The 72,089-nt window shown below is 37.9% G+C and overlaps 1 protein-coding gene across 1 annotated transcript; it reads right to left on the reverse strand.

The window, feature by feature from the left end:
- Nucleotides 1–3,940: 3,940 nt before the first annotated feature.
- Nucleotides 3,941–48,617, reverse strand: LOC131033253 (mannan endo-1,4-beta-mannosidase 2). Its single transcript, XM_057964424.2, has 5 exons — nt 48,033–48,617; nt 40,859–41,056; nt 5,308–5,430; nt 4,950–5,161; nt 3,941–4,752 (listed from the first exon to the last, which is right to left on the reverse strand). Exons 1-5 carry the CDS (start codon nt 48,384–48,386, stop codon nt 4,350–4,352), a joined length of 1,290 nt encoding a protein of 429 aa, XP_057820407.1. The 5' UTR covers nt 48,387–48,617; the 3' UTR covers nt 3,941–4,349.
- Between the last annotated feature and the right edge of the window lie 23,472 nt (nt 48,618–72,089).

The raw sequence follows: 72,089 nt of genomic DNA on the forward strand, positions 1-72,089 counted from the left end.
TTATTGCAGATTATATCATTCCAGAACTTGAAAAAAAAAACTTTTAAAAATATAATCTATAACATAAGAACTATTATATTTCTTTATAGATGGATAGTACTTCCTTATGTAATCAAATTGGTTATAACATACGGAAGCCTCAAATCTTGAATTCCTTTTATTATATTTAGTAAATAGAAATAATAATGGACTTGAACGGTCGAAATGTGAAGTGAATCAAATTCGAACAATTTAAACAATAAATTAAATGGAGTTGTGTGCCACCATGAGATAGTCTATGGCATTCTTGTAAAGACGCAGCATATTTACAGTTTCTGTAGGTCGTTTACTTCAGGTGTATAAGCGTATCATTATTTGTAGGTCAAAAACTAATTCAGTTGAACGTTGTATTCTATAAGAATGATGTTCAACTCTATTATGATTATAGATTTTGGGGAAATTTTCCTTACATTGGTTAAGTTAAACAACAGTAGTAGCAACTTGAGCTGCAGAACCCGTTCCTTAAACTCTCAATCAATCTTGTCTGTTATTTGGTATGCCAAGATTCTACAATCTCATGTTCATGTTCAGATGCAGTTGCCAATTTGTTCATCTCCTTGCAATAATTTACAAGGCTTTCCGGAGTGTTCCAAATGGACCCCGATTGACTCTAATCCACACTAAACTTCACAAAACCAGTCAAGACTACTTAACAACATTGAGAGGGCTATACTGTATTTCTCTATAGATCTAAATAATGGTCCACAAATATCCCTCAAACGTATGAGTGGGTTATCTTAGAGAGTATCCAATGAATTTTTGACACAATTATGTGACTTTGTCTAGAAGATATTTGCTCTAGGATTTTATATCCTTACCTAATGAAGTCCTTAATATATCCATCATCTACAAGCACCCTTTTCACTTTGTTCATGGTAATGAAGATCTTGAAATACAAAGGGAGATTATGAGATAGATATATCCTTACCTAATGAAGTCCTTAATATATCCATCATCTACAAGCACCCTTTTCACTTTGTTCATGGTAATGAAGATCTTGAAATACAAAGGGAGATTATGAGATAGACATGTATAACAGACAAGCCATTTTCAAAAAAAATAATGGGTTGGAAACAAGTATTTATCTCTAGCTTGAAATTAGGATTAATCAATATCATTAGGAATTCTTGATTCTTGAAGGAATTTATATAAGATATATTCAAAAAAAATAATGGGTTGGAAACAAGTATTTATCTCTAGCTTGAAATTAGGATTAATCAATATCATTAGGAATTCTTGATTCTTGAAGGAATTTATATAAGATATCCTTGTGAATAGTAGATGTAAATTGGGAAAGTTTTGCAATTAGGATTAATCAATATCATTAGGAATTCTTGATTCTTGAAAGAATTTATATAAGATATCCTCGTGAATAGCAGATGTAAATTGGGAAAGTTTAGAATGGATACTTGGGCTATGGTTTTGTCCAACTACTCAACAAGATAAAAAGAGGAATGAGGCTCTTCAATAATTATTTTACCATGTCTAGTTATGATGTTATAATCTAGAGTTTTGGTTTTGATTACTATGATATATGACAAAAAACTACAATATAAAACTGGGAGTATTTTTTGTAATAGATGTTATTGATATAAGCATTTTAACCTTGATTTTGTTGTGAATGAAGTACATCATTCTTTAGATGGGCATCTTGATATATCACCATTTTATTATTGTGTGATATGGATACACTACCTTCAATTTCAATGTTCTCATTACTAATCAAAATCTAAACATAATTGTTATTCACATGCATAGATTATTTGAGAATCCTTTAATTTTTACGAACTTAATAATATTTGTTTGTGCCATATAGGCTTTTTGGTTTATTTTCATTAAAGGTTATGATTTTCAAAAAGATGATCATCTTAGTAGTAATTATTTTGTGAAACACGACATCCATAGGTTATCCTCAAGGGGTATATTGTCTCTTTTTAGTTTCTTACTTGGACTAACATAGAGGGATGATAATGCTGAAATTATTTTAAACTAAATGAATTATTGGAGTTGAGAAAAAATCAACTCTACAACTCCCAAAGATCACCTGCATGCAAACCTGTCACAAAAGGAGAGAAGCAAAAAAGCTATGGAGGCCAGAATTCAGAGATCCAAAAAAGAAGAGTCGTATTGATTGTGCAACAAGAATGCAATTCAATAATTACAGTTGTTATAAAAATACAAAAAGAGAATCCTTATAAGAGGATACTCGAAACCCTGAAGGAGAAAACCTTAAAAAATTAGAAGATTCCTAAGTTTAGCTTAAGCATAGAGTATAATAGACTAATAATTAAATAATTATTAGCTATTAAAATATTACTCTAACAGAATATGTTTTGATTCAATAACTCCAATGCCAACCATGTTCGTACATTTTCTAAAGAATTTAGGGTTTTTATATTGTTTTTGGTATTAGTATCCTATAAAGAAAAATTTTACTATAGTCCTTCATTAATGAGGGGACTTATTTTTATGTGATTTCATCTAAAATAGTGATGTGAAATTGTTAGTCAAAAGCCATTTCTTGATTAATGTGTGCAGTAAAGATACAAACCAAATTTTTAAAGGGATATGCCAAGGAAACCTACTAGATAAGTTTTTTCCATTATTTTTCCATATTTAAAGGAATGAAAAATAACTTTATCCATTCCTTTGTTTTGCATTACAAAAGTGTCTCATTATAAGCTCATGCTCATTGTTATACAAAAAGTGTCTTACAAATATTTTAACTGAATTAGGAAATACAACATTAGTAGCACCTTATATTACTATTGGTTTTTTTGGCACAACCATGTGAGACTACCTTTTTTTTTTCCTAGATTTTTACATCTTGGGCTAGTAAAGTCCTTAGCATAGCTTGCTATATAGACCTATGTCTATAAAAAAAAGTGCTTCAAGTGCTTCTTGAGGCTTGTGTATTGGAGGAATGTAATACCCTTACTTTATAGTGTGTTTAAAATGCACAACCACTTACGAGAAAATAGTGGCTCCTCGTAGCCATTTATATAACCTATTACAACATGCACTTTAGTCAACACTTGGGTGACAAAAAAAATATATTCAAACCTTAAAAATAGAAAATGAAAAGGCTCAATTACTTTTAATTTCCAAGGTTTTTTTGTAATATGACGAAAGAGCATACACAATTGACCTTGGTAGACACAGGTGATCAAGCCATTTATAATTCTCAATATTATCTAAGAATGTAAGAGAAGAGCATATAAGGTCATAAATAGAAGAGATCAGTGAAAATTGGTTAAAAGAAGTAATAAATGCCATGTCCATATAAGGTCAATTGAATAGGGCACAAGGATTGAATGCCCTTTAAAAATTTCAGGATTTAATATATGTTCACATCCATTTGTTAACTGTTTTCTATTGTTCACGAGTTTCTACAATAGTTTATGCCCTACACTCTTGTCTAAATCCACTTTGTAGCAGTTCAGTGTAATAGCTAACAATTAAAAAGATTTTTGTTTTTGCCATTGCTTTCCACAAGGCATAAACCGAGGTGTATGTTGGTGCTACTCATTACCCTATTGTTTTAGAATAACAGTATCATAACCATCAAATGTTGAAACAGGTTCCTTTTTTGTTATGAAGAAATAAACAAGATCAAGTATTTATATCATTAATGATCACAGAAAATAGCAACAGCAAACAATTATAGTTGCCAGGAGACACGGGAATACTGGTAAGCAAGTAAATGAATAAGGAGACAACAATATTATATATAACTGTAGTCAGCAGAAATTGTGGGTATGCAGCCAGGGACAAGGACATGCTATAATGAAGTTTCCTGGCAACTATCAAGACGATATTTTAAGAAAAAATTGATATCAACTGAACATTTGAACATTAAGCTCCATAATCCGTGTCAAGCAGATGAACAATTTGACTATCATACTTTAAATGCTAATCTTTATAAAAATACCTCATATAATCAAGGAAACTTTGTAATAAGAGTCCCAGTGGTTACTAATAAATTAGTTGGAAAATAAACCATTGCAAGAATTTCAAAGAATTAAAGTTACATAATAAAATTTACAGATAGGATCACCAGCAGCTCTATTGAGCGATTTTGAAAGAGATCCATACAGCAAAACGTACCAAGTTAGGAAGCTAATAACTTGGTTCAGTAGAATATCTATTCAACACCTTGTAATGGAAGATCTGTTACCAGATTGGATGTCTTGCAAAGAATAACCATACCATTGAGTATTCTTGACCAAAAGAATAAATAATGCGCCGCTCCTGCTTTTTCATACCCAGAAAAGATGCTTCTTCTCTGGGGTTCAATATACAGCTACAAGCTACTTGGAACATGCAGCAAGTAAACTTCGGTTTCCTCCCAATTCACCTTCCCTCAGAGTTAGCAATCTACAGGATTGCTCCATGATCAATGTATATGTTGATTGGAATTGCCATGGAACAAGTGCATAATGATCCCCATACTCTTCCATGCCCTCCACAAGAAACTGCCAAACCATAGCTCCAGCACCAGCTCCCCCTTTCCTAGCTGAGTCGTATATTTTGTCATACATAAATTTGAATAGTAGATCTCGCTGTTTTGGTTCAAAGCCTTTATGGTGTGAAGAAAGTCCGAACTCTGTAAAAAGCACTGGTTTCTTAAGAGTGTGTTCTCCGTCATCAATATGGGAAGTTGCCCATTTAGACATATATTTGATATGATCCTCTAGTTCCACATCAGGAATCCTACATTTACCACCACTACAATGTCAGAAAAGAACATAGAAACTCCAGAAATAGCATTTTAATATTGAATAAAAGGCAGAAACATATGACCATATGCGCTCATAGAATGCTCTAAAATTAGATAATGAATGCCTAAAACATGTTCCTTTATAGTTAACAATACTCATTTTGAAATAGATTCCCAAGAAATTACTCACCAACTGTCAGGGTAAGCATGGACAGAAGCAAAATCAATCTCTTCAACTTGTGAATTATTAATAAAATCTGAACCAAGTGATGCAGCCCAATATCCAGGATTCACTTCAAATTTATCGGGTGTAATCTGCCCATAGAAGCCTTCCAGTCCAATAGTGAGAAGATGCTTGTTATCCAATGACTTTACAAACTTTGCCATTTCCTCAATCCATGCCTGCATGTGAGACGGTAGCATTTTTAGAAAGATAAAAATAAAACTTTCTGGAGAAAAAAAGGTCCTTAAATAAGTGCAAATGAATATAAAAACTTCTGATGATGAAAAAACAAGAACCGAGTGGAGTAATCAAATTATTAATCTACCTGGAGGCTACGACCAGAAGGATCTGACATACAGCGAGGTTCATTAATAAGCTCCCACGCAAATATCGCTGGCTCATTTCGGTACTCAACTCCACTGAGACTATTTTTCCTTGTCAAAATTTTCTGAAGCAACAGAATAGATAAGGTCAGATTCTAAAGATTATTAATGAAGAACAATTTTAAGCCTGCCATATTTAAAAGGTGGAATTCTCATTTATAATTTACTCTTCACTAAGATGCAAACCATCTAATACTCACAGTTGCAGAAGTTGCTAGTGATTAAATGTTAATGAGCAAATCCAGCAAGTGTTACATATGAATGCCATATACCCAGATTTGAAGGCAGTTCTCTCTTTTATATTATATTCTTCTCCTAGCAAATCTAATCACTCAGACTTGCAGTAGCTACAAGCAATTGAGAGCTAAAACAGGGTGTTGAACGTTAATGCTAAAAACTCAGAATTTTTTATTAAGGAAACCAAACCACCATAACCATAATTAATTGTCGTAAATATATTAAATCTGACCATATTACTAATTGTAATTATAAAATGATCTCAACTATTCATGATGAAGAATGGACCATGATTGTTGAGGATGGGCTCCAGTGGTAAAAATTTTGGAGCTTCCAAAGCAGAGCCCCGGGTTCAAATAGACATGATTAAGTGTTGAAACTGCATAAATTACCACATCTCACTCACCAATTGTGTGGCCTACCCCAGTATACAAGGCCAGGCGCAAGTCCCAGGTGACTTTGACATAAAAGATACCCCTCAATGTGACATCTAAGCTGAAGGTCAGCCCTTAAGATGAATTTGCTCTCAAAACAATGACTATAATTAGCAGTGGTCAAAAATATGCTTCAGATGATCAGATAGACTGGTTTCAAATTAGACATGATTAGGTATGATTAGAAATTGAGCAAAACTAAAGGGCATATGGTGGTGAACTAGTTATGTTGATCATAAAATTCAAAATATTCATCAAACCACTAGCAGTCAACTTAACGAGTGTGCAGATCAGACATACTTAATCTCAAATAGAAATTTTGATCACAAAATGAAGCACAGCAAAATAGTAAACCCTACATAATGTTTATTCAAGTTTCTTGAAATAATCATGAAATCTGGATCTGATACAAAGCTTACAGCAGATATTGATTTAGGAGATTATATGTGACTACGCATATTAGGGTGATGTACCTTCAATGGACTGTTGTCTTCTACCCAGCCAATCTACAACCTATGGCGTGCTTATGCGGGTCTGCAGATAACCAGTCCCAAGACTCAACTAAAATTCTTAGTGCCTTCTGAGTGTGTGCCAGGAACTCCTCTTGCTGATTGCTAATATTCCTCCAGATCTGAGTGGTGTGGTGCCAAGAACTCCTCTTGCTGGTCACTGATAAGACCTTGTACATGTGCATTCCAATCTTAGTCTCCTATCGCACTCCTCCACAGACTACATGAAAGAACCTAGTAGACTTTAGGATGTACAACCTGAGATGAGTAACATTGATGTATTCATTAATGCATTGACACATCTCAATCCCATTGTTGAGAATTATAACATAGTAGGAGGATCCTCTGGTGAATCTTCAGTGCGTTATGAAAGTCTAGTTGGTGGTTGCACTTGATCCAACTATCCTAACTCTTCAAAAAATCTTGATGATCTAGATCTCCAATTTTAGGAGAATAGTGATGATATTTTTGATAGCATGTGATTCTACCAAGCTATTAATGTATTTGAATTTTGTTTTAATAATAAAACTATATTTAAATATAGCATTTTAGAATATGTCACAATTATGTGTCCATATTGCTTTCACAATAATGAAAATCCTCTTTAATAACTTAGAAAATTGTGTTAAATATATATGTTTTATGAACGTTGTGTCTTGTTGTTTCCAAATGAGATGTCTCGAAAAATAGTCGTATCCATATCCAATACTGCACCTGTATCCATATCTGCATCTGTGTCCATGCAACTTTGCAATTTTATGTTTTCCCATTGTTTCGAGGATGGTAGCTAGCACTTGGGGTCAATTTTGTCCATGTCAATCAAAAATATTCTTGCCAAACAAGATGATAAATTTGTTGTCCCTGTCACTTACAATGGTTCTCAGGAGACTTATCTCCTACCCCCTAAGATGCGTCTCGGAGACGGAGATGTCCCCTGAAACTTCCCGAAGCATACGGTGCTTTTGGCTGCCATCTCCTGCCGTCTCTGAAATCTCTCGACTAGAAATTGACATCTCCCGCCAGAAAACTTAGGGCAAGATGCAATCAAAGCCAAAAAGGTAAGGCAAATAAATAAACTAAGCCTGCAGCAAAGAAAAGTCATAGGAAAATAACTAATAAGGAAACCACATAACAAAAATCCATGCAAAATTATAGTGATTGGATCTGCTGACAATGTAGACTTTTTGAGAGGTACATAAACAATTGTAATGATCTTAAGAGAAATTGCCATTACTATTTAGCCAACAATATTGAGTGTGGTCAACACCTATGTTACCTTACTTTCACTAAACCATTTACACTGACTATGATACTGTTGTGACGTCTTCACACATCACCCCATTGCAAATGGGGACCCCCACTTTTCGCTGTTTAGAGTAGAAGTTTTGCCTAATTTCCTAGTGTTTGCCTTTGCCGATGAGAGGGTTTTTTAATTTTGAATAGGATCATGTGTTTAAAATGTCAAAATGTTAGAGTGATCCTGAGTTTTGCCTAAGTCTAGGGGTTGCCTTAGGGTTTTGATTTATTCTTGCTAAGTGTTGAGTTTTAATTTTGCTTTGACATTTGAGCGTTAACGTGTTTTTAAACGTCCACGTCGGTGATTTTTAAGTGCCTAGGTGTTTCGGGACCTTTAGGAGTTGCTTTCTCGCTCCTAGGAAGTTATTCAAGTTGATTCTGCACTTTATCCCGATAGGTTTCCTTGTTTTCGCTCAAATTTTTGATGAATTTGCCTAAGTCCAAATGAGTTTTATTGAGTTTTGAAGTTTCCTAGTGATTTTGAGTGGAAAAATCATCATTTTCCGGATGAAAATCCATATTCAAAGGGTTAAAAGGTCAAAATTCCACACTAGAGGTGTTTTTCCCCTCATATTCTTGACTACCCATGATTTTCCCCCACTCAGAATCCAAACTGGACATAGATTTCCCTTGGAATCCAAACATGACCCATTTTTCCACCATTGAGAATCCATACTAGGGGCGATTTTCCACCAGGATGATTAAATTTTGTCTAAGTGTTGGGAATTTTCCTGACTACCTTTGAATTTCCCCTGGGGAGTGTGGATGAAGTTGCGGATGACTTAAGTGAGGATTCCTGATGACTATCGATTTTCCACCAGGAATTTTGTGACGAGATTTCATAGATTTTAATGTGAATAGTGATTCCAGACTTTAGGCGAACTTCCACAAGTGATGATTTTGACAATTTTGAGTCCGGATAACTGTCCAGACAGGGGTCGATTTTCCCCTAGAGGCAAATTTGTGCAAGTTTGATGAAATTTTGTCGAGATTTTTATCCCAACATGGGGCAAATTTCCCCCAAGAACATTTTAATGATTTTTAATGAGTTTTTATTGGGATTTTTATCCCAACATGGGGCGATTTTCCCCCAAGGGTTAATTTTGATCTAAATTTTGGAATATTTTAAATAAATTGACCCCAAATTTAATTGTTTTTACAAGTGTCGACGATTATTTAAAAATTAAAAACAATTATTTAATGACTTGCAATGTTTTAAAATTTAAAAAATATTATTTCCCAGGCAAGTTGATTTTCCCCCAAGTGTAAAAGAGCAAAAGTTTTATCCCACATTGCTTGTGTGGTGAAAACTCAAGGTGAAAACATGTTTAAAAAGAGGTGACCAGCATTAATATCATTATATTTGCTGAGTGTGATTGCTAAGTTGTTGATTTGGGTGATTTTCTCCGACTGGGCGATTTTGGTGAAGTGTCTACTTGACACATTTGGAGTTGAAAGTTAGTTTTGTTGTTCATTTTCTGCCTATTCCCAGCTAGGCGATATTTCTTGGCAGCCATTGGAGCAAGTTTTTTAGAGTAATTTTCAGATTTGGGAGGTGGCGCCATGGCTGAAGTTGGGCGATTTTATTTGGGAGGCTGATTCCTCCATATCTTGATGAATTTTGGTGATATTTTTTAGTGTTAAGGGGCTGCCATTATTTTCAGACCTTGCTGGGCGCCATTGTTGGGAGTGATTTGACCTCCATTGTTGGCTGGGAACACATTTTTAGAATTATTCTTCATTGCCCAGCTCATCCACACTAAGGCGATTTTGGTTAAGGGCTGTTTGGAGGAGTTTTCAATGCATTTTCAAGGGCTGCCATTGTTGTTACAGTCTGAAACTCCATAGTTGCAGGTTGTCTTCAAACTGATTTTCATTTTCAGCCACTTGCCAACTTGGAATATTTTACTTGGGCGTCATTTCTTATGAGTTTTTTGGGCATTTGGTGGAGCTTCCATTGCCGATCTAAGTCTGAAACTTCACTTTCAGATTCGTTTTCAGACTTAGATATTTTTTACCAGCCTTTTGTTCGTGCCCAAATTTGACAAACTTCACTTTGGGAAGGTGAAATTCATCAAATACTGGTGTTTCCTATGACTGTGACAAGTTTAAATGACTGATTTATTGAAGTTGCAGGTTGTCTTCAGACATTGGGCAGCCATTGTTGGACCTTGGAAGGATGTCTTCAGACTTTAAGAACTAAAAATCAGACTTTTCCACACCCTTTTCCAAGCGTTTTCAGAATTGTGGTATCCTTCCGAGCACCATTTTTGACATTTTTCTGAGTATACCAGGTTGTCTTCAGACTGAAACTTCATTTCCAGACACATAGTTGTGCCCAAATGTGACCATTTCTGATTTTGAAGGTCAAAATAATTCAAATACAAGCATGTGACATGGCTGTGACCACTTCCAGCCATTGATATTCATCATTTTCAAAGTGTCTTCAGACTTTTTGGAGCCATTTCAGACTTTCAGAGGGTGTATTCAGACTTAAAATAATTCAAATACAAGCATGTGACATGGTTGTGACCACTTCCAGCCATTGATATTCATCATTTTCAAAGTGTCTTTAGACTTTTTGGAGCCATTTTCAGACTTTCAGAGGGCGTATTCAGACTTAAGAATCAGAAAATCAGACTTCAATACACCATTTTCTGAGTGTTTTCAGGCATTGGAAGGCGTATTCAGACTTTGTCCTCAGAAAATCAGACTTCTATTACAACTTTGATATCAAAACTCAATCACTTTCTGAGTGTTTTCAGACCTCCAAGTGGTATTCCAAACGTGGACATTCATTTTTGGGCTCCAATTACTTGATTTTCTGAGATTACATGTGTGTCTTCAGACTTAGCAATTATGATCAGACTTATCCTAAGTCTGAAAATCAAGTTTTCTTGAGGAAAATCTTCCAGGCTTTAATCCGGACCTTCATATTTTCCAGAGTTGGTGTTAAAATTTTCTAAGATTACCTATCACATGTTGGGACAAATGTCAGGAACAAAATCCCTATGAGGTTCTAATTTCCACTCAACACATGATGTTCAAGGACAGTGAGTCTGGATGAGGGTCGGATTTCCACTTGAGTACGGAATTACAAAGGAAGGAAGTTGTCCAGATAGGCATCAAATTTCCACCAAGTGAAGAATGGACAAGGATAATGCGGATGGTTTTGACGAATGATCAATCCATATGCAGATGAATTTTCCACCAAGGTTGAAGTTAAGTTTATCATACTAGTGTTTGATTCAATGCTTATTTGTTTTGCAGGACTGTTATGAGGAAAGGAAGCATGATGATCAAGGCTTGAGGTGAAGGAAGATGCACAATGCGGATAAGGAAGATCAATACTTCAAAGATTGGATGGAAATTCAAGATAGAGATTCCAGAAGGTGAAGATGAGGAGTAGATCAATCATGAAGAAGACTTCACCTTGATGATGAATAAATGAAGGAAAGCAAGTTCAAGACATGAGAACAAGGGATTTCATATCAAGAAATCCAGAACTACACCAAGGAATTCCAATATCAAAGTGTGTCAAGGAAGGAAATATTTCAGGATTCCAAGATTGGGAAATTTTCCAAACATAAGGAGGGAACAATTCATGGAATTCCTTAACATAAGGATGGAATGCAAAGTATCATAAGGGATTCCAAACATTGTGAAGATGAAGAATGTACAAGGCAAATTGATTAAGTGTGCAAGGCAAGCTGAGGTGGCATCCTAGTCACCATTTGTTCAATCAAAGGGTACCAAGTCAACATTCATTCAAGGAGGGAATAGGTGACACATGGCGCTACATCAAATATTATTTATCTTACCTACCCTCGTTTCTTATTGTCCAATGTAATGGTGGTTGTACAAACCCTAATTAGGGTTTTATCTTGTAATCTTGGTCGTTGATCTTAAATCAATCTGAGCCATTCATTTCTTTTGAGGCTCTATATAAGCCCCAGTGCCTCTCATTTGTAAGGGAGAGTTTTTGTAGAATTGTTGGTATATGCTACAGCTATTTGAATCTAAATCATTGTTCAATTGTTGGTGATTTTGCCCTTCAAATGTTGTCTTTGCATTCATGGTTCTCAATTCCTCCAAGTTAGATTAGAATTTATTTTCATGTTTATTAGATTGAGTGAAAGATTTGTTGAATATATTTGTGTGGAATCCTTAATCCATACCACTAGCCTCTTGTCGCTGGTAAGTGCGCCTTGTGTGGTCGACTGAAAATTTGAGTAAGCTTGACTTCAACTATTACGTGTCCCTTGACAAGCATCAACTTGGATGGTGTCAACGTTTGATGGTGATAGTCTGAAAATCCTTGAGTATACCTTTGACGATTGCACTAAGCTTGTGTCAATACCTTCTTGTGAGACCCTGCCTAGTTTGATTCCACTAAATTTGTTCATCATTTCCTACATTCCTAGGCCTAGAATAGATTTCCTGAACCCTATTCCTTTTGCCCATTTTTTAGTAAGAATTAAGTCCAGAGCTTCATTGCTAAATCCTAAGTTATCGGCATACCTATCCTGATCCATGATAAGATTGAGCATTCATGTACAACCTAAGTCCCCTTGTGATTCCAGCATTATCACATCAAACCACTGAACTTATCCACAAGTCAAGACTTGACATTTCATAACCTTGGAGTTGTCTCATTTGATTGCGAAGCATAGCATATGAGAGACTTTTTTCAAGAGAGGATAAGATACCTTAGTATTTTATTTTGTGTTCGCATGTGCATAAAAAACACATCAACAGGTACCCACAGTATAAGCAATTTTAATTTCAATTTTAAAATTAATGTTAAACTTTACCACTATTCTTGTTTTCAAAGTTCTATGTCATGATATTTCTAGAAATTATAAAATTATTTTTAAAAAAATTGGCATCTCCAAGTACCCTCGTCTACTATTCTTGAAAATTAGATGTACTAGTACCAGTACCAGTACTAGTCTCCAAGTACCCCCGTCTCCTAGTAACCTTGCAATAGTCCTTGGCAGCCAATGAAATCTAAAAATATCTCTAAAGAACAAATCAACCACTTGTGGAGCCTTATACTCTAAAGATATAACATGAAAACGAGCATATTTAGTGATTCTATCAACAACCACATAGATGCAATCCTTACCTTGTAGTAGTCCTATAATAAAATCCAAAACGATTCCCATTTTTTATTTGGAATGGGTAGGGGCTATAACAAACCAGCTGGAAATACATGCTCTATTTTGTTTTATTGATAAACCAAACACTCCCTAACATGCCTCAGCACATCATTTTTTATCCCTTTCCATGAAAAACGCTACCTTACCTAATTGTATGTCATGTAGTAACCTAAATGACCAGCAAGTGTGTGTCATGATATGCCCTCAAAATTTTCTCCTTCACCTTTGATTTTGGTACAAGATACACCTAGTCCTTATAAAGAATGAGCTCTATCTTGCTTGGCTTAAGCGGTAGTGTCTTACGTTGTGATACATCCTTGTGGAACGGTCTCCTATTTTGTCTTGGTGATGCATTCTTGGAATAGGACTTGTTCTTGGTTGTGATATCCTTCAAAATCAAGGCCGTCCAAATAGCATCCTACATAGAGGTAGGCTCAAAAGCCCTAAACAAACCTCAAAGTGACTTTAATAAACCCTCAATAAACAAGAACATAAGTCTCCTCTATAACATCAAGCAACATGACTAAAACTTGTTAAAACTCTATTGTATAATCTTCCACTCTACCATGTTGTCTCAAGTGTGTTACCCTTTGAAATGCACCTTCAGGTCTTTCCTACCAAACCCATCTATGAGCCTTTGTGTGAAATATGCATATGTCACCATGCTACGATATCCTTGTGTGATTAACCCATGACACCACTACTCGTGTTGTACCATCCAAGTGGAAAATAGCAAACTTGATAGCTTCATCTTTTATCATAGGGTTGAGTGAAAGATATGTGTCTAGTTTTTGGACCCAAGCTCGTGGAGTAACCTTCCCCAAGCCATCAAAATTTGGGAGAGTCAACTTACTCACCCTTTGTTGTAGATCTCCATTAAATTGCTACATAGGTTGTCTCCCTCTTGATCAACTTATAGCATTATGGAGTGTATAAATAGAATTTGATGGCTAATTTTTGGATCAAATCTTGAATATGCATTTGTGCAAGCATTAAAATAATTTTCTATAGGATTCAACACTTCCTCTTCTTATGTCAACTAAACTCTAGGCAAGAATGAGGGTCGTGTAGGTCTGGGAACCCTGTTGTTATGATTTTCTGACCCGCTTTGATCTAAGATTGCCTTCTGCTCCATTATTGTGTGAAGATTTTGTTACAAGTGAGGTTGTCGTTGCATCAAAAGATCGACTTGTTAATGCCCAATACAACCACTAGACTTGTAGAATCCACAGGAGGCGGTTAAGCCATGTCACAAACCCAAGCTTTGCACTGCACAACACAAGGAGACCAAGGGCGCACACCTTGCAACAATCCCCCCCCAGCACAAGCGAGGGGTTTGAACCTGTGACCAAGCTCTGATACCACTTGTTACAAGTGCAGTTGTCGTTGCACCAAAAGATCGACCTATTAATGCCTGATACAACTACTAGACTTATAGAATCCACAATAGGCAATTAAACCATGTCACAAACCCGAGCGTTGCAGTGCACAACACAAGGGGACCAAGGGCGCACACCTTGCAACAGATTTTACAGAATTGTTGGAATTATTCATGTTCTGCAATATTTGAAGGAGTATATGTTGTGTTTGCTCCTTTTGTTTGGCCATTTGTTCTTGCATTTGTGCTATTTGCTGCTATATTTCCATGAAGGCTTCCCAATTCTCATCTTGATCTGACATTTTCTTACCTTTGTCTTCACTTCTAGACCCTAACTGCTATGTCTCAGCTTCTAATCTCTCTTTCTCTCTCTTCAAAGCTTGCTGATCCCTTTGGCTGAGTTGCATACATAAAATTTACCCAGTAGGCTAGCAGGACTACCTGCTCTGATGCCACTGTAATAGCCTGGGGGTTAATGATTTAACTTTACTAGATTGAAATCATAAATTTCAAAATAGTCATCAAACCACTAGCAGTCAACTGAACGAAGTGTGCAGATCAGACATATACTTAATTTCAAATAGAAATTTTGATCACAAATGAAGCACAGCAAAATAGTAAGCTCAATGTGATGTTTATTCAATTTCTTGAAACAATCATGATCTGATACAAAAATTACAGCAAATATTGATTCATGATATTATATGTGACTAGGCATATGAGAGTGATCTGCCTTGGAAGAACTGATTTCTTCTGCCCAACCAATCTTCAACCTGCAGTGTGCTTATGAGGGTCTTCAGATAACCAGACCCAGGACTCATAATTCTCAGTGCCTTCTGAATGTTTACCAAGATCTCCTCTTGCTAGTAGTTGAAAATCCTCCAGATCTGAGTGAAGTGATGCACCTCCAAATGACACTCTCCAAGAGTAGGGTGGGTCTGAGGGTGTGAGGATAGGCTCTCTGCTGGTTGATATAAAAGCCCAGATCCAACAGGAAACTCTAGCAATCTTCCCTGACAAACAGCAATAAGTTCTTGAGATGGACAGCCTTCTGATGATATTGGCAACTTGATGTCCAATCACTGCTCCAGGAAACCTATATATTAACCTCGGATCTGCAATTGTTACTTCTGCTGCTTGGATGTTTTTGTGACCAGTCCATACAATAGCCAATCCAGACCTGTTTTAATAGTAATGAGAATAAACCTGATTTGATAACCCAGATCTGTAATACAAACAATGAATGTGGGTACCAGATCTATCATGCAAACTGTGAATGCAGGTGGAGGGGTTTCGTCCTCACATAACAAGCTCTATGACAGGGGTTTCCGTCCCTGCTGGGGCTATCAGTCAGCGATGAGCAGATAATAATTCACTGTCCAAAAGATGCCCAAAAATGTTCCTCCATACTGCCATTTATATCAGTTTGTAGATGCTAGAAAGAATGGGTCGGCCTAAGAAGAGGAACAGACCAGGTTGGCCCACATATTTTATTATTATTATTTAAAATTTAAATCAGGTTGGTGTACAGATACACATTAAATATTTTATTTTAGTGTTTATAAACACTTCTTTATTTAATTAACAGTTTTAACTTATACCTCTTGGGCAGAGGGAGCATGACACTTCTACCCTCCTTTTGCTGGCTAAGTCACTGTGTGATAGCTCACCTAGCACACTGGATTGCCTTGTTGCAACCCTCATAAGGCATGACACTTCTTTGCAACTTAGCCCATTTCATTTATGCCTCCCTAGTTATGTCTTTGCAACCATTTTAGCTATGGAAGAACTGAACCTTCTTTACAAAGGTATTCGCAGTGCCACCATTAAACTGTGGAATCCATGGTGTGGAAAACTGCCACACCACATTTTTTGGAAGAATCATGGCGCCACTATGGCTTGTATGGATGGCATCTTGCTGGGCCTACAACAGCTAGTTTGAACCAGAATGCAACATTTATATCCCTTTTGGGAAAGGATGATGTCATTGCTCCCTTCAGAGAGCTCTAAATAATTGCAATTTAAGCCATTACACTTACTTTACAGATTACATTGTCACGTCTATTTTTCACACTCTATCACAGAAGACTAACTATCAGTTTCACAACTTAATGGAACATAGAAGTTGTCATAGAACATCACATCTAATTACTACCAATGTCCCATACTCACTTTACCATTCATCACTTCTCTACCATCCATCTGAAAGAGGCACTGTCCCTATCTTACAAAATTGCTGATGTGGCAGACCTCCAGACTATAGATTCTTGAAAGTTAGGCAGGGTTACCACGGCTTCTTCAAGGGCCGTGGTCCTTCCACAGCCAAAGGGAGTGCACAAATATCTGATACTGGGATCCCACATCCAGTGTTATTAGGAACAAGTCAGAAAAGCCAGGCACACAGAACAGGAGTACTCAAGAAGCATAATCAACCCAGGCTGTGTCACAACAGAATGAAATGTCACAGAAAAATCAATGATCAACCACTCAAAAATGGGAATAACCGGGATAAGTTAAGGTGGATTGAAAGTATAGTTATACAGACGGATAGGTGCAATGAAATTATGTTAAAATCCAAAAAATTAATAAAGTAGGTGAAAGGAACTCAATAGTGCACCGAATTACAGTGGAAAATAATAGTAAAAGAAACCTAGGATATGCAAGAAACTGAACATGAAACTAAAACAATGTAGACATACTAGAGCAGATGAACTAACATAATTTAAGTTAAATATTTGTTGCCATAAAAAAAATAAAATACAATACCCTAGAATGACCTTAGAAAAGAGATTGGCAAAACAAGCTAATGGAGTATAATGTAATCAGTCTAGCTTCTTCACAGCCATATATTACTATTTTTGGCTCAAATAAATTTTAAATAGCTTTGAATTTCTATGGTAACAATGCACAAAAAGCTTCTTATAGCAACAAAATAGATGCCTTAGTAATTGATCTTTAACTGATCTAGGTAAGTAAATTAACAAGCAGAAATAATGCTTTACTTTATATGGGAATGAATGTGCAACTATGAATACCAATTCCATTCTACACCCACTAGTATCCCAACAATGCTTCCCAGAAAGAGAGTTTGGGTGTTGCTACTTGTCAAAACATGCATGTCTTTGGGTTCCAAGTTGAAAAGGAAATTATAATAGTAAATTGATGAAACCATGTTAGGCTTAGACACACAAGTTTCACACACTCCTCTGCTGGAAAATGTGACCTCCAAAAATACACAAGGGCCAAAAGTGATCACTAACATGATAAATTGAAAATAACTTGCATCCTTTGATGATTTGCCAAAAACTATTATTAAGAAGAGATGGGAACTAGTGCTGGTACAGGAGATGGGGATGGGGATGGGTACTGGTACACCATTTTCAAAAAAATTTAGAGTCAGATACTTGGAGACAAAAAAAAAATTAAATATTTATATATAACTTTAATTTAGAAAATAATAGCCATACAGTGGATATGCCTTTAACGAATGTAAAATTCTAAAATGCTTTAAAAATTAACATTTTGAGGTATTGAAATAGATATCAATGAATACAAATATTAATCGTATCAATATATGAAAAACATCATCGTCGTATAGAAATTTATTTTAAACCATAATCATCTAGAGATGGAAGATAAAAAATGAGAGGGGAATGCCATTATTTTTTAAAAATTGTACAACGGTACATAGAGATGACTATGTTTTGAATCAATTGATAAAAGTTCAATGTGTGTACACATTGTTGTCATTTTTTATGACATCCTCAGTCCATCAGTGAGAACCGATCAGAGATATGTTCCATCGACCAGTGCTGCCCCAGTTGATCAAGGAAAGAACCAATGGAATCATGAAATATGAAGTGTTGCAATCCCAGAATTCCCAAGTTCTAAGTCCTTTTCCCTTTCTTGAACCCCAGAATCTCGGAATTCCCAGGTTCCAAGTTCCTTCCCCTTCCTTGAACCCCGAAATCTTGGAATTCCCAAGTTCTAAGTCCCTTTCCCTTCCTTGAACCTCGGAATCCCAGAATCTCGGAATTCCCAAGTTCCAAGCTTTTCCCTTCATGACCCCGGAATCCCGGAACCCCCAAGTTCCAAGCCTTTTCCTTCATGATCCCGGAATCCCAAGATTCCCGAGTTCCCGACTCCTCTTGACTTGCAACATTTCCAAATGGCGTGATCAACACGCAAGGCTCTTAATGCTCTACCAACTCCTACGACTTGTCTACTTTCATTCATAGAGCTATAGGAGCGCATTTAATGTTTTTTGCAAGATTACTATTATCACAAAAGCTTGCACCCTGGCTAAGCTATCAACTCAACAACCTTGTGAAACATGGAAACAACCCCGAAGTGTGGGACCTTGCACAAGGGGGTTGAATCTCCGGAGAAGACCGGCTTCCTTCTCACTCCAGGTGCAAGTGTTGAACCAACTCAACACTTCAAAACTAATTCCTAAGCCTATCCTAACAAATTTTGCAGAGGTAAAGGGAAGAGAGAATTGCTTGAAATAAGAGGAGGTGATGCACCAAGAAGAGATTGTTTCTCTCCCTACTGAAATGGCACAAGGAACCAACTAAAAAACCCAAGAGATGCACAACTTCAATTGCATAAGTGACCCAAACGCATGTATGGAGGTTAGAATTTGCTAAGTGTCAAGAGGGGAGAAGGATTCCCACAAGTCACACTTAGAAAACAAGTTAACACAACATAGATGGAGAGAAAAGCCACAAGACATACTCCTATAATGAAGGTAAGAAAGCATACACAGCATACATAGGTTAGAAGGAGGCAAGAATAGTGATTTTCAATTAATCATAAGACCAAAGGCCAATCTTACAATTGCAAAAATGCAAAAGATTACAAGTCTTCAAAAGAAGAGAAGAGCATAAGAAAGCTCAAGGTAGCAGGGAGAGAACCCTTTACAATGAGGCTTAAAAGCCATTATATAGAAAATGGTCACAAGGGTGATCATGACCCCTAAATGTCATTTTGGGAGTGCAGGGAAGTGCATGCACTTGACTTGTACATGCAAGCAATCTAGCCATACCCACAAAAGGCAATTCTGAGAAGGGTGGATTGACTGACCTTCCAAAGTCAAAGTATGCAATCATGACACAAGTCACCAAGCATGGCCCCATACCTCCCTTGATGGAAATCCTACCAAAAACATTAAATGCACCCCTGTGGCTCCACAAAAGAAGGTGCATAAGTCACCAAAGCTATCGGAGCATTTAAAGCTTGAGTGTCGATCACGCCATCCGGAAGTGTTGCAAGTCGGAAGCAGGTTTGGAAGACTTCAGAGACCTGGGTCACCGTAGTTGGGGAACTTCGGGGACCTGGGTCACCATAGTTGGGGAACTTCGAGGACCTGGGTCACCGTAGTTGAAGAACAAGGAACTTGGGAACCTGGGGATTCCGGAGTTTCGGGGTTGAAGGACAAGGAACTTGGGAACCTGGGGGTTCCGGAGTTCCAGGGTAGAAGAACAAGGAACTTGGGAACCTAGGGGTTCCGGAGTTCTGGGGTAGAAGAACAAGGAACTTGGGAACCTGGGGGGTTTCGGAGTTCCGAGGTAGAAAACTTAGGAACTTTAGAGACCTAGGTCACTGAAGTTGGGAAGACTTGGGAACTTGGGAACCTGGGGGTCCCGGAGTTCTAGGGTTGGAACTTGGGAACCTGAGGGTTCCGAAGTTCCGGGGGAGAAGGAGAGACGGCAAAGGGAAGGAACTTCGAAACCTCGGGGTTCCGTTGTTCCGGAGGAGCAGAACAGAAGAAAAGCTAAGGGAAGGAAGGGAACTTCAGAACCTTGGAGTTCCAGAGTTACGGAGCAGGAAAGAAAGTGGCTAAGGCAAAGAGTTTCGGAAAAGAGAAAGAGAGGGCCAAGGAACTTCCGACAAGGCAACACTTCAAACCATGATTTCACTGCTTTTATCCTTGATCAACTGGGGCATCGCTGGTCCATGGAACATATCTCTGATCGGTTCTCATTGATGGACCAAGGGTGTCATAAAATGACAACAATTACCATCAAGTGGAATCCAAGGCCATGCTTATTTATGGTTACTTGATGGCCTTCATGGCAGGACTGCATGCTTTGACTTTGGAATGTCAAGCAATCCACCTTCTAGAAGTACTTTTCTTCTTGGGATCGCCTTGTCATGGTATGGCCAGGTTACTTGCATGTCCACCATGTCAGGTCTATGCACTTCCTTGCCTTCCCTAACTGACATTCCTCTGCACACACAAAGGGTCAAGGCTTCTCTTCCTTGACCATTGGCCTCTTCTCTACGACCAGTTTGCTATATATAGGCTGTTAAACCTCATTTTAAAGGGTTCTCTCCCTATTGGCTTGAGCTACTCTCTACTCTTTCACTTTTTTTGAAAATTTGTATATTTTCTTGCATTTCTGCAACTGTAAGTTTGGCCATTGGCCTAAGAATGAATTGAAATTATCATTCTTGTCTCCCTTCAACTTATGCATGTTGTCTATGTTTCCTTACCTTAATTATAAGTGTATGTTTTGTGGCTTTTCTCTCATGTATATGTTGTGCTAACTTGTTTCTGAGTGTGACTTGTGAGAAACCTTCTCCCCTCTTGACATTCAGCAAATTCTAACCTCCATACATGTGTTTGGGATCATTCATGCAACTGAAGTTTGTGCATCTCCTAGGTATTTCGAGTGATTCTTTGTGTCAAATTTGGGTGGAGAGAGAAACATCTCTTATCTTGGTGCATCACCTCCTTTAATTTTAGCATTTCCTTCTTCCCTTTTCCTTCGCAAGCTGTTAGGATAGGTTTAGAAGTAGAATTTGGAGTGTTGAGTTGGTTCAACACCTGCACTTGGATTGAGAAGGAAGTTGGCCTTCTCTAGAGATTCAACCCCCTTGTGCAAGGTCTCCCACTTCAAGATTGTTTCCATGTTCCACAAAGTTGTCGAGTTGATATCTCAGCAAAGGTACAAAATTTTGTGACAACACACATCTTACACCATGTTATTGTTCGTCTTTGTACTATTACCTTTTTTGGATTTGATTAAAAAAAAATTGTTACAAAACATTTATAACTTTCAAAACAGAAGATAGAAACTACAAGTCTATTAGTGTATTTATTTAGGTCTTTTAGCTTTTGTCAACCACATATCAGCAATTTACCAAAACCTGGTGTAATTTATATGATATTCTAAGAAAACTCTATAGCAAGTTAAACAATTTTCAAGGGATGCTTCTAGGAGACATATAGAGATGCAAGGAAATTTCATATGAAGTCTCCTCGTGTCTGGAGACATGCCCATATGGATTTTCAAGATGGAGACATGTTTTGAACACAAGAGACGAGTACCAAAGGTCAGGGTAGAAGTCTCCTAGTAACTCTGGCAAAAATTAAACAAGCAGGCAGATGGGAGTCCACATGTTCAACTATTTCACTCACAAGACAACAACTTGTTAAAACTTGAACAAGAATATAGAAAACTGAAACAAGATACACAAACTTTATCCTGGGAAAACCCTCCACTTGAGGGTGAAAAACCCAGCCCACAAAAATAATATCTTTATTGAGTTCTCTAAAACAAATACAAGAATTATTGATGACTTCAATCAACACTCAATAAGCTTGAGATACTTCCTTTACAGATACAACTTCTAGACTGTAGAACTAGAAACAGAATAGTGACGGCCTCTCGAAACTCACAGGACTGAGTACAAAAAATGTGATTCTCATAACAAGTAATAACGATACCACTCTCAGATCAATATTCACAATATAAAGACTCAAGAAGAGTTACTGATTTTTCACAAGAGTCTCTGATATTTTCTATATACTGAGTTACTGAATATAATATCTTTCTTCGATGATATATATATATATACATATATATATATATATATATATATATATATATATCAACCTACGATCCGTAATAATATGTCTCTTATAAGAGGTTAAAGAATCACCAGTGCAAAGTCTCATCGCATACCCCATAAGTCGACCATTACTCTTTACGAAGGGAAAAACATGAGCCGCGCATAATGAGCGGTTACACCACCGACAAGAGGGGAAGGCAACGGACGAAATCCACACGGAATAGGAACGGATGCCAACGCAATATAACTCCATATCAGATAGAAACAGCTGCCAACGCAGGACACAAAAACAAATGGCAACCACTAATACAAAGATGAAGAAGATGCCTTGAGAAGTTTCGCACATAAGAAATCGGAGCTTGAACGGAACACAGATAGAAGAACTCTCTTGCAGCTACAGGAACTTCAACACAACTTGCTCTCAACAATAAAGCATGTGTATGCATCAAATTATCAATAATTAGTAATGCTCTACTGTTGTAGAGCAATCTGTTGGGTATCCATATTACATATATGTGGACTCACTTCAGCTGGATTCTCTAATATTACGACAATAATGAAGATTTTTGCCAGTTTCTAGAAAGAAGGGGCGAAATAAATATTAAAAATCTAGTTCAAGGTTTGCAAATTTACGTTTTCAGTTGGCATTGCATTAGTCTTCACTTTTCAGATTTTACAGCAGGTTCAGTCTCATATTTCAGCAGTTGAGTTCCTGTTCAAAATGCAGATTTCTTTTAATTTTCAATTTCATTTTTATAAGATTAGAAAAGCTACAGTAGGTATTCCAGTCAGGCTCATCCTGCTATTATCAGAGCACTTGCTTGGCCTCATTGGCAAGAATAACATCATGGAGAACCACATCAGAAGATATTTGAAAAATACACTCAAAATTTCCTTCAACAAAAAAAAAACAGATTTCAGGAATGCTGCACAGTACACGAAGCAAATAAACATAAATGTTAGAAATAGATTGCACACAGAGGCTTGATGCTACAAATAGTATGGGGAGATGCCAAAAGAGACTGTCATACCAAAAAAAAAGAACAATTCATCTATTCATATAACTTGCCGGTCATGCCAGATCAAGGGACCTTATACAAAGACTGGCAACATATCTGTTGATGTGTATTTTGTACACGACCAAACACAGAATAAAATACCTAAAGGTACCTTATCCTCTCTTGAATAAAGTTCCTGACTGCTGAAGATCTCGCCGAAGGATCAGTCAGAGTAACTCCAAGGTTCTTGTATGTAGGTTCTCTACTCGTGGATAAGCTCTTTGTGGTATGATGTGATTTTGTTGGAATCACAAGGGGACTTACACTTGACGACCTAAACGTCTGATTTGCTGGAATCACAGGATTTCACTAGCCTGGATTTTTGAAAAAAAGAAAAAAGGATGAGGGCGAGGGAAGGATCTAATTCTGACACTAAGAATGTAGGAGCAATGAATGACCTTTGATGAAATTCTAACTAAGTCTTGTCTTGACATCCCAGGACCATCTCCACAAGGTTAGTGTGATCTTCAGAGGAAAGCTTTATGATGTTCAGATCATCGCTACAGGCATAGACACCATCAGGCTGATGCATATCAATGAAGAAGCGACAATTGAAGTTAAGCTTAAGCTGAATGATTCCAGTTGACTACACAAGGCAAGTCTGCAATCAACAAACTGCTAGTAGTATGGATATACAAATTTCACCATCAACCAAACACATTTCTTCCACTCATCTAATAACATGAAATCAAATCTGAGAAGTATAGAGACCATGCAAATTGTTGAATCGACCCATAGATTTCACCATTTCTTCAATGAAGTTTACAAGTCTTTTACAACAACATCTTGGCAACAATCTTTGCCTTCTCTTTCTATTCTACTCTAACTGCTATTCTATTTGCTATTAATCATTAGCTATTCTAACCTCTATGAACTAACTATTAACCTTCTAGCTATTAATGACTAACTATTATCCTTTACAAATGAGGAGCCAGGGCTTATATAGCGCCCTCAATACAATTCAATGGCTCAGATCAATTTGAGATCAATGGTTGAGATTTTACTTACAACAAACTCAATTCTGGCCAATGAAATAATTGCATTATTTGGACACATGTCTTCCCTGGAATATTCGACCAATGGAGAACCGGGGTAGGTACATCAAAGTTTGTGCCATCTCCCATGAGTCGGGTACATTGAATCTGGACACGCTGAGGTGGACCAATCCGACTAGAGGAGTGATGACTGGGATGCCACCTTGTCTGACACTTGTAACTTGGTAGATGCTCAATTTGATGATGCTAAGAAGCTAACTTTAATTAACTCTTCTGGAACTGTCTGCTTCTTCAACGAACCCTTGCTGCAAGATGGATGGTGTACCTTTCCTTGAAATGTTGGACTGGAAGAGGTCGTCCCTAATGATGCTGGACCAGAGAAGGCCATCCTTGTTGATGTTGGACTGGAGAAGGTCATCCTTGTCTTGGCTTGATCTTCTTTCATCTGCAAAAACAAATCAAAAGATGATTAAGGACATAATAAATTCATTTCAACATAGTATTTCACACCTTAAATCATCAACAAAAGATATTAAAATGAAGTTAGTTCAAGACTCTTTCCAGGGACAGGCCCTATAAGAATTTCGCCCTGGACCCTCTGGAAGGGTCAGGAGCAAAATTTGCATTCATGGCCAATTTAGACCTTTTTTCAACATTACCTCACAACCAGCTCCTCGCCTGGCCCAAACAAGGTGAAAAATAGGCCTCCCTAAGGATTTCGCCCTGGACCCTTTGGAAGGGTCAGGAGCGATTTTCTTGATTAGGCCTCAATTACCCCATTTTTTTCACTCCAAAATCCTCCGGAAGGTGAGCATATGCTTGTTTTAGTCCAACAAAGTCTAGGGATCCATCCTTTTAGCTTCTCACATGGGCAAATTAGGTGATAATGAGAATTTCGCTCTGGACCCTTTGGAAGGGTCAGGAGCGAAATTCCTTCTTTAGGCTTTATTTTACACTTCCTTTACTTCAATTCACCCTACAAGGCAAGAATATCTCACTCCAGCCTCAACCATGCCATAGGTATCAACATTTTAGCTTCACTCAAGGGAAAAATGGTTGATTTGGAGAATTTCGCCCTGGACCCTTTAGAAGGGTCAGGAGCGAATTTCTCTCTTTGCTTGTTTTCCTTCACTTCAACTCATCTTGCAAGGCTTAAACAACCTCTCTCCAGTCTTTTCATGCCTTAGGAATCAAAATCTTGTCTTGACACAAAGAGGAAATAGTGACTTTGATGAATTTTGCTCTGGACCCTTTGGAAGGGTGAGGAGCGAAATTCACTTTTTGCTTGCCTATTCACACTAAATTTCACTTTCTTCACTTCACTTCATCTGGAATCCCCCATATTGAACCCACTTCTCAACTTGGCAACATTGGTTCGATCTTCACAAGGCCCAAAAAGGAGAATTCGCTCAAAAAACTAGCCAGGGACAGGACCTATCCAGAATTTCGCTCTAGACCCTTTGGAAGGGTCAGGAGCGAAATTCCAATTTTAGCTCAAAATTTGCATCTTTGGTGGATAAACATCTTTTCAAGGCATTCCAAATAGCTTCTCTCATCCTAGTCTAGGCCTGACTTAGCACAAAATTTGGAGAAAAGGATGGTTTTAGGGTTTTTCGCTCTGGACCCTTTGGAAGGGTCAGGAGCGAATTTCTTGTTTGTAGCTCCCTTCTTTATCATTTCATCTTGAATTCTCCTCACAAGGCAAGGAAATACTTCTCTTTTCTCATCCAACCTAAGTTTGATTTGATTTTGCAAGGAGAAAAAGGTGATTGAAGGATTTTCGCCCTGGACCCTTTGGAAGGGTCAGGAGCGAATTTCCTCCTCTGGCCTAAAATCATCACTTCTGGAGACAACAATCAACTCAAAGGCAATCTCAAGGGCATCTTCCACCTTGGTCTAGGCATGGTTTAGCATAAATTTGAAAGGAATAGGTAGATTTGGGGATTTTCGCTCTAGACCCTTTGGAAGGGTTAGGAGCAAAAATCTTGTTTTAGGGCTATTTCCCCATCCTTTCAACTTCAAATCACCTCCAAAACTTAGAACACCTTGCCTCACTCCTCTATAGGCCATAAAAATAAAAATTTTACCTTACCTTGCAAAGAAAATAGGTGGATTTGGGATTTTCGCTCTGGACCCTTTAGAAGGGTTAGGAGCGAAAATCACTTTTTGGCTCAATTCCTTCAAGTTTGATAATCATTGCTAAGTCAAAGTCATTCCTGAGGACCTCTCCCATCAAAAATCGCCCTAGTCAGCACTTGGCTTGGCACAAAATTGGGAAAAAAGGTGATTTAGAGAAAATTCGCTCTAGAACCTTTGGAAGGGTCAGGAGCGAAAATCACTTTTTAGGCTTATTCCTCCATCATTTCAAGTTGCATTCACCTCAAAAGGCTAGAGAACACTTCTTCTCTCACGTCCAACCCAAGTTTGACTTGATTTTGCAAGGGAAAATAGGTGTTTGAAGAATTTTCGCCCTGGACCCTTTGGAAGGGTCAGGAGCGATTTTCATCATTTGGCTTAATTCCTTCAAACTTGATAATTATTGACCATTCAAGGACATGCCTAAAGACACCTCTAATCTTGACCCACACTAGATTTGGCATAAATTTGAGGGAAAAGATAGGTTTTGAGAAAATTCGCTCTGGACCCTTTGGAAGGGTCAGGAGCGATTTTCAAGTTTTCTAGCATGTTCATCCATCATTTCATCTTGAATTTACCTCACAAGGCAAGGAAACACCTCTCTTCTCTCATCCAACCCAAGTTTGACTTGATTTTGCAAGGAGAAAAGGTGATTTTAAGATTTTCGCTCTAGACCCTTTAGAAGGGTCAAGAGCAAAAATCAAGATTTTGGGCTAAATTCTTCATTTTTCTAATTCAAAACAACCTCAAGAGGCAAAGACATGCTATCTCACTTCCATCCACGCCATAAAAAACCAAGGACTAAACCTCCTTCAATGGAAAAATATGTGTTTTTAGGAATTTCGCTCTGGACCCTTTGGAAGGGTCAGGAGCGAAATTCATCTTTTGGTCCAAAATCCTTTACATTTCAACGCTTTCAAACATTTCCAAAGGCCACAAGATGTCCATCCTTCCCTTCAAGATGCCCTGCAAATCAAAATTTGGTCAAACTTAGGAGGAAATGAGCTTTAAGAGGATTTTCGTTCTAGACCCTTTGGAAGGGTCAGGAGCGAAAATCTCATTCTAGGCTAGATTACTCACTTTTCAAACTTCAAACCACTTCAAAAAGCAAACTTAGATCATTTTCCACCTGAGGAAGAAGGTTTCAAGGTCAAACAAGGTAGCAAATGAAGTTTATGATGAATTTCGCTCTGGACCCTTTGGAAGGATCAAGAGCGAAATTCTCTTTTAGGCTAAAATCTTGCTCTTCAAAATCATCCAACTCCATCTCAAGGTAAGAACATACCAATTCATTCCCCAACATGCCCTAGAAACCAACACTTAGTCCAAATTTGAAAGGAAATGAGAGCTACAAAGATTTTCGCTCTAGACCCTTTGGAAGGGTCAGGAGCGAAAATCATGTTTTGGGTTGGATCCTTGACTTTTCCTATTTTCATCCTCTTTGGGAGGCAAACATAGATCCTTCCTCATGCATCTCCACCTTGGTCTTGACTCTTGCTAAAGGAAAAATGAGTGTTTTCAAGAATTTCGCTCTAGACCCTCTGGAAGGGTTAGGAGCGAAATTCATCTTCTTGACTAAAATCCTTCATCTTTCAATCTTGACAAGGCTAGAACATTCAAAAATACCTTCAAACATGCCTTAGGAACTAGAAATTTGGCCTTGATAAGTGAAAATTTGAGGTCTTCAAGGATTTTCGCTCTAGACCCTTTGGAAGGGTCAGGAGCGAAATCCCTATTCTTGGCCAAGATCCTGACTTCATTTTCACATTTCTTCATTCAAACAAGCGCTTTTACCTTAGTTCTAGGTTTTGGTCAAAGTAGAATGTCTTATGGAGAATTTCGCTCTAGACCCTTTGGAAGGGTCAGGAGCGAAATTCGCTTTGGACCCTTTGGAAGGCTCAGGAGCAAAATTTGACATTTTGGACTCTCCGTCGGGATCATTTTATGGAATATAACATTTAAGTATAAGTGAATGTCACTTATACTTTAAGTTATATTCCATATATACTGTCAGGATGTTTGAGAGTGGTTTCGGACCTCCAGGAGTTATATTGCAAAATCTAGTTTTTGGAGGATTCTTCAGTTTTCCAAACTTAGTCAAATTTCAGGATCAGGACATTCCAGACAACCAAATTTCAGGATCAGGACATTCTAGACTTAACCAAATTGCTCAACCACTCCCTGACTTAGGCAAAGCGTGCTATCCAGTTATCCCCTTGGCGACACTCAAAAAGCAAAGGCTAACAGACAAACCACCAAAAACCCAGAAAGCAAAACCCCACAAAGCGAAAAAAGTAGGGGTCCCCATTTGCAATGGGGCGATGTGTGAATACATCACAACAATATCCTGCAAAATGATAGGACCTCGTACAAAGATTTTATTTTTAGATGTCCTGTATACAATGCAATCTGAAGTAGATAAAACTTTCTCTACAAGGACACAAGCAGTTCCCAACTCCTTACAGTACTCTGATAAGTAGTTCTGTGCCTTTTTTCTTTGAGAGATTGTTATTCTCAAATGCTGATCCCTACATGAGCCCCTCAAAGCTTTGAGGATTATTAATCCCTTCCTTCCACATTACATTGTGCTACTTAATCGATTCACACTTCTCTTATCTTTCCCATTTACAGTACTGTTGACAGTGTACAAACAGAAATTGGACTGAGCAAACTTCCTTATTGGTTTTATAAACTTAGGACCACATTGCAAAAGCTACCTGTCTATGGAGTGACCTTTCTTGTGCTTGTAATTATTTTTGTTTTTCCGATCTTCTCTATTTTTGTCTGTTTCTCTCTCCTTATATGCCCTATCTTATCTCAGCTTCATTTAAAACTTCACCTTTTGCATTTCTTCCATCTCCCTTTCGTTCTTCCATCTTTGCTTCTTGTTTTCCTTTGCCTTTATCCTTGTCATGTCCCCAACTGAACAATCAATTTGGAAATTTTCCATTTTAAATAAAGTGTTTTATTAACACTCTTTTATTAATAAACAATATTATTAACAAAGGTACTAAACAATATAATTATTTCATTAAATAATATTTGTGGCTGACTCCAGGTCGGTTTTCTCCCAAGGCTGACATTCTTTGAGAAGTTGGCATTTGGCTATTTAAGAGGTAAGAAGGCTCAATTGTTTTCATGATTAGAGGATCTGAGTGAATGCCTTTGTGCATGATGGTCTGCTGAGGTGACAATCTCAGTGACTCTGCAAGGTAGGACGAAACCCCCTACCATTGCCCTCTGTTTTCTAAGCACCAAGTTATTTCTCTGAGTCCGAATCTGTCACTTTATTTGCACAAGACTAACACCATGAAGAAACGAAGGAGTGCACAGATATTGGCAAGATATGCAAACACAGGAGAGAGTCATATCACCAAAGTTGCCTATATCCATATCTATCTACACAGCTGCAGCTAGGAGAGTATAGCTCAGACATTCAGCGCCATTGCAAAGGCACCTATATTGATCTCGACCTGAGTAAGGATAGCACCAGATACATTTCAAAGAAAGGAAGGCGAAGTGTCACTTGGAGTCCAAATTACTGAAATTACTGAGTCATAAACAGCAGGGATACAAGGATGCATATCTGAGAACCATTTGCGATAAGGGAGCCTGAATTCTAAAGTATTTGTTGACTGGTTCCCCTCTAAGGCGCACTCTAATTGAACTAATCGGTTTACACAGACTAGCTAGAGATAACTACAGAATGGTTTTCTGAGTATGAATTTCTGATGCACAATCTGATAAATTGTTTGATAAACTGTATGTAAAATTTTATTCTCAAAAACATTCCTCCTTATGATAAATCTATTGAGATAAATCTTAATGAGAACTCTATGTGAGCAATCTGAAAGTTCATTATCTGTTTGTAATCTCTTAATAAAATCTGGGTATTAGTGTTAGTGTTTGCAACTGATTTCTTGTTAGAACTACAAATTTTGTTCAGTGAGCAAGGCAACCACTACGCCAAAAGACCGGACTGATGGTGAATGGCGCCCACTAGTGTTAAGATTGGGAATTTCGTACTGCCAGAGTGCCAGTGCAGGCCAGTTCCCCCCATGGACACGTGGCTGCCCGAACATGGGTGGGTCCCAACCCTAGGTATACACCCAGCAGGAATCCGCACCACTACAGCATTTAGGCTGGGACATCAGAGCCCACCACGCTCTGCAGGGCTCAACCTCAAGACCTCGGCTTTAATAGCAAGCAAGGCAACCACTATGCCAAAAGCCCGAACTGATGGTGAATGGTGCCCACTAGCGTTAAGAGTGGGGTTTTCGTCCCGCCAAAGTGTCAGCCCTAGTCAACCCCTGCATCTTCTCAAATGTTTCCAAATGAGCTCAATCTTTCCCCTATTCCTGGCATAAGATGGCTCCACAGAAGTCCAGTTCTAACTCTAACAAGAATATTTGATGCCAAAATCCACCAAATTCCACAATTCCTACAATGACATGATGTTTACCTTTCAATTCTGTAAATTAGGTGCTTTTATGCATGATGAAGGCTTTGTTTCTGCAATCAATTTTAACAAACTCTACAAATTGTGCACTACAGTAAACAACTCTTTGAGTCTACTTTCAACTGATAAGATCACTTTCCTAGGCTCCTCAATGGTTCACTTCTGGGTCAAGAGACCATTCGCCTCTTACAGAGTGTTGATCTTGTACATGACAATTCCTTGAAGGTTGTCATGGACTTGAGTGTTGCTTTCAAAAGCCTTTCTCTACTTGAAGATTTTGAATAATTGTTCCTCACAGCTAACTCCTACAGTCTGATCAATTTTCTTCAGTTTCCAAAGTATATAATCATCTAACTCAATCTGTTTTCTTATCACTCCATCTGTAAATTATATTCAAATTTTCAATTGCGTTTGCCTTCTCTTGCATACATTCATCTAGTGTACTGCCAGAGTCCTTTGAGCCATCACTTACCTTCAATTGGCTTGACATTCCAGCAGCTCTCATTGGCTTGAAAGATGTAGGATCAGTGGTCTAAGAATAATACGACCTTTCTCACTTTCAATATATCATGCATAGGTGAGCAAGGTAGTGGCACAATTGAGGTCAAATAAAGAACTTTTATTTGTGGAATCACATATAGGGCAAACCTTGCAACTGTAGCAAAGAAAAATAGTTGTGCACTTGGCCCGTAGCATCATCAACAACATAAGGAGTTGAAACAAAAAAAACACAACAATAGAAACTGGTGTAACAAATGGTGATGAAGTACTTGTGAGAATGGTTGTAGTAGGCAAATCCTAAACCATGGCCACTAACACAATTACTGGAACTACCTCAGGAATCTTAGCAAAGGCAACCTTTTGTTCCAATTCCAGAGCACATTTGACCAGAGATATCTACGCCACATCTTCATCATCCTGGCTCTCTTTCCCTGTAAACAACAGTAAAAAACCTGAATATCCTGACTTGGTCTGCCCTACACTTGATAAGGCTTCCTAGTTGGCAGAGTCTTTGTTAATGCCTTGATTCCTTCTCAAACATGTGTCTCCAGTTACCTTGGCGGACATTTGAAGCTGAAAGTTGACTGCATGGAGGCTAGCATCAAGTACTGCTCCCCATCCTCTAAGCTTTGGATAACTCCATGATTGTACAATGCATAGCAGTTAAGTTTGTCATCATCAAGATATTCCTGATTATAGTAATCAAACTTAGACATTTCTGTGACCTGCAAAAAACTTCCTCGCTCTTCCCTTAGGATTCCAGTACCTAATCTTGGCCACGAAGAACTTGAATATCATGATTGGAGAAGGCATAGGACCAAGGTTGCCCATGTGGAATTGTTCTCACCCCTAGAGATATAGGCAACAAAGAATAGGTCGTCACTTTCTTGGTTCTCAGGAAGGAGAAAACACCAATTAAAATTTGGTCGCAGACTTCCATGATGGCTATCCTACAGATTACGTATTTGGGTAATTGGCAAGTAGCTTCAGGTATCCTCTCCCATAATTATAGTGAATTCTGGGTAAATCCCCCATGCCAATTAATAAATATCCTCAATTATGGAGTGCAGGGACTCTGGACTTTGGGGTTCCGTGTACATTTTGATAAACCATAGGATAAAAATAAGCACAAATCAGGTAAATAATATCATTTTAGATGTGGGCATGCAAGATGTCAAAGATAACATGGACTGGTCTGGTTGAAGGAAACTATGTAACTAGCATTGGAGTCCTAAAACTCATTTAAGCACAGATTGCATCAATCAGGTCAGCAACTCCCAGTCACTGGAGTTTGGAGAAGTCAGCTCTCCCCATTTCAATGCTTGATCCTGTTTCCAAGATGATTGCTAGTAGAGGGACTCAGACTAGATCCAGGTGCTCTGAGGCTTTGCGGCCATATGATTTGCATAACCAAATCATTGCTTCCCTAATGACTAAAGAGAAGCTTCTCACAATATGCTCTTCACATTTGAGTAGAATTCTTACAAAGTTATTACCAAAAGCATTCTCAATCATTTCAATGACTGGAAATAGTCTATTATAGTCTAGCCAATTAGCCCTCTTTGCAAGGTTCCCTTGGACAGATCTTGCAACACCTCAAACATGTCGTTTGTATTTTGTCACTACTGAGCCATCGAGCTATCATACCATAATATAGGATCAAACAACCTCAACATCTATCAAAAAGAAATCCTGGTGATCATAGCTATAGGAATCCTTGCAATATTTTAAATATATGCACCACCAATAGTGCAATATTTGCAGATATCACCCAGTAGACAGAGGGGAAATGATAAATTTGTCTACTGCTTTGTCCAGGAAGGAGGAACTTTTTTTGCCAACACTCTCTATCCTCTCATCTACAAAAGAGAAATATTGGGGATTTTCATCATGATAATCCTTAAAAAGATGGTACATATGGTTGACCAATTTACCTTCAACTTGAATACCAATGTATCTCTGATTCTCTATATTCAATATAGGGTGGTGTTGTGACCTTTTCACACATCACCCCATTTCTAACGGGGACCCCCTCTTTTCCTGCTTTTTGTGTTATTAGGTTAGGGTTTTGGCTGCTCAGTGGGCAATTTTGTGTTTCTCATGCCCGAGTCTCGAAGTTTTGATCATGCCTAGGGCCATTTAGGGTTTTGAGGTTATAGGATCAAGCGCGTGAAAATTGAAATTTTTTAAATGTAGACCCTTTTGGAGCGTTAACGTGTTTTTAAATGTCCTCATCAGTAATTTTAAGTGCTAAGTTGTTTTCGGACCTTTTGGAGTTGTTTTCTCGCTCCTAGGGAGTTGTTCAAGTTGATTTCGCACTTTATCCCGATGGATTTCCTTGTGTTATGCTCCATTTTTTGGTAAATTTGCCTAAGTCCAGTTGAGTTTTATTAACTTTTTAAGTTTCTAAGTGATTCTGAGTGGAAAAATCATCATTTTCCGGATGAAAATCCATATCCTAAGGGTTAAAAGGTCAAAATTCCATACTAGAGGTGCTTTTCCCCGCATATTCCTGACTACCCATGGTTTTCCCCTCTCAAAATCTAGACTGGACATGGATTTCCCTTGGAATCCATACTTGCTCCATTTTTCCACCACTGTGAATCCATACTAGGGTCGTTTTTCCCTTGGAAGCATTAAATTTTGACTGTGTCAGGATTTGTCCTGACTACCCACGTTTTTCCACCAGGGAAGTATGGATAGGATTGCAGATGACATTCCACACCTGGGTCGATTTTCCACCAGGTCTTTTGTGACAAGTTTTGAGGATTTTTGTGCAGACTCTCAGTCCAGGCTAAAAACGATTTTCCACTGAGAGCTTTTTTGATGATTTTGAGTCTGGATTTTCAACCAAACTGAGGTCGATTTTCCACCAAGGGGTAGTTTGAGTGAATAAAGTGATTTTTGAGTCCAGATTTTCATCCAAACTAAGGTCGATTTTCCCCTAGCCCCATTTTGTGTGCATTTTGATGGATTTTGTTGGGAAATTTTATCCAGACTTAGATCGATTTTCCCTTATAGAGAATATTTTAACGTTTTAAATGATTTTGATGGGATTTGTTTTTAATCCCTACTTGGATCGATTTTCCCAAGTGGCTCAAATTTTAATTTAAATTGCAATATTTTAATAAAGTGAGCCTTGTTTTAATTGTTTTTTAATAAAGCAACGATTATTTAATAAATTTTAAAAACAATTAAATGATTTGCAATAAGCATTTAATGTTTTAACCTTCTAGAAGCATTCAGTTTCACCCAAGCAAGTATAAAAACAAGTGTTTTATCCCACATTGCTTGTATGGTGAAAGTTGGTGATGAAAGCAAGTTTAAGGAGAGAAGTCCAACATTATTTTATTATTGAATTTGCCAGGTGTCTCCATGCAAGGGCGATTTTCTCTCTTATTGGTGATTTTTGATGAAGTATTTTGGAGAGGTGTTTGATTGAAGACTTATATTTTTCCTCCATTTTTCCATCTTGGCAATCCACTCGATTGCTGCCATTGGAGTTTATTGACTCCATTGTTTTCAGATTTTGGAGACAGCGATTTTTTCCTAAGTGGCGACTTTCTACTTCGGCGACTTTTGGTGATTTTAGAGGATTCTTATTGCGGTTTTCCCTCAAGTCCGCCATTCAACTTGCTGTTATCAGACCTGATTCAGACTGATTGGGGTGCATATTGAAGATCATTTGCCACGATTTTGGTGAAGGGCGATTTGTGTTGAATTCCTACACTACAAACTTTGAGGATTTTCCTTGATATCGCCTTGGTTATTTGCTGTTCTCAGACCTTCATTGTTGGCAGATTGCATACATATTGAAGACATGTTTCAGATTTGAAGGTGGCGCCATAGCTGGGAAAATAAGATTTCTATTTGGCAAGTGCTCTGTGACATATTTTGGTGGATTCATGCATGCTTGATACCGCCATTGCTTCCTACTTGCTGTCATTGCCTAAGATCTGAGCCTAAACGCCATTATTGCAGCAGGGGTGACCTCCATTGTTGGCTGTCCATCTATTTTCAGACTTAAACTTTCATTGCCAGACAACTCTAAACTTAACGATTTGCCTTTGGGAGAGTTTTCAAGTCATTTTCAATCAATCACTTGACCATCTGAGGGCTGTTACAGGTCTGCAACTTCGCCATGGCTGCTTGTCCTCAGAAAATTTACCTTTTACCAGCCATACCCTTTTTCCCGGATTTGATTTGCTTTCATTATCTAAGTTGTTTTCCATCAAATTTAAGCACATTTAGGTGATTGCAACCTTTTTGAAAGGATAATTTGTACAGTTGCAGGTAGTCTTCAGACTTTGTTGACCTCCATTGTTGACTACGGAAGGTGTCTTCGGACATAATTTTGTGTGAAAACACAATCTTTCACACCTTTCCTTAGTCACTCTTGATCCGGTATACTCCTTTGCACTATAATTTGCACAAAGTTTCTACATATAAGGAGGTGTTGATTTCATGAGGGTTTCGTACCCTAATCTTGTCACATTTTGTATTTAAAATTGTTAAAATCTACCTAGAGTGTGGACTATTTTCCTGATTTCCATACCCTAATTGATCTAAATCATCAAGAAGTCCGGAATTTTATTGAGAATATTGTATTTTTTCCTAAGTTCTAACTTCAAGCTTCATATAGGTGCAGTGTCGAAGTCTGGATTTAAGGAAAGAAGAGAACAACAGAGAATTGTGGAGACTGGATTCTATCCAGAATCCAAGATGTCATCCAGATGGAAGGAGATTACAGATACGAACATGCATTTCCTGAGCCTGATCCTGATACGACAACGGATGTTCGGAGTTGGAAATCAGATTCCTTCACCAACGTATGTAAACATTATGAAGAGTGGTATTTTTCAAGCCGTTGGATTCCCACAGTCCATACAGTGCGGTGAGCTTATCTTGGAGTGTGCACGATGTTATGATCCTCACTCACGAATGATCAAGACTCCTAAGGGTGATGTCATTGCCTACCTTGCTGAGGATGCGATTGTTGAGGTGTTTGGAATTCCACGTGCAGCAAATATGAAGAATGTAACTAAGGATGAATATGAAGATCGATACACGAAGAAGATGGATGCGTGTAAAAATGTAGTGAATAAAGAGTGGATGATCGAGCCTAGGCTTCATCATTCCAAGGCTCCCAAGATACTCATGTGCACAGACTTCAAAGAGGAATATAGTGACTTAGTATTCCTGCTTAACAAAGTGATGGGGATGTCGCAGGGTGCAATATACGATGGATGGATGTTCTACTTCATACAGGATTGTCTTAGAGGGACGTTGATAAATTGGTCTAGAATCATAAGTGACAATCTAGACTTTCAACCGAGGAATGTAGAGCGGTCCAAGTCATTAGCCATGACTTCCTACTTGGTATACCTGCTTGCACGATTTGTTACATAAAAAGGATTGATATGCAAAGGTGAAGTCAAAAATGGGCAAGGACAATTCAGGAGTTGAGTGCTATCCCCAGTTGAACATGTATAGAATTGAAGATTATAAGAGAGTGAATGATGTATTCACAATGTACATCATGCAGATGCTACAAGGCGGAATCCACAGGAGGTTGTCCAAGGAGGCAACAGAGCTAATAGAGAAATATGGATCGTGATATATTCAGTTTTCCACTTTCACATACCTTAGGATTCATGGGTTTCAATCCGAACCCTACAGGCTTCCTAGGTATCCTTCCGATAGAATGATCTTGTTGGAAGTGGTGAGACAGCTTCTAGAGTTTGATTCTATTCAGAAAGAGAAGCATAGGACAGGCATGACATTCCCTAGTTCAGTTAAGAAGACGTTGGAGGTTTGCCAGTCTGCCTTAGCCGCCAGCACTGCGAGTGAGGAGCTTGCATTCTATCGATTTGCAACCTTCAAGAAAAAAAAAAAATTTGATTCAGATAAGAAAGTTGGAAGGATCAGGGGAGAGAAGTTCATCCACAAGGTAGACATAGAAGATTATTGGGCCAACCTGATGGACGAGCAAGCAGTGAAGAGACGAATGTGGTCCAGAGTGTCAGTGGATTTCATGAGGAAGTGTGGACTTTTCCTCATTCCTGATCAGGTGTTAGATGACAAAGATCATACGCATCCATGGTATGAAAATGAAATGAAGAAGGCAATCTTATTGCCTAATTGGTCAGAATCAGAAGAGATAGATTTAAAGATATTGATGAGAGAGGTCTTGAGTTTCTCCCGTACATGGGTGGATATTCAAATGAATAAGTTAGTTCACATGGGCGTTTCCTTCACTTATGAAAAGATGGAACTGGAAGAATCTACTTCCGAGGATGATCAAAGGACTATCAGTGATGTCAAGATTCATGCAGATGAAGAGAGTCAAGCTCCCAAGAGAAGGAAAAACACGCCAGGAGGAGTCAAGGCCAGAGGGAAGAAGATTGAGGAGGTCAAGAAAAAGAAACAAAAGACTATCATTCCTTCACCCCCTCTCAGTGTCTCATCAATTAAGGAAGTTGAAATAACATAACAGAATAAGGAGACCCAGCAATGTTCCAACACAGTGATACTACCAGAGAATATTCAGGATTTACATGCCACAACGACATCTGCTCCACCAAATGAGAATGATGATCAGTTGGGATCCCCTACCGTCCTTTTGAAGGTTAGTTTGGGAAATGAGGTATATGATTTGACTAGGAGTAATCCTGATGGTGATGATGATGATGTTATCTCGGCATTGAGAGGACTCGATCGAGATATGTGTCTCAACGATGGTATGGAGATGGCCGCTATTCCTGATTGGCTGATGAAAAGTATGGAAAAGAGTAAGAAGATGATAAAGGTACAGCCTATTGATAACATTGATGACCACTTAGCTAGGAGCAATAAGGAGAAAGAACCCAAGAGAGCTAAGATTTTGTCACACATAGCTAGAGATGAGACAGGAATGTGGATTGCGCAGGTGGTTGTTCCTATTGGAGGTGTGACAGCGGACATTGCTACTCCTATGGATTTCCAGATTACTTCAGTTGCCCTTGGCCATACTACAAGAGAGCAAGAGTTTCAGGAGGTTGGTGATAACATTAGGGCGATCAGCGCAAGGTTAGATAGAGAAATTGAAAAGAAGGAGAAGTACAGAGAAGAGAATATCAAACTTAGAGAGTATATTGCGGGGATAAGGTGTGAGAATCCCACCCTTATTTCCCCTATTGCAGTTGATCGTGGACTACATTCACACTATGAGGCAGCGAGAGATACACTTTCGAAGGTGGAGAAGTGGATTGAGAGTGCAAGAAAACAGGCCGATGATTTCCTTACTCAGTTTGTCCAGGCATATGATAGAACAACAAGGCTCATGTTTAAAATCCAGTATTTAGAGGGAGTTTGGGAAGAATTTCGGCCTATTCAGGAGAAGACTATTCCACGCCTCAGATCTTTGAAGAAGATTCCTAAATCCGCGTTGATCAGCAAGAGCATTGTGCACAATGGAGACAGGTACGATTTCCATGCCTGGTATTGTTCATTGGTCGTGAAGAAATCAACTTATGAGAACGCCCAGCTGAGTTGTACAGAGATGGAAGGATTGATTCGAGACATTCAGATGAAGATCCTTGCCTTGATTGAGGAGTTATTGGGTGTTGATGTTAGTGATGCTAGTGGTTTACACTTAGCCGAATTAAGAGACAAGATAAAACTTATGTATTTTTGTCAGTTGGACTCTTTGAAGAAGAGTCAGATGGATGATTTGGTCTCTTTGTCGATTCATGTTCACAATTCGCATAAGCTCATGCCAGATTGGGAGAACACTTTGGACGCTTGTTCGGATTCATTGGACGTGATTGATTTGCAACAAGATACCTTACCTAGCATTTCCATGGAGGAGTTAGATTCTGTATTGGCTAAATTCTTGGAGTATGTTAGGAGAGAGAGAGAGATGCGGGGAGGAATCTTCCTATTTGATGACTAGGTATCTTTTTATTGTGTCATATGTTGGTGGCACCATTTTTTATGTAAACCCTAATTAGGGCAATTCTAGGGCTTTGTTGGCATGATCTTGGCCCTTGATTTAGTTTTAATCTTGGCCATCCATTTTGTAAGAGACTCTATATATACCTCCTTGTCTCTCATTTGTAAGAGAGTTTTTGTAGAATTGTTGGTATATGCTGCAGCTATTTGAATCTAAATCATTGTTCAATTGTTGGTGATTTTGCTCTTCAAATGTTGTCTTTGCATTCATGGTTCTCAATTCCTCCAAGTTAGATTAGAATTTTATATTAGAATTTATTTCCATGTTTATTAGATTGAGTGAAATATTTGTTGAATATATTTGTGTGGAATCCTTAATCCATACCACTAGCCTCTTGCCGCTGGTAAGTGTGCCTTGTGTGGTCGACTGGAAATTTGAGTAAGCTTAACTTCAACTATTACACATCCCTTGACAAGCATCAACTTGGATGGTGTCAACATTTGATGGTGATAGTCTGAGAATCCTTGAGTATACCTTAGACGATTGCACTAAGCTTGTGTCAATACCTGTTTGTGAGACCTTACCTAGTTTGATTCCACTAAATTTGTCCATCATTTCCTACATTCCTAGGCCTAGAATAGATTTCCTGAACCCTATTCCTTTTGCCCATTTTTTAGTAAGAATTAAGTCCGGAACTACATTGCTAAATCCTAAGTTGTCAACACACCTATTCCACATATTTCATGATCAAAGAAGATAATCCTAACATTTGTGTAAGTCCCCAAGTGAACGCAGCAATTCGCATCGACCATTGAGTTACCCACTCGTCAAGACCTGACATGTAGAAACCTTGGAATTATTTTAGTTGATCTTACCCTTAGCATCTGAGGTGATTTTGTTCAAGAGAGGGTAAATTACTTTGGTATTTTATTCTGAAATGTTATGTGCATAAAACACACATCAACAAGTGGTTGCTTCTGTACTTCTTGACCGGTCTTCTTTGAAGCCTTTCTTATATTTCTGGGTACAATTGAACTTTGGTAAATCTTTTGAACTCCAGCTTGACTTTGTTGTTTTCTTCTCAATTCAACAAATTTCTCCATAAGTTTTACCTTTAATATGAGACGTTGGATTTATAGACTTTGTCTGGACAATACTCATGATTGCAAATTCATAAAATCCGGATTCATCTTAAAGTCTCCCTGCCCATCAAATTAATGGCCTAATCAGACCATGTGCACAAGGGAAATTGAACTGAATCAATCAACACCAAATTCAGCTACTTTTGTCGACTGCCAATTTAAAGTTCAAAAAATGCAATGGGGTTTCAAACTGTAAATGCTTTGGTAGGGTTTTATTTCCATACCTCAGCAAACATGAAAAATTATAGAATCAGGCCTTACCTTTGATTGGTGCAGAAAATATGATCAGCAACTTGTGCACCCTGATGCTTTTAACGCTTTTAAGTTTTAATTAACAATGGAGTCTGAAGCCTTTTCTAAGCTAGGAATAGACAAGAGCTGTAATACTATTACCTTGACATAGTCCTTGTAGTATCCTCGAATAGTGGGATCATCAAAAAAAGAGTCATTTGTGGATCGTACATCAACTCCTGCTACATAAGCCCATTGTACATACTGTTCCTTCCCACCATACGCATTGAGATTATTAACAAGACTGAAAATCAACCTAAGTCCATTTCTTCTTGCTTCCACAATGACAAAATCTAATGCCTGCAATTACCATTCCAAGGATTACTAATTTGTTGAAGAGTCTAAAAGCAAAAGTTCTTTTTGACAATGAAATTTTAGAACTGTCATAATCAGTGAATGCCATTTTATTACAACAATGAAAACTTTGAAGAAGAAAATTATGCCTCCATTGAGAATAGTTGGCCCCACGAAGAACATGCATTTCTCATTAAAAAGTGTGCAATAATTCTAAAAAGAATCCATCTCAATAACACATTCAAAAATGAGAAAAGCTCACGAGTGTGGCTACCAAAAAGTTAAGTATATTCAGCATTTGGGTCTTTGTGTTACATGAATGATTTTATTTTGTTTAAGAGATATATTTTGCTAACATCTGCTGTTGATATGAACATCAGAGAGATGAAATTATATATATATATATATATATATTATTGATGTTAACAATAATGTTTTATTTAATTTAAGGTATCTTGGAAGGCTAAGATTCGGCCTAACTACTTTTGTGTGTCTACATGGATGCAGGAAAACTAACACCCTTGGAAGGGAGGGTATCATCAAGGAGAGGGATACAGACCTTGGGAGAGGACGAAATTGCCATCAAGCCACGAACTTAGAGATAAGCTAGCCATGGGTTAGAGTCTATTGTTACCTTATGTCAGGATAGAAGTTGTAACCTTGTCAATCAGTTAGTCGGTTCTTGGTCCTTTCCTTTTATCGTCTTTAATGATTTAAATATAAGAATCAGAACCATAAAACAAGATATTATATAAATTAAAAGTTTAATTATATTAATGCATGAAAATATATATACATATAATCATTTCGAACAAGAATTGTGAATTTATAAACTACACCTGTTATAGCCAAATATTCACGAGTTACATATTAATCAACTTGGAGTGGCAGGGTGTAACGCCCGTCTCACCTCCAACAATGAAAACTCCCAAGAAATGTATGTCTTGGAGGAAATGCCGATGATCATTAATAAGCATGAGTCGTGAGGGGAACTTCTTCCTTTGCATATCATTTTTATGAAACTCTTGTTATTTCTTTTTGGGTTGAGATTTTCTCAGACTGAAACACATTGTAATCTTGGATTTTATAAGAAGAGAAAGCAAAGTCTGAGGCCCCAGAAGCTGTAGCATTCTCTCGTTGTCTATCAAGCCATTACAGGCATGTTATCATTATATCTCTGTGAAATTCAAATGTGAATCTTTTAGCATTATTAATTTGAATGATAGGAATCATTTTCACAATGCAATAATCATTGATGTGATTACTGGCCATTAATAGGCTCAAAAATATGAATTAAGCATCTGAAATATAATCATATAAGGTCTGAGAATGCATATGAAATATAATCATATAAGGTTTGAGAATGTAGTTGAATCTGTCCTTCCTGGTTCATATAGAAGAAAAGAGGATAGTCTCTGCTTTTGCACTATTATATAATCCATATGTTGAATACTACCAGAGCGTAGATTACCAGGGATTACAACAAGATCATTTTGTTAGCATTGATCAAAGTAAGAATGTCATAGAAAAGGTATTGATCATGAGTTATCAGAGATCCAATCTCTTTACTATTATGTATACGTATTGTGTACCAAAAATCTTGTATCTCTGTCGTGTAATGGGGTCGAGCTATAGTCTCAAAACCCAGTGTTTATTTGTAACGATCCAAGACTGGGAACAATCTGCATACCCGATTGAAAATAATATATGGGTTCATTATGTGTTGAGCAATGTCATATAACACTTGTTGAGCCGTATAAGGTCTCCCTGTTCAAGTCATATGCAAGGTTGATTAAATCTCTTTCTGTAATAAATAAACATGTCATCATTAATGATCGATAGACCAGACCAGTATGGTTCTTTACTTCGCAATTAAGGAAGGGATTCTTAACCATGAAATAAGGAAAAACAATATTTAATGGATCTGTCAATATGTAATCAACTATCTTCAGTCAGTTAGTGTAACTTTTTGAAATGTCGGGATAGTGAAAGGTCATGTTCAACTGAATGGGAAACTTGTCTGTAATTACCTAAAAGTATAACTGTTAACAAACTTGATAGGGATCTTCCAAAAGGTCGTTGCTGACAAGCCAAGAAAAGCAATTGGCTTGTCTTGTCATTTAGTAAACCAGTGAGTCAATTTGGCTCGGGTCTATTGTACAATTCAAGTAAGGGTGGTGAATATTGACAGCAGGAAAACTGTGCTTGCAACTTATAAACCTTGGCCAAGGTGGTGCAGTGTTTTGCATGCGACCATCAGTTCACATGAATCAGATACACTTCCTAGTCAGATGTTCATGCTAGTTAGGAGGTACCTATAGTGTGTGACCAACTAGAGTTGTGTAGGTTCTAAACACTAGACTCAAAAGGCAACTAGTCCTAAACCTTGGTCTACACCCTTGTGAAAAGGGCCACTTCCAGAAGGAAGGTATGCGGGGGACTGCCAAGTCTGACATTGGAGGTAAAGCCCTTGATGATGCTCCCCTCTCCACAACAATGCTGAGACTTGTAAGAGTAAATCCAGATGAGTAGCATATTTGTTCAGTAATCTCTGATCCTTCCTCTTTCTTCATGTATAAACGCATGATTCTTGTTATTATGTATCTTTTTATTTAAACTATGAAAGATTTGCTTTCTTGCATTTACCGTTCAGATAAAAGTTAGTTTCAATTTATGTTGAAGTACAGTTAGATAGTTAATTAACTACATTTTCAGCCGAAGCAGTTAGTTTCTTTCTTTCAAAAAAAAATCCTGTAAACTAGAAAGTAATTTGTTTTCATTTTTAATTGTTTTAAGTCTAGAATGTTACACTTCACAAACAATTAGCAGCAAATAAATTTATATACGAGGATTCAGCATACATCTTACAGCACTCTTTGCAGTTATTGAAAGAAAAATCATGTCGCATCTCACTGCCAAGGGAAAGATAAATAACTTAAGTGTCACAACATTTTCCTATATCTAGAAACATATGAAAAGCAAACAAGAACAACTGATCTGAATAATCTTCCAACTCTGTTCTGTTATGAACCCAAAGATTCATGTACAGAATTCAATGATAAGTGAGTGATCAATATAAGAAAAGATACATAGAAAAATAAAAAATATATTAGTAACCACAAATGACTAAAAGAAGATAAATGGGACTCATGAATAGAAAAGGCGATCATATCAAAGAGATGAAAGACTAATATATTAAAATATAATACCCACTTAGTACTTACAGATATATTTATTAAACTCCCTTAACCTTGATTTATCTTTGCTAGCTGTCGCCTTACTCTTCTGTGGATGTTCCAACATGAAGCGCTAAACATATGTTGTTGACTAGATAGATGATGAAAACAACCAATATATACCACAATTTGCATCATAACATGACCTTTCCTCCTCAACAATGCATCTATAATTATAGACGTGTTGATCTTTGATAATGCCTCTACCATAGCTTTCATCTCGACTTCATGAGAACACATTTGTTGCTATATATTTTGCTAAGAGTAACAATCTTGATTATGTTCCACTTCTTGAATGCGAATTTTTGCGATAGTGAGTACATTGGCAACCACTTGACTTCAATGAGAAGGATGTGTGACTACATCTACACTTGTATTTTGGTTTTCTTGAACCAGTTTTTGTCATCAACTATTTATTTTAATTTCTTTAAGCTTGATCTCGGGGAAAACTCCATGGTTAAGCACGCTTGAGATGGAGTAATATTAAGATGGATAACCTCTCAAAAAGTATCAATGCTTCAACCCTATGAGCATCACCTAGATGCAATGAGTGCTAGGTGGGCAATTCATGCTCATGAGAGATGGGTTTTTGTGAACTCATGAAATATTGTTCCTAATAAAACATCACATAATTTGACTTGTGAAAACACCAACTCCTTGAGATTTAAAAAAAATTCAACTTTCTCTATGTGGTAAATGATGTCTCCCAATTTATTCTTTTGCTCCTTGTCTTGATTTTGTATTTGTCCAATAGAGATTATATTCTCCACTCTCGACCTGAATTTCTGTTCTTTTCTTTCTCCAACTAAGCTTCAATATTTACAACTAAATTTCAACTTGGATCCTTTGTTATAATGTTGTTTTGCATTCATTTTCAGATTATTACCAAATCAATCTTTAGAGAAATCAAATATTCAATTTCATGCTTGATTATTCATTGATATGACTAATTCCTGCTTTAAAGTTGTTGTTTGACTTTAAATAGTTGAATGTAATAAAAATCTTCTGACACAATGAGTTAGCAAGTTTTCATAAAATTTTCAAATTGACTTCACAACTTTGCTTTGCATATTGATGTTAATAAATGTTGAAATCGATGCTGCTACACATTCAAGAATACCAGAGCAGGGATACTAAGACAAGTTAGACAGTTTGAATCTGTGTGATAAGGTAAATAAAAGCAAGAAAAACAAGACAAATAGTAGGGGTTATAGTCAGCCAACTTACAATGAAGCTGAACTTACCATGGATAAGAGCGGTAGTGTAGCAGACACAAGCAGTACCATCTCCAACAGGATTGCATCTAGAAATCAAAAACTTTTCCCTAAAAGACACCTTATAATAAAGAATTGTTTGCTTTTTGTAATAACATCAGGGATTGCTATCCTAAATACTGCTAATATGCAGAACAAATATGTATTCAAATTTTTCTAATAGTAGTTAAGTCATAAGACTACATAAATGTTTAAAGAGAAGTATTGAATGAAAGTATGTTTTGTTATTTGTTGCAATCAATTCTTTGTAATGCTGGTTTTGGGAGCAAATTGGCAGATCGGAGCTCAAGAAACAAATTCAGTTCCATAAGTTTACAAGCAACAGTGTAACAAGAATATCCTTTAGTTGCAAGTTTTAACCCACAAGAATAGTAAAATACATATTACAGAGTGCAGACTAATCCTCTTTCTGATGAGCCTCAACGATCACCCTTTAACAATCTGAAAAACATGAATGTATAAATCTGCAAATGTGTCGCCCATTCCACAGTTGAAGTCACGGTAAAATGTCTTTTGCAGGTAAAATCAGGCATGGGAACAAAAAATAATGAAATTTTGAGTAAAATGCCCTAGCTGCTTCCAGCAAAATATGACTTTGAAATGCGGGAAAAAATTATTCAAACTCATGAATACAACACATGTAAAACCCTATTGGAAAAATGAAAGATTAAAAAATCACGAACCCGCAGGGAACCCAGAGCCCCTGGGGTGAACCCTGGCCGGACCAGGGCAAACCCAGGTGCGAACCGGGTGAACCCAGGCAACCAGCTGGATTAAGTCACATCAAAGTGACTTTTAACATTAAAAAATTATTTTTTTTGCCTTCTTAAAGCAAAAAACTGAACTTCTGTATCATTGAAATTATGAACTATCAATTGAACTGGCATTTGGCATTGATCAATGATGAAGTAGCATACTATTAAATGTATTTAGATTCGTAATTTTGTATATTTCTTTAAATTTTTGCATATAATATATATATACACGGACGAACCCAACCCACGAACTCAGAAGGCAAAAAAACATTTGCCCGAACCCACGAACCAGGTTCCCATCGTCGAACCCGCTCCCGAACCCAAACTGGCAACTTAGATTACAAACTAAGTGTTAGATTTGTTAAACTTCTGGATTAAACTGTGTGTAATATTTAATCCAGAAGTTTAACAAATCTAACATTATGGACTGTGGAAATTACATGACTCTACAAACTAAGTTGTTTTCTTCTAAGTTCTCACCTATTAGGACCTTAGGTATTTCATTTACTTTCTACTTTCATTATTTTCTTTGGTTTTTCTTGTTATGAGAGATGTGCATTGAAGAATCAGGAGACATCAAAAAACAACCCTTGCCTGCTAGACACGTATACAACAGATAAAAGATACCTACCTTTCTCTAGGTCTCATAGTTTCCAAATATTTCTTCTGAAAGTCATCCAGATTGATGACCTGGGAACTCCCACACTGGCCTTGTGATAAATTTGCAATCGAAATGAAACTTATGAAACTTTAGTATTTTCCCTTACCGGTACTTCAAATAATAGCCAAAGCTAATCAAACTGTTATCAAAATACTTTTAAGCTTACTTCTCTTGTGATCTCATAAATAATACCACTATTATATGAAAGGCATAAATTTCTGGGCAACATACTAATCAATGCTAAAGTTAGCTGCAAGTCATACATGAATTTTGATGGAATAAATACAAATACAATATTCTAGTTTAATGGTGCATTTGGGTGCAAGTTTCAGGTGAATTTTGATAGAATAAAATAGTAATAGCCCTAGGACAAGTCTTCTAAACTGAACGGCGTGATTAGCTCACAGGTACATTTGGCACAAGTTCCAAGAGGAACATAGCTTCTAAACTGAAAAGTACTTTTAGTTTGATGGCAGTGCAAGCCCAAGGTAAATTTTCACGGAGTGGCTTCTATATTGATTGGTATTCTTAGTTTGATCCCCAAGGTAAATTTTCACGGAGTGGCTTCTATATTGATTGGTATTCTTAGTTTGATCCCACAGTTGAGGATGAATCCAACGTGAATAGATGTTATTCGGCATGCTTCTTAGCCTGGTGTAATAATTATGACAGTGGGGTTCATAGTAGTGCTTAATGGCTTGGGTGGACAAGAGCCTCCTAAGTGATCCCCATGTTTCCCATCCTGATATAATCGTATGTGGGTGCAGAGCACTACAGAGGAACATAATTCGCTTCGAAGGCACCCTAATTTAGCTAGCGAAAACAAGGGGTTTGTAAGTAATTAGGAATAAAGATCGATTCTACACTAATTTTGCTAGTGAAAAGCAAGGTGTTTGTAAAAAGGAAATTAAAACCACTAGTCGCTCGCCCACCTCCCCGGCCCCCTCCCCCAACCACGCGCGCGCGCACACACACACACACATATATATCAAACGTTTATAATTCAGTCCAGATAAGTAAACATATGATCGGAACGAAAAACAAAGATGATCTTACCCTAAAAACTCTTTCATCAAAAACCCCTGGAGATATTTGAAGAGCGTTGTATCCTCCATCATTGAAGGCCCAGGTTCGTACCACATTGAGACCCATCTGAGCCCCTCGCTTGAGAATAGTTTTAGTTCTGTGCCTGGTCCATTCGCCCACACTCTGGTCCATCAACCAGTATGAATTCCACCCATTAATATACATAGCCTTCCCATCCACCACAAACTGAGATCCATTCCTTCCCACAAAGCTCATATATGGCTGCCAAAGTGGACCAAAGTGAACATTCCCAAAATTCAAGTAGAGAACCACAATGCAGGATGCCACTCCCAGTACCGTGTACAATCTTGTGCCTTCCGACATTGTTTGGATTGTTTTTTTAACCGATCTGATAAGAAATGTGGCTTACCGGATCATTTGGGAGGTATATTGTGCGTACCCAAAACTACAATTTAATAATCTCCTGGTATTCTCGTCTCGTCAAACTGGTCGTTGTCTTGCCAATGTTATTTACACCTCAGGAGGGATTCAAAATTGGCAATATTACGTTGCAAATTATTACAAATGTCGACTGGTTCAATCATTTGGCTACGATAGGTAGGAAGCTGTTTTGACAGGCCCACCTGCACGGGTGTGACGTATACTTGATTAGGTTGGATGTTAAAGTGAAACCTATAATATTATTTTTTAGATAACAAGTTTTTAATAATAATGATTTGAGATACTAATGATTAAAAAGAAATTAAGAATTTGCGTTTTGAAGCAACAATGGAGTATATTATTGAAGATTATGTTTACTTATTCAAATCAATGTTTTATGATTATATATGGTTTTAGTATATTCTAAGATACTACTTTTTATATTGTTTTTTTTGTGTTATGTCAAATTTAAGCTACAAAAATTATCTTTGTATTTGTCGAAATGAATTTGATCCTTTTATTTGATATTTGACTATGAAAATGACATATACACTTTTTGATGATAGAAATTAACTTGTCTTGGTGTATGTGCCTATGTTTCAAACTAGTGATGTTGATGGACACATTCAAGAGCTTACTATATAAAGTATTTCTCCTTAATCAAACCTTTGGATATGAACTAATAGTTTAAATAATGATCAAATACACATCAAGTAACTTCACAATATACCTAACATATCACTAAGATGTTGATGCTAGCTAATGATATAATGATGCAACATAATGCTTTATAGATGATGATGCAATACATAGAGTATGAGAGATGGATCTTTGATGATTAGAACCGAATTAGTGCTTATTCTTTTTATACAACACTCTAAGATGTTAATCACATATTTCACACTCTAGTAATAGCTAATATGAAGGGATGTGGCTTGGGAATTTGAATTGAAAAAATTAGGGAGTCATTTCCATGATGCAAATTTGAATTAGGTTCATTTTTGCATTAAGGATTAAAGTTAGGATAAGAAATGTGTAAATTTGCATATCGAGTCCAAATTCTTGGGATATTTGAAAAAAATCATGAAACTATTTGAAGAAGAACTTGAAAAGGTGTATGTAAACCTAGAATTTATTTCCAGCAAGGATTACCATAAGACTAAATTGTGTGATTGCATAAATTAGCAATAAGAAATAATAAGCAAACCATATTAAGTCAATATTTATATGGAGAAACACTTTTTGAGAAAAAAAATCTACATGAGAAAGAGGACAAGTATGTGTTAATCTTCAAATGTGAGATATAGCCACACACTAACACTCTCTTCACTCTAATAGCACTTCGATGACATCTGCGTAACTGTAAAACTATCTTATCCCAAGTTATTTCCTACAATAATGTACCATCAAACTATGGTAAATGCAAAAACTCTCACATCCAAAATGAAGATGTGCACTTTTAAGAATGGTAAATGTAACTTGCTCCTAATGAGCCATGAATAGCACAAATAACCTCCATACCAATAATAAAAGGAAGTGGCGTACATGATAATGCTTAGGACACTAATATATATATATATATATATATATATATATATATATATATATATATATATATATATATATATATATATATATATATATATATATATATATATATATATAAAATCATGATTGCAATTCATTCGTAGAGTAAGGCACAAGAGTACCACCAACTAGAGATCTAGAGGATTTCTTATAACTTAACAGTATCTATAATAATCTACACACAACCTCCATCTCAAGCACATAATATTTAGGAGATACAAAACCTAAAACCATTAAATGTTAATTAGAAACCCCTTAGCCAAAACCACCTAAAAGTGATGCCCAAATTTCCCTCTAATGGGTATTTATAAGGAAATGGATGACCAAAAGGGGGTTGTACGTGGCCATTTTTTAAAATCAAGAAAGATTGATCTTGGATGAGAAATTGAAGATAGTTATGCTTAAAATTTGAAGATGTAATAAAAACAAGAGTCGTAGTGCTTAATCTACTGCCTAAACTACTTTTTTTTAAATGGTGGGGATTAAGGGCTTCAATTAGGGTGCCATAAAACTTGCTCCTATTTTTATCAAAAAAACATAACATATTGTTTGGTGTGGGCCCCTTAAATGTCAACCTTTTTTAGTATTTAAAAAATCATTTCAATGAGAAATTAGCTAACATCATGTAGTTTATGCTCAACTTTTTTGCTAATTTTTTAATGAATATATGGTTTTAAATACTAATTTCCAAAGAGTATGCATATTGAAAAATAGAAAATTAAGCATACCCCCCCCCCCCCTAAAAATTTTGGAAACTAATTGAAAAACTTGTTTTTGAATATGTGTAGAATAGAGTCTAGTTTCCAAAATTATAATTTATTTTAAATTATGATGGATGAGAAAAAAATTAGACTAAAAATATTATACATGGGTTTTCAACAAAAAATGGAAACACTAGAAAAGAAATTAAAGATCAAAACCTTAACATATTCAAAGCATGAAAAAAATTACATGGTTAGCAATTTAAAAGAGGCTTTATGTAACTATGACATTTTTTTACTAAACATTGAAATTTACATGTAAATTTGATGGATAGCATGCTTGATATTGTGTCAATTTTTAAAAATTTATAAAAAAACCACATCTGTGGGTATTAACATGTAAGTCCAACCCTTTAGGTTGGATGCCCAAGTCAAATCCAATCCTAAGAGTTGGAAATACCCAAAGAAGATAATAATGAAAGCACTTATTGTAGACGTATAAAAATGACCATATTCCTAAATGAATATTTTATGTTCATTTCTCTATTTAATTAAATCCAATTTAATTAAATTATCCACATTCCTCTATTTAATTAAGTAAATTACTCAATTTATTTAAATTAAATTCACTATACCCATTTAATGAATAAATCATTTTATTCAATTAAATTCCCCCTATCCACTTTTAATTAAATTCAAATTTAATTAAATAGTTATCCTAAATTGAATAAATCTAATTTATTTAATTTCCCCAAATTGCAACCAAATTGAATAAATCATTTAATTCAATTAAATCCTATTATCCCTCCATCCACTTGCAAAATCCTACATATCCTACATCTCCCACTTGCCTTCCTAAACCCCTTTCTAATACCTTCTAGACTCTTCTAATCGCTTCTAATTAGCCTAACCCATCTTCTAAACTTTGTCACATCCCTAAGCAAGGGGAGGTCACTTCTCAAACCCTCAAAGTCTTTGATAACCATTAAAGGCTTCCAACCTTCAACCACTTAATTCCTCAAAGTCTTTGATAACCATTAAAGGCTTCAAACCTTCAACCACTTAATTCCCCAAACTCTTCATAACCATTAATGGTTAACTCAAACCCTCTTACATGGTTAAATTATTTCTTTTAACTCAACCTTTATCCAACCCAAGGGTCTCATCAGGCCTTTAATGCTTTGACCATGATTATCTCTTAATCATTTGCACAAGGGTTTATCCTGGGATTAACTCTTAATCCAATGGGTAATCTTAATTTAGACTTGACCCTTACCCTCTAGATAACCATAAGGTCTTCTCAGGCATTTAATGTCTCCAACCCTTTCTCTCAACCCAACCCTATGTTGACACTTGTCACCATTTCATTGGTGCAAATTGCAAACATGGATCCCCAACTTTCAAACTCAACCCTTGATCAACTCTTTTAATCCTGACCATCCATTGCCCTGTTTTTGCTATAAATAGAGCTCTCATTCCTCCATTTTAGATCATCCCTCAAATTTGTAGTATCACACTTATGCTCAAATACATTCAAGCTTTCATATATCATTTTTATGCTCATCATTTAGCCTCTCTTTAGAATAGAAATTAGTCTAAATATGCATGTTTAGAATATTTTCTTTATCATTTAGCTCAATCATAGACTAATATATCATGTTAGGATAGTATTTATACTAACCTTGTCATTTTATAATCTAGTTTATTGCATTTTAAGATCATGCATAGCTTAGGATGCATCTCATGCTAAAATCTATCAAAGCATCCCTCGTTCTTGCATTTGCCATCCCTAAACCATTTTGCTCAGTGATCTGAGAGCAAAAACATTGGTGTGAGGGACATTGTAGGATAGAGAACCATGGGACCAACCTTGGGAAGCTGGGTAATACTTCATTACTCCATAGCTTGCACCAAGAAGTCCTGTGTGTGTGTGGGAGAGAGAGAGAGAGAGAGAGAGAGAGAGAGAGAGATGAGTAGAGAGAGAAGGAGATATACCTAATATAGAGAGAAGTGGAGAGAGGGAGAGGGGAGATAAGAAGAGAGTGAGAGGGGAGATGTATGAATATAGAGAGAGGGGAGATAAAGAGAAGTAGGGAGGGAGATAGTAGATAGAGAGAAGTAGAGAGAGGGAGAGAGATGGAGAGATAGAGAAGGGGAGAGATGGAGCAATATGTGTGTAGATATACAGAGAGAGAGAGAGAGAGAGAGAAAGAGGTATGTATAGAAATAGAGGTAGGAAGAGAGTGAGGAGTTATGTAGAGAGAGGGAAAGGGGTTATAGAGATGAGAGAGGAGAGAGTGGAGAAAGAGGGAAGGCAGGAGAGGTGAGATAAAGAAAAGAGAGAATGTGTGTGTGAGGTAGGTAGAGAGAGGGAGATAAAGAATAGTGAGTGAAGGGTGAGAGAGAGGTAGAGAGATGGTCTAGATCTTTGGAGAGAGGAGAGAGGGAGAGGGAGAGACAAGGGAGAGGGAGAGGGAGAGATAGTTTTACATCTCATGGGAGACAAATAGAGTGAGATAGAGAGAGAGAGAGGGAGAGAGTTCTATGATGATAAGATCATATTGATAATTAAAATTTGACTAAGTCTGAAAATTATAAGATCTTATAAAATCTAGAATCTACATTGTAACTCTTAGAGATTTGAAACGATTCTCAAAGATCCTAACAATTATACATGAAATACTACTTGAAGTATATGAAAGTAAAAGGACATAATGAAATGTCAATTATACTTAATATTTATATTTCATGTATATAGTTTGATGAAGAGAGTGAGTCTAAGATATAAGTAGAGAGAGATAACATTTTTATCTATAATGTGATTGAATTATGTCTTGGATGTGACCCAAAAGTGGTGTGGCCATTTTTTGGTTCCTCATGTTGGCAATATGTGTTGTCATTGATGTCAACTTGATGTTTGACAATATGTATTGTCATTAAGGAGATAAGTGTAATATGTGTTGGTAGGTGTTGTCATGAATTGACATTGTTGGTGAGGCATATTTGAGATTAGTTTTGCCAAATCAAGATGATCAAAGACATAGAAGATAGTCTTGAGGTTCATTAGATGTATTCATGGTAGTATATCAATCCAGATATATGGTATGTATTGATACATATGATTTATGTTTCAAGGTTATAAGATGTAGTCACTTGGGTTGGTGTCTATATGCTCAAGAAGTTAGTTGGTTGATATTTGAGATCAGATTCATACTTGGTTGTTGAAGAAATTTGTCTATGTATTCAATAGTTTGGTTCCCTATGTCTAAGAGATGATAATTTGGTTTGCATCTTGTCATATTGCATGCTTTGAGTGTGTGGTTCAAGGGTTAATCTACGTAGTGTGTAAGGTGTCTTCCTACTAGTTTTCATGATATTCACATCTTTACAACAACAAAAAAGCTATAAGGGTTGGTCCTTCGGATCACAGCTTGTCAGTCTAAAGTGTTCCTATTGGCTCACTAGAATGCTCTACATTCTTCCACAATGATAGATATTCTTGTGAGGTTTTTGGAATATGTTAAAAATTATATAATGGTTCAGTCATATTAGTTTGAAGTGATTTGGTGCTTTGCAGTACAATATTATTTACGATGAAGTGTGACAGTTTGTCAGGGTTGTCTTGTTTCTATCTTATCAAAGTGAAATATTTATCTTCCACTAAAATTTGATGATTGCTTCCTTTAGAAGATGATTGTAGATGTTCTGCAATGTCTTCATCTTGGTCTACATGATGTTTGGAGGTAAAGAGTCAACAATTTTGACAAGCAGTATTGATGTTTGAGCCAACAAGATGTGTTCCTTCGCGTACGGTTAAACTTGACTCGTTTTATTCTATTGAAGGATGGGTTATGAAATTTTTGAAGATTATCCAAGTCTTTGATTGATCCACAATCTCATTTTGTGGTTGATACATAGGGTTGAAGCTGACCTATTCTAGGTCACACATTTTATTTGATAGGTGCTATTGAGCCGACCTTAATTGATTTTTTGGGATGTTATAGAGGATATATAAGGAAGGATGAATCATTTTTGAAATATATATTGTGTGTGATAAGTGATGTGATGTGCAAAGTATTACAATGGTATTCCAGTTGAGTATGAAGTGTGTGAAATCAAAGTAACACAATATATGTGCTTAAAAAGGGACTACAACATCAACATTCATCAAATGCCTTTCTTATAGTAGTTCAACTTATATTGTTCATTGAAATCTTCATGTATCTTTCTCTGGAGAAGTGGTCTTTAGTTTGCAAGTCTATTGTATCTTTCCCTAAGAAAGTGAACCTTAGCCTACAAGTCCATTTAGGGAGCAGTAAGCTTCCTTGGAAATGTGCCTAAGAGAAACATTGTAATTCCAGTTTCATATAGTGGGATTTGATCCTCACTGTGGTGTTTTGCTCCTTAAGTTTTCGATGTAAAAATATTGGTTTTCTTGTGTGGTGAATATGCTATTTCCATTCTTTACTTCTGAAGAACTAATTTAATGGTTAAAAGATTAATGAATGGTTATTTTTTAGTTAATATTTCAATTAACCCCCCTCTCAACATTAGGGTGTGTTCAATAGTTGGTATTAGAGCAAGGCTCCTAAGGCAATAATTTAATGACTAAGGTAGATCCTACATTTGAACACAGAGGATTGGAAGTAATGTTGAATAATGAGATTCTTCTAGAAGCGGATTTAGAAGCAATGGAACTAGAAGGATGGGATATTGATCTTATTGATTGTGAGGTAGATCTATAAAGGGAATTGTGGTCTTGATGATCTAGATATTTCAAGACCTAAAAGTAATAATACAAAACCAAATTCAATACGACATAAAGGATGTTTGTCAAATTGAAAAATCAACTTGTAGAAAGAATAGAATGAAAAGATAAACTTAAAATGGCAAAGGATGATATTATGAAACTAAAAATTGAGAATGAAAGAAGCAAAGATTGTGATGATAAACTCAAGAAGGAAGAAAATGATATATTAAATCTGAAGATTCAAGTTGAAGAAGGAAATAATGTTGTTAATTGCTTGGAGACCAAGCTTCATGATAAAAATGTTGAATGCACCAAGCTTGAGGAGGAGATTGTTGCTTTGAGAAATAAATTAAAGGATGCAAAATAACAGATAGAGAAAAGTTTGAAACTCAAAGGTGGTAATGACCTACTTGATGAGATGCTCAGTTATCAGAAACTGCAAAAGAACAAGGGTAATCTTGATTTTGAAAAGGGGGAAAACTCTAAGACTAAAGACATGAATAAGAAAGGTAAAGAAAAGTTTCAAGATGAATCCAAGAAGATAGAATGAGATATGAACAATTTTGCTCAATTCCAAAACAAAAATAAGAATTACAGAAGGTTAGCCTCAAATCAAACTACTCAAATCAAGTACTCTTAATCTTTCAATGGTAATTGTTTTTCTTGCAATAATATTGAACACAAAGCTACTAATTGTAGGAGTAGAATGAACATAAATTTATTTAGGCCCTCAAGGCCTTGACCATTTAATGGTCAATGCTATTTGTTGCAATAAATTTAGCCATAAAACTGATGAATGCATAAGTAGGATGATGAGGAATGGTCTCATGAATTTGAAAAATAACAGGAATGTTCAATCTTTTAATGGTTTTTGTTACACATGCAACAAGTTTTTCCATAAGGATTTTGACTCTAGATCCAAGATGAGGAGTGGAAATTCTCCACAACATGGCATTACATGTTATAATTGTTATAAACAAGGACATATTGCTACGTTCTACATAGGGAGGAATGTCATATCTTCTATACCTCAAAAGAAGGTTGATCCAATTCAAATGAAGAAGGAGATTGATTAATTTTGGAAGAAGAGGGAAGAGAGTGAGGTGAAGGATAGATCTGTACCTCAAGATGGTGCAAATGGTTTTTCTAGAAACTAAATGAAGTAAGTATTGGTTCAAGGAGAGTTGTATTTGTAGACTTTTTAGAACCCCTTGTGAAGCATAGATGTTGAAATATTCATCCTATTGGTAAATGGTTTTATGGACATTATTGGTTGATGATTTTGAGTCATTTGGTCAAACTTTCAAAGCAAATGCTTTCTTTGTGGAGGTTTGTTAATTGTTTGATAGATCCCTATTATGATAGAAGAGTTAAAAGTTGGTAAACCCTGAAATCCATTCAATGTAGTAGGTAGGAGGAAGTATTTATGCATCACTTGGTCATTTTTTACCTCATTCAAAGTGTAGATGCCCAAAATTGTCCAGTCTAATTAAATAAATATTAAATTATCAAAGCTTAATTCTTCTATTAATTAAATAAATCTTTATTTATTTAATTAATTCATTTATCCTCTTCTAGCCTTATTTCTCATTTAAATAAATACATTTATTTATTTATTTAAATTATCCTTTTCCTAAATTAAATAAATATTTTATTTATTTAATTGATCGCACTTCTTCTATTAAATAAATAAATCTTTATTTATTTAATTAATTCATTAACCTTTTCTACCCATGACACGTCATTCATCTCTTAATTCCTACACTACCTACCCCTTTCATTATTTTATTATTTCCCTTACCTACCCTCTAATCATAGCCGACCTCCTTTTACACCTCTCAATCTTATCCCTCCATTTCATATTGTGTCTTCTAGATAAGGAGATGCTTCCTTCATTATCAAACCCTAATCAGCTAATCAATTTATGCACTTAACTACACTACGATCCTACATGCAACCACATTTCGTTCTTTGTTGAGCTCTTGTGCACATAAAATCTGAGAGCAAATATATCAAGCAAGATCAATGGAGATAGGAAGAATGGAGATCAAAACCCTATTGGACATGTGATGGTATAATCTTTGTGATTTCGTTTGATTTGCATTATCTTAGGTAATCTTCATATGTTATGGTGGATCTTTGTTGTTGTTAGGCTAGGGTTTTGTTGTTGAATTCATTTAGCCTTTCAATATTGTTATTATTGTTATCCATTTTCACCATATACATTTTGGCACGCCCGGTGGGACTCTTGTCCCTTTTGCATTTAACTTCCTTGTTGCAGATTTTGTATTGTGAAGTTACAGATCCGACGTTTTCAGCAGCATTTTGATATTTCCGCATCTGCGTACTTTCGGATCACGTTTTTTATTTTCTGGCGCGGCTGCGACATCTGGATCCGCGTCTGTGTATTGACAATATTTTATTTTGCAGGTTCTAGGAAAACACGTCCGTGTTTTAAAGTCGCGTCTCCGATGTTTTTAGCCGCGTCTGTGCTCTGTAGCCGCGTATGTGCTTCACAGAACCGCATCTGTGTTACCTAGTCACGTCTGTGTTAAGGGTAACCGCGTCTGTGTTCACCAGTTTCAAATTTTGGGTTTTCATTGATTCAATTTTTCAGATTTTGCATTTAGGGTTTCAGATCTGGTTTATTTTGAGCTAACATTTTCAGATCTAGCTAACAAAATTGGTGCAGCTTGTCTTGAAGGCTAAATCGTTTGGTTGAAGGCCCCTATTTTCACAAAGTCTTTTGGGTTTAAAATTTACCTAACTTGTGTGCTTGTATAAAGCGGTAATCATTTGAAACAATCCAAACTACTAATAAATCTTTGTTGCAGGTCCTTGGCAAGGGTTTTTGGATTTTTATTGTGTGCCTTGTTTTCATAGACTAGCAAACACTTCAATTGGTGCACTAAAATTGAATCATTGTCTTTTGTGTCTTGAGCAACAGGCTCTTTTTGTTTAATCTTTAGAGGGTCTGTCTTCCCGTGTGGTCACTAGGACTACTAGTGAGAAGAGAACGACCCAAGTGGTAGCGAGGAAAACCCACCTCTTCCGAACCACTATAAACAAATGTATTCATGGTGAAAACTATGGATAACATGTGCTGATTAGTTCATACCGACACTATGTCTCCCCATTAACCCGTTTGATCAAATTTATTTGATCAGTTGTAGGGCGTAACCCCTACCGGCTGGGAGCCTTCTGTATTTACAGAGCTGAAAGTGCCGCATGTATGGCCACATGAGCAGATGCCCTTACTAGCACCTTTTTGTTTTAGAAGCCCAAATCCTTCTAGTTGTTGGGGCAGGAGGTCAGACCTCTAGTAGTGGCCCACACACATACGGTTCTTAGTAGAGATACAAAGTTCGCCACGGGGAGTTTTCGTGGGGACTGATGCTTGGCTGACCCGAGAAGTGAGTGCCGAGGGTGGAGCCAGTGAGGTCAAGCATCTAAGTATCCGCTCTGAATAGCATAGCCTTGGGGGTAAAACCCCATGTGGGATCAACAACTATTGTCTTGGCCAGGCATAAGAATTGTGCTTGACTTATTTTAAACATTCAAAACATTCAAGACCAAACAACAAAACATTGTGTCTTTTGTGTCTTCAAGTGTATGCAAAACATTTTAACATCAAACAACACACTTTTCTTGGAGTCATTTTGAGTCTAGACACTTGCAAACATTGGGTCTTCATCAACACTATGTCCTCTTGTCACGAAAAACAGTCAAACAGTCAGATTTGGTCACAACAAAATGACTTCACAGATTGGAAAAAATTGCACAAATTTTACAGAAACGCGTCTATGTCGGACATAATAGCGTCTGTGTGGTATAACTACGTCTATGAAGGGCATAATCGCATCTGTGTTCCAACAGTCAACATTACACTTTGCAAAAAAAACTCAGAAATGCATCTGTGTTAAACAAAGTCGCGTCTGCGTCAGGAAACCACGTCTGTGAAGTATACAGGCGCGTCTGTGTTCATAATTGAAAAACTGTTACAGTCCAGCAAACAAACACAATCAGTTTCGGAATTCTTGAGCTTCCTAGGTCATTTCTCCAGGGTTCCATTTAGCATTCAACCTGTCTTTGGGTCTCACAAAGTCCATCATTGCTTTACATCTCACTTTACATTCACAATTGTCTAAACTTGAGTCAAAAGGTCACTTGCTTGTCCTCATCATACTTTGTCAACACACTACATACAACAACACTTTGCTAAGTGGTCCCTCATCAAGGTTTCTTACCTTTGGGTCTCATTTGGTCCTACTTAGAGTCAAGGTCAACTTACCTCATCAAGAGAAACTATCCTCTCTTTGGAAGTCACACCTACTCTACTACATACATACTTGGTCTTACACTTTGGACATTGCAAGTACACTTCAGATTCATTTACATTTCATCCAACTCTTGGTCTTCAGTACTCTTTCCATTTTTTCATCTAGTCTCACACATCTTGGTCAATACCTAGTTCATGGTTGAAACCCGCCTTCAAAAATCTAGGAGAGAAACTAAAGAGGCTCAAGAGTCCGCAAACATGAGTTCTTATGAGTATGACAATGAGATCTTTTTCAATTTTGATCATGCTACATTACCTGACATAGATGCCTATAGAAACATTCCAAATGTTGAGAACATGGACACTATAAACAACAATGCTATACATAATGACAATATGGACAACTCTTCAGTACATTCAGCAGATGTGGAAGAATCCATTATGAATCCCCATTTCAATCGATTAGTTGAGGAAATAATGAGGAGGGATAGACAATACTTTTTACAAATGATGGCACAAAGTGGAGCCAAGATTCCTCATGATTTTGACATGTCTCAAATAATGGAAAATCGACCTTTGCAACAACCTCACTCCAACATGGATCAAAGGAGACCTAATAGTGGAGGAAATAAAGGACCACATATGGTACCTGAATCACCATCAGCTTTGCTTCAAAAACTAGAGGTCCCACATACACATGGTCAAGTATATGATACTCACCTTCGCAGACCATTATGGAAGTCTTATGCAGATAGATATGCTCAATCACATACCAATGCTAAGGATCAACCACCAAAGCAATTGGATATTCAAAGGCATGCTCAAAATTTGGACACAAGGAAACCCCGTGTCAAATTTGGGGGCAATACAATAGAACATGACATGCCTGTAGAGTACGGTATACATGCACAAAATAGATATGGTGTTCCTCAACATGAATCTATACCAAGTGGTCCATATACACAACATCATTACAGACCTCCTCCATATGAACATGTGTATGATCAATATCATCCATATATGCAACATGCTCCTCCTCCAATTGGTGCCTCAAGCATGGGGTATGGTCCAAGAAGTCGATCTCCACCTAAGAACAATTTGGAGCAACAAATCAGGGACTTACAAAAGAAAATGGAGGACATAAATACACCAAAGCCAACATACACAATGAGAGACATATGTCCTTATCCATTTGACAAGAGCATTCCAATGCCTCCTTTTCCTACACACTTTGTGACGCCTAAATTTGATAAGTATAGAGGAAAAGGGGATCCTAAAGCAAACATAAGACAGTTTTTCACAGCTTGCATTGAGGTAGCAGCAGAAGAGACATATTTGATGAGATTATTCCCACAAAGCTTAGGTGATCAAGCTATGGAATGGTTCTCCCAACTACCACCTAGAATTAAGTCATGGGGTGATCTAGCAGAGGCATTTATCCAACATTTCTCCTACAACATAGAGACAAACATATCAGTCACTACTTTGTGCAACACCAAGCAAAAAGAGGGAGAGTCTTTTGCATCATTCTTACAAAGATGGAGAAATCTAGCCAGTAGATGCTCTTGTGAAATTCCACAAAAACAAATGGTAGAAATGTTCACCTAGAATGTTAACAAAGACATTGGCTATGACCTAAGAAAAGCTTGCTTATCCACCTTCAAGGACGTTATTGAAAAAGGATTAGCTACAGAAAAGGTCCTAATTGAACAAGGAGTCATCAAGATATTCAAGGAAAACAAAGATGACTTTAAGGGAAAAGACAAGCCAAGATTTTGGAATAAAAACAAGAACACGGTCAATGATGGTGTTGTTGATGCCAACATAGTGCGACCCAAAGTCATCTTTTTAGGATCAAGTTCTACAAACAATCAAGTGAATACTCAAACAACTTCCAGATCACGAAGGAAGTACACCTCATTGGGAGAATCACTTGAGTCAGTCTTCAAGAAGCTAGTGGCAAACAAGGTAATCATAGTTCCAGATTTTCCTCCATATGAACCAAAGGTTAAACCAAATTGGTGGAATGATGATGAGTATTGTGAATTTCATAAGAGCAAAGGTCATAAGACAAGAAATTGTCATCGACTGAAGAACATCATACAAGATCTCATTGATAGAGGTGACATTGAGATTGAGGGACATTCGTCTAATCAAGAACATGAGATGTTTAAGGAACCATTCCCAAAACATGACAAGGGAAAAGCTAAAGCCACAGAGGATCAAACCAACTATACCAAAGCATCTTATAACTATGATTCAACTATCAATTACATCTCGATGGACAACTATGTCTCTACCATTATCATCAAGGACAAAGCGTCTGAGAATTCTGCTCAGAGACCCAGGATTGTCCTAAAAGGTGTTGGATCTTCTTCTGAACCTACCTCTGAATGTCATGTCACAACTCATCGAGGTAAAATCACTTTGCAAGGTGCTCCAACTAAAAACACTGCTCCTTCATCAACCAAACCTGAATATGACCTTGTAGAACAGTTAGGGAAGACACCCGTGCTCATCTCCATTCTTGAGCTCCTACGCATATCCCCTGCTCATAAAGCCATTCTTGACAAAATCTTGAGAGATACTACCATTCCTACTAATCTAAACATGAACCAGTTTCAAGCCATGGTGGGATACCTTTCTGTTCCACATTCACTTACTTTCACAGAAGCCGATGACACCTCTGTAAGTCAGCCACATAATGCACCACTACACATTGAAGCCTTCATACACAAACATCGAATAAAAAGAGTCCTGATAGATGGAGGAGCAGGTCTAAACATTTGCACATTAAGCACTATTACACAATTGGGATATTCTGATAAAGCTGTGAATTCTACAAACAAAATCACCATTAAAGCATATGATGATGAAGAGAGTTCATCCAAGGGTACAGTCATTTTACCTCTCAAAGTTGGGCCAGTTACAAAGGATGTGGTTTGTCAAGTCCTGGATTTAAATCTCACTTACAACATATTGCTAGGATGCCCTTGGATTCATGAAATGAGGGCAGTCCCATCCACATATCACCAATGCATTAAGTTTCATCATAATGGAGTGGAAGTAACAGTTAACGGTGATCCTAATCCATTCATATACTGCAATAACCTGAAATCAAAGACTGAGACCATCATTCCCAGTAATCATGAAGCTGTTCCTTCGTTGGCATACATTGATTCGGAGTCATTAAAACCTTCGACATCAAAACAAGGTGAGCTTAAAGGCAAGTTTCAAGACAAAGGCATGGGGGAATATACTTTAAATCAAACCATGTACTTACGACAAGTCATGAGTTCCCCAAAAGAATATGGAAGACCACACCCTAACAAACAAATCTCCATCATGATGCTCAAATGGGACCCTACTACCTTTCAAAGATGGGGTGAACTAGAAGAGGAAGATTTATACAAAATGCTTTTCAGAGACAATGAAGAGGAAACACAAGATCACATCAATCTACCATGTGAGAAATATGGCAAAGACTTCAAAATTCTACAAAAATTCGGGTATGATGGAAAAAGCCCTTTGGGATTACGAAAAGAAGGCATCATTAAACCTTTACAACCTGAATTGACTTTCAAGAAGGAACGCTCAAAAGGACTTGGTTTCTTAACTTCCAAGGTCCACACCCAAAAGACAAAAGAAGCCTTACAAATCAAAGCTGCCAAAATTCAACAAGAGGATCGCTATTCCACAGATTCCAACGAATGGGAATGGGGTTTCGACAAGTCTTCCAGTGACTACGAGCTCACCGAGACATTCAGAGAGCCAGATGAACCCACAGAAGAAGAGGAGTTTTATAACAAGTTCAGAGTTGGTCAAGAAACAACCCATGAGGATTCCACACAGTCCTTGTCTCAAGGTTCTAGGTTGAAATCACATAGGATGAGAACACCTGTCCAAGAATGCACTACTAGTGATGATAATTTGGATTCGCTCACGATCAAGACTGATGAGGAGAGTGCCATCGATGACCTCGATAATTACCTTGACATACCTAAATATAACTGCATCTTCACTCTTAGCCCTGCTAACTTCGAAGACATTAACAACCTTCCCCTTGTTCACCACCAACTCATTGACTGGGATCATGAAGGACCTGCACAGTTTGACACATTCCAAAACGATGAAGCTTTTATTGACTATTTGGGCATACGAGATGATCTTCCTCCTGGAGACCATAAAGCGGGATATGCTATAGAACTCAATAGCGTGGCATATTTTGGTGAGGGTGTCGGACCTTCCAGTCGCAAAAATGTGAAAATAAGAACAAATCAAGGGTCTTATGGCGAAAACCACACTCTGGCGCTGTCTGACCCCAAAAAAGTAAAAAGAAAGGACGTATCTGAGGGTGAAAACCTCTCCGAGGCACCCGAAGATGGAAGGCTCGACACTCTCCCAACATCATATGAGGAAAAGTCATCCATGTTGGTAGAGGAGACTATCAAAACAAACATTGGTACAGCAGAGGTTCCACACAACATATTCCTAGCTCAATCACTGACAGAGTCCGAAAGGTCAAAATTCATAAGTTTCTTCAAAGAACGACAAATCAACTTCGCCTGGTCATACACTGATATGCCTGGATTAGATCCGGATTTGGCAATGCATCATTTGACAGTCAAACCGAGGGCAAAACCAGTAAAACAGAAATTAAGAAAAATGCATGCACAAGTGGCATTACTAGTCAAAGCAGAACTTGAGAAGTTGCTAGATGTCATATTCATACGCCCAATTGATTATCCTGAATGGATCTCCAACTTGGTACCTGTTAGTAAACCAGATCGTAGCATTAGAATATGTACAAATTTCAGAGACATCAACAAAGCTTGCCCAAAGGATGACTTCCCATTGCCAAATATTGACTTGATTGTTGATCTCACCACAGGTCATGAAATGTTATCATTGATGGATGGATTCTCTGGTTATAATCAAATAAGGATCGCACCCGAGGATCAACACAAAACATCATTTACTTGTCCGTGGGGAACTTTCTGCTGGAATGCCATGCCTTTCGGGCTAAAGAATGCAGGTGCTACATATCAACGAGCCATGACTACTATCTTTCATGATCTCATGCATGTAACTGTGGAAGATTATGTTGATGACCTCTTGGGAAAATCCATAGACAGAAATACACATTTGGACATACTTTCAGTCGTCTTTGATCGGTTGGAAAAATACAAAGTAAGATTAAACCCCAAGAAATGTGTCTTTGGAGTAACCTCCGGGAAGCTCCTAGGATTCATTGTATCCAAAAGGGGAATTGAAGCTGATCCAGCAAAAGTTAAGGCCATCTTGGAAATGCAACCTCCAAGAAATATCAGTCAACTTCGATCCTTACAAGGCAGACTCTAGTCCATCCGAAGATTCATAGCACAACTGACAGATAAGTGTAATCCTTTTTAGCACCTGCTACATAAAAACATCAAATTCAAATGGGATGATAACTGTCAACAGGCTTTCTAGACACTCAAAGATTATCTTCTGAATCCGCCAGTTCTGATGCCACCAGTTCCAGATCAGCCTCTATTACTATACATATCAGCTACTCCAACAACACTGGGGGCACTCTTAGCACAACAAATGGCTGAAGGCAAGGAAAAAACAGTATACTATATCAGTTGCACATTAGTAGGGTATGAGCTAAACTACACACCAATTGAGCGTGCATGTCTCGCCATGGTCTTTGCTTCGCAGAAATTACAACATTACATGCTCACTCATAAGACTAAGTTAGTTGCAAGGATAGACCCATTGAAATACCTTCTCAATAAAGCAACACTTACTGGACGACTGGCCAAATGGGTAATGATCCTGAGTGAATTTGACATCGAGTATGTGGACAGAAAAGCAATAGAAGGACAAGCCATAGCAGATCAATTAGCAGATGCTCTCATGATAGATGATGTTCCTCTAAGTTCATAATTTCCAGATGAATCCATTTTGACAATGTCACATGCAAAGCCATGGCAACTGTACTTCGATGACTCATACACACAGCATGGGGTAGGAGCTGACATCCTCTTTATAACTCCTCAAGGGGATTCTATACCAAAATCATACCGCTTATCATTTCCTTGCACTAACAATATAGCGGAATATGAGGCATTAACAACAGGATTACGAATTGCAGTTCAATGGAAGATCCAAGAACTTCGTGTTTTTGGGGACTCCCAACTGGTCATCCGTCAAGCAACTGATGATTACCAAACAAAAGATGAGAAATTAATGCCTTATAAACAAATGGTGGATGATCTGAAACAACACTTCACAAAGATAGACTTTGAGCAGATACCAAGAGAGCAGAATCGCGTCGCAGATGCCATGGCTACAATTGCTTCCCTGATTGATTTACCTCCAAATGAGACCCGCTATGAGTTCTTGGTGGATAACCTTTTGGTTCCTTCATATGAGATCATGCCTACTGAGACGATATGCGTTGTCGGTCCCAAATCCTAGTTATATGGTTCCATTTTCACATACCTACGTGACAATACTCTACCTCCTGATCTATCAAATAACCAATGTCGCACTTTCATTCGCCAATCCTCTCAATATGTCATTTTAGCTGATATCCTATACTAATGAGGTCTAGATGGCACTCTTCTTAGATGTTTATAAAGTGACGAAGCTCAGATTGCGTTACGGGAAGTGCATGAAGGGATATGTGGTCCACATGCTAGTGGTCCTATCTTGGCCAAGAAACTCATCAGGACTGGATATTACTGGCCCAATATGGAGAAAGACTCATATCAGTTTGTCAAGAAATGTAAGCAATGTCAAATTCATGGAGACCTCATACATGCGCCAGCACAAGAACTTCAACCACTTGCGTCTCCTTGGCCCTTTTGTCAGTGGGGACTCGATCTCATAGGCAAGATTCACCCTCCTTCTTCCAATGGTCATAAATTCATTATCACTGCCACAGAATATTTTACAAAATGGATTGAAGCCATGCCTCTCACACAAGTCACAGGAAAACAGATTGCTACATTCATCCTCAACTATATCATTTGCCGATACCGTATTCCTGTTTCCATTATCACTGATAATGGGCGTCCCTTAAAAAATCAGGATGTTCATGAACTCTGTGACTGCTTCCATATTTCCCATCGTTTCTCCACACCATATTACCCCCAAGGTAATGGCCAAGTTGAGGCGTCTAATAAAACAATCCTTAAAATCCTAAAGAAGACAGTCGACGATGCTGGTCGTAATTGGCATATCCAACTTAATCCTGCACTTTGGGCCTACCACACAAGTGTCCGCACACCTATAGGAGCTACACCCTATTCACTTGTCTATGGTACTGAAGCCATCTTGCCTATTGAGGTTGAGTTACCCTCTTTACGAGTCTCTTTGCAAAACATTATCAGTGATGAAGACTATAGGGTCTCTCGCTTACAAGAGCTAGAACTACTGGATGAACGAAGACAAACTGCTTTTAATCATCTCAAGGCTTATCAACAATGAATGAGTCGTAGCTACAATTACAAGGTTAAGCCTCGCACATTTGAGGTAGGTGATTTGGTTCTCAGAGAAAACCCCAAAAATCAGCAAGACAAAGAGAAGAAGGGCAAGTTCGAACCAAATTGGCTTGGTCCTTACATCATTACAGCAGCATACGGATTTGGGGCATATCAGCTCTCAACTATAGAAGGTGAACCTTTGGAAGATCCTATCAACAACATGCACCTTCGCCGGTTCTACACATAGCTCTTCAGAATATCCTAATTCAAAAATACAAAAAAATTAAAAAAACAAAAAAATTGTTACTTGGTGAAAACCTGGCAAACAGGCGCCTTGTGACACAACAAACATTGAAAAATCAAAAAAAGTAAAGAGAAATAATTTCGTCCAATGGTGAAAACCACTTCGGTGGCACCCTGGGCAAGTACCATGGTGAAAACTGGGTCACCAGCGCCATGCGTAGAGACATTGCTCCTCCCTCCTTCAGGATTCACTTTCATCCCTTCACTTTGCACACACTCACAACCTATTCGTTCATAATAAACTTACCCATTCCCATCATGGCTTGTTATTGATCTACCCAAGATTGGTTAGCCATTCATAATAAACCTCCCTTTTCGCATCCCTTTTCATCCATAATAAATCAGATCCTATCTATGGCTAAGGCAAAATCCTACGTCTAGTAATGGGTGTGGAACTGAGAACATCACATGTTTCGAGGAGTATAATTTCTTCTAGCTTCCTTTAGTCTATCCGCGCACAATCCGCAATAAAGCAACATTTGCATCACAGATCCGCAATAAAGTTTCATCTTCTCCACAATAAAGTATCAGTTTCATGGATTCAGTCAGTTTCAGATGAGACACAATAGCAACAATGGGCTTCAACAAATCAAATCTTTCAAAAGACTCAGACAACATTATGTTTCAGTGTTATCTATCCATTTTGTGAAAGTAAACATTGTGACCACAATCAAATAAGACTTATACAAGTGACAAGAGACACTAAACTTGAAGACTACAGTGGATGTTGGTGTCGAGTCTTGGTTTTCTTTTGATTTTATCTTTTGGGTGACATGTCTTTTAGCTTTTCCAGGATGTCTCTGACTAGAGATTCTATCTTCAGGATGTCTTTGACTAGAAAGGAGAGGATGAGGTATCGTCACCTATTTTTCTTTGCTATCTGTGGATTGTCTCTTAGTAATGCTATGACTTGTCCAAGGATATGAGGACATTGTGAGTCTAGTATGAATTGGGGCATTCCTTGTTTGCAACTGTCTTATCTCCATGCAAACAGGTACAATGACTTTCTGGGTCGAACATATGCCTTGATTGTCATAACCTACTTGCCATAATAAAGCTCAATGATGATAACGCACAAGAAGCTCTTTCACTTTCATATCTTTTATCTTCCATCCCCCTTTCTTGATTGACTTCCATCATCCTTCTCGAGTCCGCATAGCCCACTATCACATGACTGAGTATAATGACACACCAAAAACATTTACATTTCATGTAGTTGCACCTGCATTACCACATATAAGCATTTCATACATACATATAGATATCACAACTGCATCACATCTTGCACACAACACCTGTTAGCACAATTTACATTTGCATTATCATATTTATTTGCATTACATACATTTACAATTGCATTGGCATAACATTTTAAAACATAAAAGAACAAAAATATTGCATTTCATTATGTTTATATTTGCATCCAAAAAACAAACATCACATAAGAACATCTCATCACATAGGTACACATGCATATAGCTACCACAAAGATGAATCATCTCATATATATATATAAAGTGTCATGATACAATGATGTCAAAATCATATGGCTACAAAAGCACCCGTAGGTGTCTACAATACAAAAATGGTACAAAATTGATACGTAGGGAGCCCTCTATGGCTATGATTAACTCCCTCCCTCGGAGCCGCCTGGCCTCGATGGAATCTGAGCCCCTGAAGGACCCACCCCAGGATCATCCCTCCTATCCCCTCTATCTAGTGGTGGTGGAGGACCCATAACCCCACCACTAGATGCCTGTCTCCTCCGGCTCCCTCTTGTAGCTGTCACTGTACGCGAAGGTCTATGGAAGCTCCTCGCCCGTTGATCTGCTGGCACTGCACCATAGTAGAGATCTCGCCAGTAGGCAATCTCCTCCCCTGCCCGCAGGACATAAGCATATCCTGCCCCTGTGTCCTCCGCTGCCTGTCTCCCGGCCCTCAGTGCTGTCTCAGCCTCCGTATAGCACTAAATAGCCTGATCTCGCTCCCGCTTAGTATCTCTGAGCCTCATCCTGAGCTGATCCCTCTCCCTCTCCAGCTCTTGGATCTCATCTTCCTGGCCCTGGCAAATCTCCCTTAGCTCTAGCAGCTCATCCTCCACCGGGTCAGCCCCCTCCACCTCTGCCTATGGCTCCCCCTGTACGGGTGCCTGCCCCTGTGCTTGTGCCTGTACCTATACTGGTACCCATCTTTGTCCTTGTCCCTGCACCTGTACCTGTCTGGGACCCTGTGCTACTGGCACCTGTGGCGGCAATCCACCGCGACCCCTCACAACCCGAGCCTGCCTCTCCTCACCACCCTCCCTTTGAGGTGCAACCCTCCTCTCTCCAACTGCTCCCCTCCTCCGTCGACCTCTGCCCCCATCACCTCCACCGTCATCATCATCTCCACCCCCATCTCCCTCCAATGGCTCTCCCGGATTCGTCAACCATGGGAATGGATGCTCTACCTAGTATGCTATGTACTCAGCATCCATGTCGGCGTCCTCAATCTCTCGCCACATGTCCCAGGGTAGGGGCATCATCTCTACCAGCTGTGTAACTGCCTGATCATATGACAGCAAGGGCCCAAACTGTGCCTGATCTCTGACCGTCCGTGCATACAAGCCTGAGCCCTGGGGCATCCTCTGAATCTGGCCAAACTGTCAGCCAACCCTGTCCACCAGCTGCCTCTCTAGCACATAGGGCATCCGCCCAATCAGGTACCTACTCTGAAAAGTGTAAGGCAGCTCGACTGCATCATCCTCCCACTCCTCGCAACCCAGATATGGTCTCCATATGACCATGTCAATGTCATCTATCACCCGCCACCAGTGCTCCAACCTGCCAATCCGTGGCTGTGATGTGATCATGTCATACAAATGAACAAAGCTGCGTCCATGTCCCCTGCCTCTGAAGTGTATCGGTCAGGTAATCGACAGATGCTCATAGGCCCATACCTGTAGCAATGTCACTCCACAGCCCAATCCTATAGATCCATGATACACAAACTGATGTAGCTCATAATACAAGTGTGCCAGCACACACGGTCCCCAAGCATACCTGGTGTGCTGCGTCACCAGTGTCTCCAGTGCTCCTCCCCAACCCACAGCCAACCCCTCGTGTCGCCCTATCTGGACAGAGGAACCCATTGATAACTCCTGCCAACACTGTTGGTAGTGCTAATCCTATCCATGTCATGGTATCGCATACCACATGTCCCACCCTCATCTCCAGTCCCGGATCCTAGAACACTTGTCTAAGGGCATCCCTATCTCCATCTCGATCGTACGGAATCAGCTCCCCATCGATCGGTATCCGCAGAATCCTGTATACATCCTCCAGGGTGACTGCCATCTCACCCATTGACAAATGGAACGTGCACATCTCAAAGTGCCATCTCTCAGCTAATGCAGTCAGCAAACCCATGTTCACCCGAAACTCGGGCACATATAGAACATGTCTCAATCCCATCTCCTCAATGGCAGCTCTGTCCTCAAAGGACAACTTAGGTCGCAACCTTTGAGTAGACGGGAATCTCTCCCGTGACTCCAGCATCGACAAATACTCTTGCAGTCAAGCAAATCACTCATGTCAGTCATAGTGGCATTCACTATTCATCACAAAATGCTACTTTTTATCCAAATGCATAGGGCATTCTATCCTAGTGACACTCACTGTTCATCACAAAGTGTTGCTCTCTATCCTAGTGACACTCACTGTTCATCACAAAGTGTTGTTTCTATCCTAGTGACACTCACTATTCATCACAAAGTGTTGCTCTCTATCCTAGTGACACTCACTATTCATCACAAAGTGTTGCTTCTATCCTAGTGACACTCACTGTTCATCACAAAGTGTTGCTCTTTATCCTAGTGACACTTACTATTCATCACAAAGTGTTGCTTCTATCCTAGTGACACTCACTGTTCATCACAAAGTGTTGCTCTCTATCCTAGTGACACTCACTGTTCATCACAAAGTGTTGCTTCTATCCTAGTGGTACTCCCTGTTCATCACAAAGTACTACGTGCGTGACACTCACTGTTCATCAAAAAGTGTTGCTCACATTTGCACTCCCTGTTCATCACAAAGTGCTACTCATATTTTAGTACTCCCTGTTCATCACAAAGTACTTTATTTTGGTACTCACTGTTCATCACAAAGTGCCTTAATCTATCCTAGTCTTCCTAGAGGACCTGCTTGAGTGTATCCTCTCAGCAGCTTATCCAATCGACAGTGTATGTTCATCACAGAACTGCTGATTTGACCTAGAAGACCAAAACTTAACACAAACACGCTTACTGACATAAACGCGCTTTCAGACTGCACAGACGCGCCTGAAAAACATAGACGTGCCTGATTGACACAGACATGCCTATGCTCTGCACAGACGTGCCTGGGTGAAATAGACGTGCCTTCTTGGCACAGACATGACTGACCATCACAAACGCGGTCGCATTTGACACAGACACGGGTTCAAATGCAGACGCACCTGGCACAAACACAGACGCGCCTCGCGAGCATAGACGCGCCTGGCACCAACGCAAACGCGCTTGGACATTTTTGGACA

The sequence above is a fragment of the Cryptomeria japonica genome, chromosome 10, assembly GCF_030272615.1.
Source record: "Cryptomeria japonica chromosome 10, Sugi_1.0, whole genome shotgun sequence".
In the NCBI taxonomy this organism is placed as follows: Eukaryota; Viridiplantae; Streptophyta; class Pinopsida; order Cupressales; family Cupressaceae; genus Cryptomeria; species Cryptomeria japonica.

What these genes read in the sequence shown, in the direction of transcription:
- LOC131033253 (XM_057964424.2), bottom strand. Translation starts at nt 48,386, where the DNA reads ATGTCGGAAGGCACAAGATTGTACACGGTACTGGGAGTGGCATCCTGC. An exon ending in TTGATGAAAGAGTTTTTAGG is followed by an intron (nt 41,057 to 48,032) that starts GTAAGATCATCT and finishes TGGTAATTGCAG; the next exon opens with GCATTAGATTTTGTCATTGT. An exon ending in ACTACAAGGACTATGTCAAG is followed by an intron (nt 5,431 to 40,858) that starts GTAATAGTATTA and finishes CTGTTGCTTCAG; the next exon opens with AAAATTTTGACAAGGAAAAA.